Here is a 70434-nt window from a genome sequence, read left to right as displayed (position 1 = left end):
TATGCAGGGAAGGCTTTTGCTGATTGGGCTTGGAACAATGGTTCTCTCCATGCAGCCTCCTATTCCCAGCTAAAGAGATGCTCATTATTGTTGCTGTTGCTTTTTTTTAGTTTTTTCTGCACAAACCCTTTGACACAATGTGCATCTGCAGGTTTTAAGAAGACTAAAGATTTATTTTTGTAATTGCTGCCTTGTCTCTAGAATCATCTCAGTGCCACAGATGAGTGATGAAGAAAAGCGCCAAGGCTTGGAGACACAAACACACCCACTAAGTAAAAGAACCACTAAACAGCATTAAACCTCTATAACTCCAGTGCACCACAGTGACATAGCTTATATGGGCATTTTATAGCTAATAGGTATAGTGCAGGCCTGCCTTTGAGGACGAATGACCAAAAAGCTCCCGGTATGAATGGGATACAAATATCACACATGCATCGTCACGCCAACAAGGCTTAGTCAGTAAAGACTTAAACCGCTGCAGCCACATGAGACAAGGCGCCTGCACAACTCCCCCAAAACAAGATGTGACCTTACAGCACTTATCTGGGACTCGCAGTCTCCATTAGTAGTAAGACTATCGGCAGTTTTCAGCCAGGTGCATTTATTTATTTATTTATTTATGTCCTTTTTAATCCTTTGTGGTTTCGTTGGTCTTCCTGTACCATCAATTTAAAGTAATTTATTGAATGATGTGACGCTTTGCAAGTGCTTAATCGCTGACAGGCACGTACAGCGTCTGCTCAAACTGAGTCTCTCCAAGGAGAAATCAAATCCACAGACAACAACATCGACTGGCGCAGCGCTGCATCCGTTAACCGCAAGAAGAGGGGGGAAAGAGGGGGGGGGAGAGAGTCCATCATCTGCACAGATCCGAAAACGAGATCGAAAGGTGCGAAACATGAAAGAGACACGGTCTGAAATGAGCACAGCTACAACACGCGCCGGTGAAAACCGCCTCTCTGGCCGTCCTCTGTCTCAGTGGCATGCTTGTTTCTCCCATACATCAGCGCAATTGGCTGCTTTCTTTAACTAGGTTACAGCGAACCCGTGTAATTCAAGGATAAGAAAGCCACGTGTAATTGCAAGTCCATTCAGGAATACTGCAAGAACAGTGGGTTATAACAAAGTGCGACAATATGAGTCTGAGCAGAATACAGGCTATGTGCATGCAAAAATTGGATCTCAAGCCTTACCTATAGGAGCCCCTCCAACAGCACTGGCACGGTCCCGTTTGATAACCGGTGTGCAAGTTCCTACCGTGGAGCAAAGACGCGGCTAATAATGTGGAGTCCAATGTCAAGCTGCCTCTGGTCGCTGTGCAGCTTCCGAGCTTCCTCCGTTTTCCAGTCACGCACACCTGAGCCTCTCTCCAAACACCTCTTCTTCATCCCGCCCCCTTTTCCTCCCTCTTCTCAGCCTCTCTCCCCCGTATCTCATCCTCCGCAGACCCCACTTTCTTTGCCCCCTCCTGCTCTCCATCTTTGCAAATGTAGCCACCATTTTTCTGCAGTTTTCCCTATATCCAATTGCACTTAAACACCCACTTCCCCATTTCCCTCCACTTCCCCCCCCCCCCCATCTCTTTGCTGTTTATGATTGAGACAGCGTGCCCATGGGTCATTCACTTTCTTTTTCTCATGTTTTTTTCTTCACTTCATCCATCTTACCACATCATCCTGCCCTCTCCTCCCATTGACCTGATGTGGAGAAAATGAAGACAAATCGCAAAAGTCTTTCTGTGAATAATAGACATACTGTACAGCTGTACTGTAGACGGTAGAGTAATCCTTCGAGTGTCGGGGTTTATCTGCAGAGCTTTATAGTTTTATTTCATTCTCATGTAAGACAATACCCTACAACTGTTAGGCTAATCCATTTACATCACAGGGTAGTATTTTTTGAATGCCTTTAGCTTTATGGAGTCCACCAGTGGCCAAAGTGTGTGTGTGTGTGTGTGTGTGTGTGTGTGTGTGTGTGTGTGTGTGTGTGTGTGTGTGTGTGTGTGTGTGTGTGGTGGGGGTGGGGGGGTGTCCTCCAAATAAGAGGTTTGTGCATATGTGCACAGAACATTTTCACAACCTGAAATGTTATGTTATGGTTGTAAGACTGCCGCTAAGACTGTCTCTGATCACTATTTTCTTGTTGTTGCTTTAACATAGTGGATCTGGCATGTGCCCAGCTTTGATGCAGAGTGGTCCTGGTCCATGCTATTCCAGCTGGAATGGGAACAAATCAAGCCCTGGATGATTGAAAATATGAACGGTTTGTACTGTACCTGACGGGCGTAGCACACTTTGGTAACGTGGGAAATTTCCTAGATTAACAAGCAAAGCTCTGTTAAAACACAAGCAATGCCCCTGTGTAACCATAGCAAGGCATGAATGCTATATTCCACCAAAAACAAGCCTCCTCTGAGCTGGAATGAAACAGAATTGGTTATGTTGCAGCAGTCTCCCCAAGCAGGATAATATGCTTGGAGAAACTGCAAAAACCGCTAGGGAAAAATCAGGAACAGGACAATGAAAACTCCCCAGATCCGTCCATGATCTTTGGGATACACTGGAACAAGCCCAAATCATGGACGCCCAAAAGATCTGAACTAATTTTGCTAATGACAGTTTTGTTCAGGTATGTTTCATTTTAACATCCATCCATTGGGCATTCTCCTGCTCCATACATTGTGTTGTTTTGATTCATTTTTAAAGCATTCAGTAAACTCTATTGGACACTCCCAAAGACATTCTTTCTGTGTTCTCTTATCTATTGGTTTAGAAGCGCTAAGTAATATTATGAATAATAAGCAAAATTACCCAACAAAGTATTGTTTGAGCACCTTTGAGGTCCTCAGAGTTCAGTTTTAAAGTTGAAATGTCCAAAGACAGACACTGATTATTTCTGTCGTGAGCATTCAACATTCTTCTCACTATTCCAGAATTAAACCAGAATAAATCAATCAAATGTTTCTTGTTACTACAGCAGCGTTCAGTGAGCTCAGTATGAAAGTATAAAACAGTGCATTAAAAAATTTGTTTTATTTCTTCTGTGGCAACTGATTGATTCCAGCTTCTTCCTTCCCTAACACACACACAAGCCACCAACAACCTTTACAGGTGACAGTGGATGTTCAGTCCAGCCTCACCTTCAAAATAAGCAGTTACAAAATGCCTAAAGTTACTGAGATACTGTAACACTCTAGAGAGGAAAACTCAAAAAACTCAGGTTTGAGTGTAATTCAGCAGATCAAAGAAGAGTTGAACCCCCCCCCCCCCCCCCCTTCACACACACACACTTTTTTCTTTAAAACTTAAACTACACTGTCCAACTTTGCTCTCACCAAAGCGCGCATCCCACAATGGAGAGGACGTGACCGAGTGAAATCCACGAGTACAACACTGATCAGTGCGATGATGGAGCTTACTGATTTTGTAAGCCCACTGTCTAACTTCCTATGTCGCATGTAGCCTACGTGTTTTCTCCGTGTGTCGCTATTTTCGTTCTTAATTCCTTCACTCCCACGCATCTCTAATTGCCCAGCTACAACCAAAAAGTGGATCCGGATACTGTAGAGTAAAAGTAGGCAACACAAAATCCCCGGTTGGGTTGCTTTGCCCCGTGAGCTGCACTGCCTCATAATGTAGGAAGATGATGGGCTAGACTATGAGAGTCTGTCTCCTCTCTGATCAAACAGACTTCAGAGGTGACACTGTGGGCTGAGACGACGGCACTATGGATGAGATCGATAGCATTTGAAGTTTCATAGCGGTCAGATGAGTAAAGAGCCATTAACCTACTGCTTTGGCTGGCGTCCACCTAAAAGACCCACGGAGATCAAATTATTAAAGATTTAAAAATTAGAAATAAATCAATGCAAATGTAATAGAAACATCGCGCTTTCCTGCAAATGTCTCTGGGCACAGGCTTTAACACAGATACTGCCATTAACTAATTTTAGCTTTAGCTTAGAAAGAAAACCTAGTTTTGCATTTGTAATGGCATCTTTGAATTTAAATTAAGTTTGCGAGTCCTTTTAAATATCTCGATTCAATAAATTATAGAAAATAAAACCCAATTTTATGATTTCATCAACATGTGCTTTATAGGTAATACAATAACAATAAAAAAAATTCATCTGATATGTGGCTCTTTCTTTCTCACATAAAAGACAGGTTTGCTGTTCTTTCCGTGTTGGCTTTCCTCTCATAAATGGGCCTATTAGTGTGAAAGCCGGTCGTTTGAGGAAGCGTCTCCTCGCACTTTGAGACCAAAAGTCATGTGGTTTAGGGAGGAAAAACGAGAATTCATCAGGTAATCCACGCCGTCCTCGTGCCACTATGTCTGACTCTGTCCACGAAAGGAGAAGAAGAGAAGTTGTAGCCTACCTTTGCTTGCGGGACAGGTGTATGTTCCCAGAGAAACACAGCATCCCTCACGAGTCCGTCAGGGCACTGTGCTCGCGGTGGTTAATCTACTTTTTCACTATGGCAACAAATGAACCCCCTCTCCTCTCTCTCTCTCTCTAGCGCGCCACGCGCTCCAATGAGGAGGCTCCGTTGAGGTCATCCGCCCTCTCTTTCTCTGTCTGTCTGTCTCTCCCGCTTTCTCTATCGCACCTACCTCCAAGATACCATCTGGAGATAGATGTTGATAGAGAGAAGCAGGGATCGAGGGGAGAGGCAGGGAGATGGCAGTGTGGGATAGAAGTGGGTTTTAGAGCTTGGCTAGACAAGCATTGGATTAGTTTGCCAGCCAAATGCTTTTGGGATTAGTAGACCATTAAAAGCACATACACATACACGCAAGCATGCACACACACATGCAGGCTGGACAGGCTTTAGATGTTGCAGTGATAGCCTTACTGACTTTTATCTCTCACTTCCTCCTCACCCTTCTAAGCTTGCTTTGACATGAGCACATGGGCTGACAGGAAAACATAAGAGTTCACATGCACGCATGAACAGACTCTCACATTATCTATGTGTAGTCTTCCAAGGGTCAGAAAATGGGTAAAACTCCCCATAAGTGACAACTGCCTCAAGATTCGAATGCAAACTTCCATTGACACTAGTGAATATATTGTTTATTCAAAGCTTCTACAAGGCTGTGCAGCACTGTAGATATGTTTAAAAACTGCATGGTGTCTTTATCTACTACAATGTTTCTATTTTCAAGTTGGTAAAATGTGTGCTTAATCTAATGAATCAAGTGAAGTAGGCTACCTTTAAAAGTGGAGGTACCTGTGAGCAATGCAACAGATGCAGCATGGCTTACAAATGATAAGAAATTGCCTGAATATGTGAGAAACAAGTCTGTGAGACTTCACAGTTGCAGCAGTAGCAGGTACAGGAAGAGCAGCGCAGCAGATGTGGTGTTTGCCCTCTCTTATAAAAATGACACAAAACACAATTTTCTGTGCAAGCTTGTATTAAAAACAGATGAGTAAGTGCAGGCTTCTGAATGGGGAAAAGGACTCAGCATGAATTCAACCTTTATGGCTAATGTTCAAGAACAAACCACAAAGGTAGGAGTGTTCTGATGTGAGGCCATATTTGGCATAGACAGATGGCATTTATAAGTGCACAAGGACCAAAACCCCAAATGTGTAAATAATGTTTATAGATGCAGGTGCAGACCAGAATGATGATGGGCAGCTGAGGACCAGTGAACTGGGTGAGAGGTTGCAGTTTGGGGAAGGTTCTGCTGCACCTAGTTAAACGGTTTCTGGCAGAATATCTATGCATGTCCAAGAAAATCAAATCTGTCACTGAAAATAAAAATGGATGATGTCGCATTTCTTTCTTCTTTTTTTTAGTCTTGTATTGGGTTCTTAAATGTGGATGCCAGGCTGTAATTCAATTAGCCAAGCAGGTGTCTATTAGGTTTTGCTGTATACAATTACCACTTAGTAAACTTCTTTAATGATAACAATTTGCAATTGAGGTTCAACATTTGCTCCTTTTTTTATTTATACCAGATGTGTCATACATTTTCTAGTTACTAATGACTGCATTGATACCAGTCTGATAAACACCACTTGGTTACCAATCACTGAATACAGAATTAAGAAATTGACTAAGTGCAAAAGGACTATGGGAGACAGATTGCAATAACTGTATGCACAGCTCCAGTTGTGAAAACATTGGGATGCTGTGTAAAAATGTACATAAAATCAGAATAGAATGGTTTGCAAATATCATAAACCCTTATTTTATCAACAACAGGCAAATTTATAAACTGAGAAAATGTATAATTTAAGGAAAAATATGAGCTCATTTTGAAATTGATGGAAGCAAGATGTCTCAAAAAAGTTAGGATTGGGGCAACAAAAGAAACAGTTGGGGAAAGGTTTTGCAACTAGTTAGGTTAATTAGCAACAGGTCAGTAACATGACTGTGTATAGAGAGAGCATCTTAGAGAGTTTCTCAGAAGTAAATATGGACAACAGTTCACCAATCTCTAAAAAAAAACCCCTCAAAAAATGATTGCAAATTGTGGAACCGTTTCAGAATGCAAATACTTTATTCGTCAAATCATCGACAATACGTAATATTTTAAATAATTTCAGAGAATTTGGAGAAATCTCTGTGCACAATGGGACAAAAACAAAAATATCCAATGCCTCAGGTAGCACTCAATTAAAGTCAAGCACACTCAAAAAAATGTCCCAAGATACAAGATATTGGATTCAAAATTTCCAATTTTGATGTAAAATGTTAAATTTAATGAACTCTGGGCACACACATACCAGATGTGTCGATATTCTGATTTCATAAGGTTAATGTTAGGGTCACCTCAATAGGTTAACAGACCTGTTCAAGATAAATGAACATTGGATCTCACGCTTAATTGTATGGATGGCAGATCTTAGATGCCATTTCCATAGCAACCCTTCACTTTTATAGTAAAACAGAAAATCAACAAGCATCTAATTGATCAGTTCAGCTTGTCTCATTTGATGCCAACTAATCTTTCCTTCACACATGCACGCACACATGGAGAGAGATTAAAGTCGTTAATCACTCGCAGAGACACTTAAAACCTGTTGATGCAAGATTGGATCAATAAGTGAATTAATATTGATGAAGCTGAGACAAATCAATGACATGTGTTAGGATGAACTGTGTCAAATGATGGAGAACTGGACTGAATGATATGATGGAGAAAAATCATCCACTGAATCATCTGGAGCATTTTTCTGACCCTGATACTGTTCAACAGAGTTTGTGGTTGCACAGAGCGGACAGAAAATATAACTGGAGTGACAAATTAATCATCCCAAGAAAAATTCACCCTGCAAAACACACCTGCACTCTGTATGTGTGTTTGTGTAATCAGTGTGTAATACTGTGCATCAGACACATATAACATCTATAGGGTAAAAGTCTTTTTAACGACACTCCTCCGCAAATCACAAGCACAACAGACTCACAGTCACAGTCGGAAAATCAATTATTCAATGGCATTTCAAAATAACAGTGGATACCCGTGGTTGCCATAGACACATAGCTGATTTACAGGGTTGTCACTTCTCTGTGATATTCCCACTCTAAGTAGGACAAATAGGGGGGGGAAAAAACCTACAAATCGCACAATGCCAAAAGAGAAATGAGGACGTCAGTTATGAAACATGTAATGTGGCTGCTGTTTCATTGAACAAGTGGAGAGTGGGTTTTAATATGACTTAAGTAGACTGCAGATTTGTCATCAAGCACATAAAGCACAAAAGACAGACCTGTCCACGTACTTTACACATCGTGGAGAAGTTCTGCAAAAAACTTGAAACAAGTGAAAAACCAGTAAGAAAGAAAAATTCTCACATCTTTGGCAGATCTATTTAGAAAAAACTCACTGCAGTCACTGTGGGTTTGGCAATGCAATAAATCAAAATGGTGTGTATATTTTTTATAATATATCCAGGGAAATGTAAATTTAAATTTTAAAGGGTTTCAGGGAGGTTGCTCTCAATTCTGCAGGCAGGCTGTTCCAGATACTGGGTGCGTACATTCTGAAAAGCAGCCTCAGTGTCGATGTAAACTGTCAGCACAGGTTGACAAGCTGTCACAGTGTCTCTGACTACCAGGATGCTGTGATAACAGGGATGGCACAGAGATTGGGGAGACTGCAGCTCTGCGTTAGCTTTGCCCTGCAGAAATAAAATAAAACTTTGTAAAATCGCAAGGAAAGTATATCACATTTTAAAAAGGAAGACAAGTAAAAGGGGGGGTTCTCCACAACTTGAGGTTTCATTTATAGAAACTGTTTCTGGATAAAGATTAGAAGCTTCAGCTCATAGTTTATGAAAATAATAGCTTTTGAGTATCTCTTCTGCACAAGCATACGCACACACACAGATGAGATGCGACAGGTGCAGTTAGGTCTGTTTTCAAGACTGAGCTGAAATTCTTCTTGTGATTTTCTTTTCTTCTTTTTACAGATTTTCAAGTGCACATTAGATGCATTAAAAGAAAAACAAAGACAACTTCCTCGTTGATCTGTGGAGGTCAGTTTTGTACAGGTTGGCTTTTAAAAGCCTGCGGGAGTTTTGTGAGATGTCAAACGTAAAACAACCGTAAGAATCCCCTCCAGCTAGACAAATCAGCCGTCATCTACCTCCTCTGTTATCTCATTACGCATGATGAGGAGGACTCTGACTGCGTGCAGTAATCGTGCTGTGACAGGCAACTTCCCTGGTGGTCTATCTTCAAATGGCTCATGCTGCCCTCTTGTGTCTGGATGAAACAGGAAAAAAAAGTTTTATGGGAATGTCTCAATCCGAAACCATTACTCGACGTCACGTGGTTTCCGAGTTATTCAGGAGTTACTGAAGCCTACTGTTGTAATTTCAGGTTAAATTCTTGGTAAGTTCAAATAAAAGTACTTTTTCAAACACTCTGTGTGTGCCCTTGTCTCTCTCAGAGGAGCCCTGCGGGCAGGTTTATCGTGTGATGGTCATTCCTGTGCGCTCCACTGCGCTCCTGCGCCGAGATAAGCTGCATCCCGTGCCTGGCTACGGTAGCATGTGACCGGCTTGTGATCCTAAAGCTTGCGCAGATGACTTTCTGCCCTGAGTACTGTACCAGTCTGAATGGAACCTGTGGAGAAAAAATCTCTCTCTTTCTCCTCCTGGAAGTTTCCACGTACAGCTGATCGTCACGATGTACCATGTGGTGTGTACCATGAGGCTATACTGACAAAGACCCATTATTACATTTCACTTCTTATGCAATTAGCCTTTAAGTGTATTTTATCAGCTATAAACGTCTTCTACATACTATTAATACACTGTCAATATATTAACAATTAATACACTGTATTTATTACACAAAGCATCTTAATCATTTGGTGGAAAGTATGACTACAACTTCATATCTATTCACTCTTCCATTTCATTTGTAATTAAAGACTTGAAAAGCAAAGCAACCGTAACAATTTTACTGTACTTTTTCCTCTTTTGGACTCAAAGGTTGAGTTTTCAACATGATTGCTGTTAAACAGCAGCAGCATTAAAGGTTTCATTCATGATTCCATGTGGATGAACTAGTGTTTTCAGTGTCAGTAATAACCTGTATATTTGTGCAACAGAAAAACAATTCACCCCTTTCACTCTTATTGATGGGGCATGAAATTAGGTCAAAATGAAATATCACACAAGACTCTTATGCAGCCTGCATGCATCTGAACTAAAATTCCAGTCACAGAGGTAATCTTTATATATCAGAAAAAATATTATTTGTATGTTTATTACAAAAATGGCCTTGTTTCCTAAAAATAAAGGGTAGAATTAGTCTATTTCCTCAGCATTAGTGTTGGCTTTAATGTAGGTTGAAATGCCAACATAGTCCTTAATGTTACTGCTCTACCTGCCACATCAGTGTGTGGAAGTATTTAACCACCACAAAGTACACTGATTATGTTTAATCCTATCACCTTTAACTCATAATGGTCTGTAAAGGACATAATTCCCCCCCCTCCCCATTCTTCATTATGAGTTAAAAGCGTTTAAAACACCTTCTGTGACAGACACCGTTATATTATTTTGTCAAATTATAGTGAAGCTCAATCTAACCTTTTCTAAAAGAGGTTTGATGTGTCATGGTATAACATGGCAGACTGAATAAAATGTCATGTTTAATATATCACACTCCTCAGCCTCCCTGGGAAAGTCTATGCCAGGGTGCTGGAAAGGAGAGTTCGTCCGTTAGTCGAACCTCGGATACAGGAGGAACAATGCGGTTTTCGTCCTGGTCGCGGAACACTGGACCAGCTCTTTATCCTCTCCAGGATACTTGAGGGTGCATGGGAGTTTGCCCAACCAGTCTACATGTGTTTTGTGGACTTGGAGAAGGCATTCGACCGTGTCCCTCGGGGTGTCCTGTGGGAGGTGTTGCGGGAGTATTGGGTGTCTGGCCCATTGCTACGGGCCATTCGATCCCTATACAACCGTTGCAAGAGCTTGGTTCGCATTGCCGGCAATAAGTCGGACTCGTTCCCGGTGGGTGATGGGCTCCGCCAGGGCTGCCCTTTGTCTCCGGTTCTGTTCATAATTTTTATGGACAGGATTTCTAGGCGCAGCCAAGTGGCGGAGGGCTTTCGCTTTGGTGGCCTCAGAATCTCATCTCTGATTTTTGCGGATGATGTGGTTCTGTTGGCTTCATCGGGTGAGGGCCTCCAGCTCGCACTGGAACGGTTCGCAGCCGAGTGTGAAGCAGCGGGAATGAGGATCAGCACCTCCAAATCTGAGGCCATGGTTCTCAGCCGGAAAAGGGTGGAGTGCCCACTCCGGGTCGGGGATGAGTTCCTGCCCCAAGTGGAGGAGTTCAAGTATCTCGGGGTCTTGTTCGCGAGTGATGGGAGAAGGGAGCCGGAGATCGACAGACGGATTGGGGCTGCAGCTGCAGTAATGCAGACGTTGCACCGGTCCGTCGTGGTGAAGAGGGAGCTGAGTGTAAAAGCGAAGCTCTCAATTTACCGGTCGATCTACGTCCCTACCCTCACCTGTGGCCACGAGCTGTGGGTAGTGACCGAAAGAACGAGATCGCGGATACAAGCAGCAGAAATGAGCTTCCTCCGAAGGGTGGCTGGCCTCTCCCTTAGAGATAGGGTGAGAAGTTTGGCCATCCGGGAGGGGCTCAGAGTAGAGCAGCTGCTGCTCCACATCGAAAGGAGCCAGCTGAGGTGGTTCGGGCATCTGACAAGGATGCCCCCTGGGCGCCTCCTGGGTGAGGTGTTCCAGGCATGTCACACCGGGAGGAGGCCCCGGGGCAGACCCAGGACACGCTGGAGAGATTATATCTCTCGGCTGGCCTGGGAACGCCTTGGTATTCCCCCGGATAAGCTGGAGGAGGTGGAGGAGGTGGCTGGGGAGAGGGAGGTCTGGGCCTCTTTGCTTAGGCTGCTGCCCCCGCGACCCGGCCTCGGATAAAGCGGATGAAGATGGATGGATGGATGGAATATATTAAACTTTAATAGTATCCATTTTATTAGAGCACATATTCTGAGATATTCTGAGACAGTACTAAACATCGCTGAAGGTAGCAGATTACATTTTTGCTTTCTTTAACATCATAAAAAGACCAAGTAGAAGCACAAACTCATCCCATCCTAACACACTGTCTTAATATTTAAATTCAAGCCTGGCTTTTCATTAATACACTGTCCGGTATCGCTCTCCCACCTCCTCAACTTCTGCTCCTTGCTGTCACACGTTTCTGTAGCACATCGGATCATGCATAAATTCCCGGAGAGGCTTTGCCCAAGGGAGGGGAGTACTACACACACACACACACACACACACACACACACACACACACACACACACACACACACACACACACACACACACACACACCAGACATTTCTGCCCGAGGTGAAGTGGAGTAGAGGTCAGCTGGTCTCTAGACAAAGTGAAATAAGAATATTATCCTGAGCATGTGATGCTGCGTGAGATCACACACTTTTCAGAGGACAGCCCCCTAAAACAGCTCAATGAGTAGGCAGAGAACAAGGGGCTGTTGGCTGGGTGTATGAGTGTAAGGGTTGAGGGAGGTTTGGTAGCTAGTTAGATGGTAGGTTAGAGGAGTAGATATTACAAAACAGAAAAAAAGGGGGGGAAACAGCAAAAGTTGGAAATGTGTGAGCCTGTGTTTCTCTGCTTAACTGGAAGTAACTTTTTGTAAGTGAATCTATTTGCTGGTGCTGCTTTTTGCTCTCCCTAACCTTCTGTGAGGACAAGAGGTTCTCACACTTTTAACAAGAATTTATATTCCCCCTGAGTGGAGTGCCTTTGACTTTTCACCATGAGAAGACTGTGTATGTCTTTAGTTTTCTTACAGCTGATTGGGGCTTGTGTAAGCCAGTTTCCTCGCCCTTGTGCCACTTCAGAAGGACTGCGGACCAAAGAGTGCTGTCCATTGTGGGATGGGGATGGCTCAGCCTGCGGTGCCCTGTCAGGCCGCGGTTTCTGCACAGACGTGGTCATTTCAGACGAGCCACATGGACCCCAGTACCCTCACAGTGGGATCGATGACAGAGAGCGTTGGCCTTTAGCTTTCTTCAACCGGACGTGCCGCTGTGCTGGAAACTATGGAGGTTTTAACTGTGGCGAGTGTAGGTTTGGTTACTGGGGTTCAAACTGTGCTGAGTACAGGGAATCAGTGCGCAGGAACATCCTGACTATGTCGACTGCTGAACAGCAGAAGTTCATCTCCTATCTGAACCTGGGTAAAAACACCATCAATCGTGACTATGTCATCGCCACTGGCACAAGGGCACAGATGGGAGAAAATGGCGAGAACCCCATGTTCTCTGACATCAACACCTATGACCTTTTTGTGTGGATGCACTACTATGTGTCCCGAGATGCCCTCCTGGGAGGACCAGGGAATGTATGGCAAGATATCGATTTTGCTCATGAATCTGCAGCATTTCTGCCCTGGCACAGAGTCTTCCTGCTTCACTGGGAGAATGAGATCAGGAAGCTAACAGGAGATTTTAATTTCACCATCCCATACTGGGACTGGAGGAACTCCCAGACCTGTGACGTGTGTACCGATGCCTTGATGGGTGGACGCAACTCCCTTAATCCCAACCTCATCAGCACTGCCTCTGTCTTCTCATCATGGAAGGTAAGAAAAATTGATCCTCATGCCCTGGGTTTCAGTGTGTCTTAGAATGGAAATACCCATATTTGATTATATGTGGTCCTTTAAACAGTTTTTATACATTAACTCACTGAAAGTTCATTTTCTTGTAAAAACAAGCCCACAGGATTAAGTTGGTTCATCCTGTTAATCCAACTATTTGAGAGATTTTTATTTTAAAGTTGTGATTTTTGAAAGCAGCATTGTTCTGAATACTCAGAGAGTTCCATTAGTTTTCACTAATGCCTATTAATGCCCATTTACTATTTGTAAGAAAGCCATATTAAAGCCTTATGGAGGCCCGCAGGTTTGTGAGCTATAACAGCCCGAGAAACATGTATGTTTACACTTTTGCATTTATACATTTGTATAGGTTATCTGCACCCAGTCAGAGGAGTATAACAGCCGAGAAGCATTATGTAATGCCACGGGGGAGGGTCCATTGTTACGTAATCCCGGCAACCATGATACCAATCGTGTGCAACGACTTCCCAATTCAGATGATGTGGAGTTCGCTGTGGGCCTCCCCGAGTACGAGACAGGACCCATGGACCGATTTGCCAACATGAGCTTTAGAAATGTCCTAGAGGGTAGGAGTGAGAGGCAGACACGCACATACATTTGTGTTAGTCCTCTCTTCTTTCATGTTTAATCACCAAAGTTCAGCTTAATCTTACTAAGCTTGTGAATGAGCACTGGCACATTGGAAACACAAAAGGTAGATACAAACCAGTGTGTGTACAAGGAATTGCAAACTCTAATGCAGACATCGACACTAAAACCTGCTAGTTATTTTATGTATTTATTGTTGGAGTTTAACACATCCTGCACACGTTATATCATTAGATATGCTTCCAGTTTTGTTGTAAATCACAGGCTGCCCCTTAAGCTGAGTCCTGAATTAAATTATATAAAGTGCATTTGAACGAGGTGTGAAAGAGGACATTCTTTCATCAGGACATCAATTCTGTTAAAACTTCAAATGTATTTAATATGAAAATGATTCCCCCGTTGTCTCAGAGAACTTTTGAAATTAATTATAATAAATTACATTTTTTGGTCGCACAGGCCAGCTGTAAGACTTTTAAGTCGTAATATATCTCAGTTCCTTCTCATTTTTGTTCCACCAAGCTCACGTTTTTCTCTGCACAAACATTTTTCTCATATAAACCTACAAACTATTTACTACTAAATTCATCCCTGAGTGTTATCTTCCTGTGTAAACATTGTTGCCATTCCTGTATCATGCACCTTCTGCAGGTTTTGCAAGTCCACAGACGGGTATGGCCGTGTCAGGCCAGAGCACCTTGCACAACGCCTTGCATATGTTCATGAACGGTTCCATGTCATCAGTACAGGGTTCAGCTAATGACCCAATATTCCTGCTACATCATGCTTTCATTGACAGGTATAGTAACACTTATCCGCCCATATTATTTGCAAAAGGTAAACTGCACACACTGGGTGTAATGCAGTGAGAAAGATAAAAGTAGCGAGACCTAGAGAAGATGTAAGGATGAAAAGTTGCATATCATGTAGAATCATGATATATATTCAATTTTTTCATGTAGGTTTTTCTTTCTGTCCCTTTTCTCTTCTTATTCACTTCTTCTCTTCATTAGTATCTATGAGCGCTGGCTCAGGAACCACCAGCCTCCACGAAACAGCTACCCACGCACCAATGCCCCTATTGGTCACAATGATGGCTATTATATGGTTCCCTTCCTGCCTCTTTATAGAAACGGAGATTATTTCCTGTCCAATAAGGCTCTTGGATATGAATATGCCTATCTGTTGGACCCAGGTCAGTGCATAACTGTAAACATATCTCCTAAATGGCCTTTTCTTTAAGCTTTACTGTCCTATCCTATCTGTCTCACCATAGGTCAGAGGTTTGTTCAAGAGTTCCTGAACCCCTACCTCCAGCAGGCACAACAGATCTGGCAGTGGCTCGTGGGTGCCGGGATTCTGGGAGCTCTGATTGCTGCAATCATCGCAGTAATCATTGTTTTTGCAAGACGGAAATGGAAGCGCAATCAGAGGAAGAAGAGAGCATCAAGCTACGGGGAGAGACAGCCATTACTGCATAGCAGCTCAGAGGAAGGATCATCTTCATATCAGACCACTCTGTAACACAGGTACTGCACAACCCTGTGATGGTTATGAAGCCAATTAAAAACAAGAATCTGATTATGTTTTTTAAAATATAGTCATGTACAGATGAGCCAGTGAAGCAACTTTTTAAAAAAAGGAAAATACAGTTCATCCAAACAAGAAAAAACATATTTACACCTCAGTGTCTTGCAGGTATCTACTATGGAATCAACAGAAAGGAAGTGGGAAGTGGTGATAGCACTGATAAATCACTGATATGTTAGCAATATAGCTGTCCGTGCAGACAGTTACAGGTTTTAAAAATAACTTTACATGGGTTTGCAGGATTTGTCTAATCTAATTAGGGTAGACAACAAGAAGCAACCTCCTTTGTATTAGCGTGATGGGGACAGGTGAACCAACCCTTTAAGATTTGAGACCATTTAAAAAGAGACTATGAGCAAACAGCAGGGAGCTGCCGCTAGGAGGATCACCTTAAAATGTTTTGCATTCAGTCGGCACACATTCGGAATAGAAAAATTATTTTGGGATTCCTTGAGGAAATAAGGCTCAAAGTAGTTTTTCTGATGTAGTTTTAACTTCCAGGGTTTTGTGAAATATGCAATAAATGTAAAAAATGTACATTAACCACTGTTGTGAGTTTAGTTTGAGTGGTTAAAAATATGATTTCAGAGAAAACAATGACTACATTTCTAATGTGCTAATGTGTGTATTTGAACTGATGCTAAAAGACAGCGTGCAGTTTTTCTTGCAATCCTCTCACAAGCAAATTAACTGTAGTTGTTACAGTGCTTACAAAGATGAATCACGAGTTTGTACATGCTTCATTAAAAATCCAACTTGATGCAAATTTGCTGCCTATTTTTTATGCAATAATGTTGATAATCACTTTTAAAAATAACTAGGAGATTGTGTATTTTACAGCATGGTGGCAGAAATCTGCATGTAATGCTGATTGACTGGGCTGTTCAGTTACTGCACTGCAGTGCGATGTTTGAGTGGTCATTACGACTGTAGTTTCAATTATAAATAAATGTAAAACTAAATCACTCAATGATTGAAAACAGTACATTTAATAAAGATGTAATAAATATAAACCATTTATTTCATACTTGTGCCAAAAAAGAAAGTTGATCTTAAAGATTTAGATAAATGTCGAAATTTCAAATTATAATTACAACGTTTACTCAGTTGATCAGAAAAAAATCAAGATGTTTATTCTTTGTAGAAACCTCCAGTCTCCAGTTTGTGGCATTCAAAAAAAAAATCAGAGGTTTTAAACATGACAAATACTAAAGTAAACCAGTAAATCATCATAACCTGAAATATGCTTCCGTTATATACCTGTGAGTAGACTCAGTAAAGATTGCCAAAATCCTGCAGAACCTTGACATGTCAAATTGTACATTTATTTTAAACAATATAAATAAAGTAAGCAACAAAAAAAAAGTAAAAAAAAGCTTGAGGTGTAGTGGTGTGTAAAGACTGCATCATCGTGTGCCCATTTTTAAACCACACTGCCTCAGACTCTGAGATAAGTGTTGTAATACTTTTTTCTGCCTCTTAGTTTTGTCAAATGTCACACTTCCCTCCGGGCTGTCTACAAATCCTTCCACAGTGAGAGAAACATACTGACCCGTAACATTCTGCGGGGACCTAAAATCCTTGCCCCCTTTTCTGAGCGTTTAAATCTAACATGCATGCTAAACATACACTGCTTGACAATTTTCTTCGACCATCGCCCCAGTGTAAATTTAGCCCACAGTTGCCCTAAATTAACAGTACTGGTAATTACTAAAATCATTTTTATGTTGCTGTAATAGTTGATTCACCAGTATGCACATGTTCTTTAATAGAAATACCTTTAATGCTAAAATATAATTATTGTTATTATCCATTCATTTTCAGGTTTACTGCTTTACAAAAGTATGAAAAAATAGTAAAGCACATTATTAATATTATTATTTGAGTACGATACCAAATTACACTTAATTACCCGAACAGAGAAATCAGTTTTAGTGGTTTAATGTCTAATAAATTTGTTAAGCACTGTATTTGAAGAATGTGATCATCATTTAGTCAGCGTTCATCGACAAATCCAGGGTAATTACAACTTGGTAATAAGCAAGAATTAAGAATGTGTGAGCAGTATATTTTAGATGCTGACAAAACAAATGTTGGGCCAGTTGATTCTGGATGTAGAAGATATCCATATATTTTGGATATTTAGAACTAGGTGGGGGCTTGGCTCTTAAGTCTCTTAATACTGTGATAAGATCACGGTGAGTCACACCTTTTTCCTCACACTCGACTCCAACATGAGAATGCAATTTTACTCCACAGAGGGGTGCAACAGGGCAGGGATGATACAGAAGCTTCGGGAGACTCCAAGCTTTTCTCACATGTTGATTGGGTCACAAACCAAAGTCGAAGCTTATTTAAAGCACCCAAAAGGCTGTTTCGATGTGCCAGACCTTTAGAAAACATGTACAGAGATTGAATATAAATAGTCTATCATTATTTAACTTTACAGTCAGTATTTATATCAAATGAAAATCCATCCAAGATTTTTTTAAGCAACCATGATTGTCCAAAGGTACTAAGAACTTTAATTTAACTAAAAACTTTTCCCATGATTGAATGAGAAGCCATCTACCCCAAAGTAGATGACTTCTACTGATATGCCCTGACAGTGTAGCACCAGCTCTAAAGTTTAATCAGCTGAACGACTCTTTGTTGAATTCGAATGTTGTTCCATTGTATTGAGGTGAGTTACACAGTCGGTGGAGAGTCCTGGAGATGCCCTTCGGTCCGCAGCAGAAAACACCAACACGTTTACTGAAACCACAGAGAAATCAATTTTAACAACAATGTTATACACACGTTTCTACAGCTACGAGACTCACTGGATAGTCCCACTGTACTCACTGTTTGTTGGATTTTCCAATTTCATCAAAGAGTAACTTCCACCTGGGCCGACCAATCTGCATCCTTGATGTGAGTGGGCGGTACTTCTCCTCAGACATGCTCTGCAAAAAAAGCATAAAAAACTAGGATGCTTTGAATTCACATTTGCATTATATGTTACATAAAGTTAATGCTATTACTACTACAGAAAAAAACATAACAAAGAAACATTTATACTGTTTATGAGAAACATTTTTTGTTTGAGACTTCTATCAGATAAAGTGTACATCTCTCTAAATCAAAAAAGTGAAAAAGTCTTTTTTTCTCCTGTTTTCTCCTAGAGGCTAAAAGAATGTGGTATCTAATTTAAGGGCCACCAGTGCTGGACATAGCTGTGTCAGTCTACTGTTAGTAGAGCAAAGGAAATTTAGTCACAAAAAGGTGAATGTAAATGAAATGGGAATCAACCAATAAACTGGCTGGTTTGGTGAACCTTAACACAGTTGGAAATTTGGAGCTTTTGGACATTTATTTTATTTTTATTGCAAAAAAGGGCAATTCAAATGCAATCTGCGTCCAGGACAGCAACAACCACAGTCCACAGTAATGTAAAGAGTAGTTTAACAAATTACTTTCTTGGCTAAGTAGTTAAATAATGTATCCTGTTATTTTTGAGAAAAGCAATGAATAATGTGCCAAACATTTTTGAGTAACCCCAAGGCTGATGGGAACACCCAGCGATGTTGTGTGATGCTAAACGGATAAAAAGACTTCGTCTCCCCGTCGGGGAATCGAACCCCGGTCTCCCGCGTGACAGGCGGGGATACTAACCACTATACTAACGAGGAGATAGCGTGGATTCGGCGTATGCCATACAAAAACAGAAGTCGGTCATTGTGACGTTATGCCTATTTGTAATGTATATTTATGTCAATAAGTCCATTGTATGTCCCGTAGCGGACACGGCTAGCTTCAGAATCGACGGCTAACTACTTCCTGTTATACGTCTTTGAAGCTCGCCGCTCGGGCCGCACGCTTAGTTTCTATACGGTAATGTAAATTATCGGTGGACAAGTCACCGAGGTCACAAAATTTAAAAAAATGAATGAAGTAGGTGCTCGGACCAGAGAGGACCCCAGAGGACTCGAGGCTCCGGACAGTTTAAAATAAGCAAGGGTCCGGTTGGGTCCGACTGACGTAAACTTCGTAATCAGACGTCCACCGCGAGAGTCGCACGAATACGTTCAAAACTCCTCAAAATGTTTTCGATAAACTAATATAACAGAATTATTTTTTTTCTATATTGGTTGGCTGTTACATCGCCTAAAAGAACAAAAGCGTTTGCTTTAATGGAACAGTCTGGAAAACATGCAACAGATACACTTTAAACTGTGCGCTGTAGCTTCTCTCTGTTTGTAAAGCACCGCCCTCTAGTGGGTGGAGTTCTTAAAATCTAACAAAAGATAAACCGAGAAGAGCAAGTGACAATGAAATACAATAAAATTACAAGATTAGCAAAGAGAAACACTGATATGTGTGTGTGTGTGTGTGTGTGTGTGTGTGTGTGTGTGTGTGTGTGTGTGTGTGCCACAATTACCTGCAAGCTGTCTGGTTGACTGATATACAGTTTCAGATTAAAGTAGTCCGGTCTGTTTTCGTTCCAGAGCTAAATGAAAAACATGGTTTGTAGTGTTGCTGATGTGTATTTGATTTCATTCATAAAGTACGATACAGGATATAAATGCAGCATTTATTTTCTAGATTTTTCTGAAATACAGAAGCAGAGGCGAGACTACAAACAGCCTCAAGACTGTGTGAAACCCAGCAAACAAAAAACAGAGGCTTTTTGCTCAAGTCTACAACTTCTGCTGTCTCACAGACACATACACCTCTGACCTTCGTCTGCCGAATGCCACAAACATTTAGAAAACTTGAATTATAGCTTGCCATTTAATTCCAGCATGATTCATATAACATGAAGGTTCTAACAGCCAGAGTTTGTCCTGACCTTGTGATGCAGAGCACACAGCAGCTCTGCGAACCAGTAAAACGACTGGAGTTCCTTGCAGACCCACACAAAATACAACCTCTGCAACCTGAAACCCATCCAGCCATCACTAGGTGTACAGCAGGAAGGAAGGAAGAAGTCCATTGATAAATGCCCAGTCTGTGCATAATTTATAAGCATATAATATATTTTTGTAAGAACTCACAGCAGCGCCCGCAGCACACAGGCGAACGGGGTGACTCCTATTCCGCCGGCAACACAAAGACTGACATCATAGTTGAATACCTCTTCTGACGGACCTCCAAATGGCCCATCAACATAAACTCTGAACATACAATGTGGACAAAAACAACAACAACACAAAGAAAACAAAAGATCGTTGGCTGAGAAGATACCAAGATAAATATACACATATGCAATTATATTTCTCCCTTGGGTCAAACACACATAAACATCCTGCATTTGAAATCCTAGTCTGGGTGCAGTTGTGTGTGTGTGTGTGTGTGTGTGTGTCTGTCTGTCTGTCTGTCTGTCTGTCTGTCTGTCTGTGCTCTGGTGTGTGTGAACTGACAAATAGACAGCAATCCCCCAAATACATAAATATCTCCACAACAGCTGCTCGCTCTCTTGTGTGATCAAGAATACACACACAAAAAATTAGACACAAACTTAACTCAATGTAACACAGAATACTGAGAAGATATTACACATGAAACTACGTAAAAGATAAATAACATGAGGGCCATCCATATGAGGCGTGGTTTGTGAGGTTTGCCATTACTGTCACATAATCATGAATACAGGAATCTGTAACACTTCTGAAATATTTATATTCATGGTCAAAATATATTCCATTATTTTTTTTAAAATGAAATTTGTTCCAACACAGGAGACCAAGGGGGTTTGGGCCTTTGATGGTTTGTTTAACTCATCTGACTGTCTATCAAACACAGAGCAGGAAGAGCACTGAGTCAGAGGTCAAAAGGTTGAAACCTTCAGCCATTCTGGGATTCTGAGCCTTCATGAGAAATCAAGTCAGCCACATTATTTAAGCAGACACACACAGAAACGTACTTGGGGTATCTCCTCTTTTGGGCCATGGGAAGGATCTCCATGTCTATCCTTGGCTCAGGAAGCAGCAGCTGTGTGAATCGTTCTGAGGACAGAGGAGAGGAGATCGTTTCAGGCATGGTGTGATTTGTGAAAAAACCAGAGGGATCTCCTAATGATCACATATACTCTCAAGCCTATTAGAATATTTAGATACATAATGCTTCTGTCAATGTAACTTCCATCTATTCATTTTCTACTGCTTATCTGGGTCAAAGTTGCAGGGGCATGAGTCTGAGCAGAGAATCCCAGACTTGCATCACCTCAGCCTCCTGCAGCTCATCCAGGGTGACACAGAATTGTTTCCACGCCAGCTGTGAGATGTAATCTCTCCAGCGAGTCCTGGTTCTGCCCCAGGGGTCTCCTTTCACTAGGACATACTACAAATACCTCACCTGGGAGGCGTCCAGGAAGCATCCTAGTCAGATCCCTCAACTAACTCAGCAGACTCTTTTCGATGTGCAGGAGCAGCAGCTCTATTCTGACGCCCTCTAAATTGTCCGACCTCCTCATCCTGTCCCTTCGAGTCCCTTGAAACCCTTATATTGATGATATGATTATTATTCCTTGTAATGCACTAATATCCTTATTCTTTCTCCGATTTATTCAAAAACTGAGAAAAAGAAGGCAGAAATGGACAAGAGGAATCAATGGTTGCAATAGTTGTTAGTTTAAGTTGCAGGCTGCGTCAAGGTGACGTGTTCTTACATTTCCAAGGAGTTGCACGTCAGATTAGGTTGCAGGTAGGGTTATAGGGTTTTAGAAGTGTTTGCAGTTACAAAGTAGCTACGGCATGAATTTCCTACTGAAGCATAAATTCCCAGTAAGAGTTCATAAATTTTTGAAAATTAATTGGCCTGTAACACATTTCCAGCATCATAGGCTACAGGTCCTAACTCATGAATGTCAGTACTGATCTTTCCACTCAAAAACACACTTTATAGCTGCAGGATGTGGCAGTCAGCAGTCCTGGTGCAAAGCTGCAATTCAACAAATTAAAAAAATATGCACATCTCACCTTTGTGGGGAATTCTCAAGTGAACAATCAGACAAGCATATATTTCTAGAAATTATTTATGAGTCTGCTGTTGCTCTGAATATAGTTCATTTGTCTTTTATTTAGTTAGTTGTAATTTTTACTCTGAATGAATGGTGCTGATTGGCCTACTGGAATGCTGAAAAGTGACAGGCAGTGTCATCTGTCACTGATCATAAGTACTGAAAATGAAAATACATTTCTGATTTTGTTCTTGTTCCCATTATAGACCGTTTTCAGATGTTGACACACACATACCCGGGGAGGTTAAAAATCGAATTACTCATGTACTCCATGTCAGGACTAATGAGCTGCAGTACTCATTGCATCACGTTAGTGTTTATCCTCGGCGTGCCTAAATTTCAGAAACAACTAATGACTGCAACGTAACCTCACATATGCCACATATCAGTACAAAGCCCCATCAGTCACCCTTTTATGATCTTAAATATAACCAGAAAAAAATGCAGAGTTGGAGGATACAAGATAAACAAACAAAAATACGCTGATGCGGGACAAAAAGGCTGAGGGAGAAGCTTGTGCTCAAAAGATCAAAATGCTTAGAAAAACCTTATATGGAGCTGCTTCAAAATAAATCTAGCAACAGTATCTATATGTGATATATGTCCCAACACTGGTCATGAGCAATGCAACTAAAAGTACAGATATCGTTACCATGCAGAGATGTAGGCCCTTTCAGTACATCATTTCTGTCCTTCTCATTTCATCCTGTCATCCAGGATGATTAACTTCCCTTGGTGTGTATTAGGGTGTGTACCAAAGCAAGTGGAAAGGACAGTAAGTGTTTTAGCCAGAACTTCCACTAAAAGATATTTCCTTAAAGTTGGCTGCATGGTAACCAGTCCCTTTTCCTGAACAGACTGCACATACTGTGTCCAAATGACATCAAGTCCTCGTTCTGGTTTTATTAGTTAATGGAGTTCAAGAATGGTAAAAACTGCATTCTTGCCATTTTTAACATTCTTGAACTCCATTAACTAATGTGTCATCTAGGAAGATGATGAACCTGTGGGAACAATCTTGGCCTTGAGGTAAAGAAGGAGTCTTGCACACACTCACTCACACACACAAGGAGAAAAAAACAGGGGATGATTACACACATCAGAATGCAGCTCTTCAGAAATGTGTCCTCAGCAGAGAGAACAAAACAAAACAGCTTCCATCCTGTCAGCTTTGATAGGGAATAGAAACTGTGTGTCACTCTTTTCTCTGTGTGTGTGTGTGTGTATGTGTGAGCCCACCAGTCCAGTCTCCCACAACTCGCAGATGGATGCCCAAAGTTTCCTTGTTCTCTGTGGGACACTGTGAGGAGTTAAAGGGCTGACAGTTACTCAAAATACAAACACACACGTTAACACACAGAGACACGTGCAGCTAACACAAGAAAAACTGGCATACACACAAACACATGGGTCAGCACATATACAATACATAGCTATAGCTCTTTTCACTAAATTTAACAATCTACACACACACACACACATTGATGGACACACACACGCACGGCCTTCCTGTTGGCAGACAGTGTTACTAGCCTCAGGGGTCTGTCTGCTCTCTGTCAGAGTGATTCTCTACCCTCCTCCTCAAAGCTCTATAACACACCAGGCATAGGCATGCACAGTTATTGTGCTCCTTTGTGGGAATCAGTGGGTTTTGTATGTGGCTGCGTGTGTGTGTGTGTGTGTGTTTGTGTGTAAATGATTCCATCCCTTCCTGCTGTGCGAGCATACAGGGATTTCTTTATCTTCTCCTACTGTATCATGGAATCTGAACTAATCCCGTAAGCATCAATACACAGCGTGAAACACAATATTACTGCACAGCCCAGGTGTCAGTCAAGTGCCAGTCATCAGCAGAGGGTGTGTTGAGTATCTACTAATAAACATCTGCATTCACATGTGTATACAGAATATATGTGTGCTTGCACTGTGTCACGACAGAGGAATGCGTTAAAGCGGGCTGCAGTAGGTCTTACCATTGTGAGCGTGAAGGGATGGTTCTCAAATGAGGAGACACCTGGGCAGTTAAGAAGAATATGCTGAGAAAAAAGAGGAGGACGGGAAGTCGCAGAGAGCCAGCAGGATGTAAAAGAAGGAGGACGGGGGGATTAGAGAGGGGGTATGTCGAGAGAAAGAAATCATCAGATGAATCAAACGAGTGGAATTTCCCTTCTCTCCAAAAAGCAGCAGATATTTGACCAACTCACCTGTCCAGGTCGAGCTTTGAAGTTCTTTTTCAGCATGCGCAACTCCACGACATCACAAGGGTGCCTGATGACTGTCACTATGGTAACAGGGTCACGGCTCTGGATGTAGCGGTAGAAACGCTCCACACAGTAGAGACAGAGAGGACCAGACACCCACAGCCACGTCTACAGAAACAACACAGCACAAACCAGGCATATGGGATAGATAATGAAAGCAGTTTCACAAAGACAGCTTTATGTCATGTGTGTTGCTCTCCTGAGTTTATTTTTTTTGCGATGTCACTATGTTACAAGATCTCAGCAGTTACTCTGGTGTGACCCCAACACTGTCACATAAAAGGAAAGATCTGAAAAATCAATGACTTAATAGCTCATGTGGCTCATGATCCATCACAGTTCCTGGTTACTGAAACGAGTGGACTACAGAAAGAAAAAGTTTTGTTGGTTCCAACTTTGTTTGGTCTTTTTGTAGATAATGGCTCCCACTGTGGTTCTCTGGACTCTCAAAATCTTAGAAATTGCTTTGTAATTCTTTCCAGACTGAAAGATATCAGTGACTTTGCTGTTTATCTTGAGATTCTTAAGATCATGACATGATGTGTCATTTTTTAAAATCTTTCACTTTACTTCACTTTGTCAGACAGGCTGTATTTAAGTGATTTCTTGATTCAACAGGTCTGGGAGCTATCAGGCTTGAGTGAGGCTAGCTTTCCAGAAACTCTGCTTTATCGCAGTTAATTCACGATTTAACAAGCAGAGAGTGATTTCATTTATTTTGCCCAGTCAGTTAAGTCTTTATTTAAAAAGTGCATTTTGTATTTACTCCCACAAAGGGGGCAAATACTTTCGCGCAGCACTGTAAGCAAACCAATGACTGCTGCCGCTGTTCTGGTGGTATCAGTATTTGAAAAGTGGCTTGAATCATGAGGCTTGGCGACTGGAATCTTTGCATAATAAAGGCCATTCAAACTACAGCAGCCGAATTTTCCCTCGGGAATGTTAGTACAGAAATGTGTACCAGGTATTTTCTATCAAAGCTTTGTAATTCCATCAGTCTGCTCCCCATCACAATAACCCGAGGAGTCTGAATCAAATCCAGCTGAAAAGAGAGAGTACGCTCACAAGAATAAATACTAAATCGACTGATATCACAGTGTGAGGTTTTTCTCTTCCTTTCTGTTGGCCGTTACCTGTAACAGACTAATTGCTCGCAGCTTCAGTAAAGCCCTGGGAGCACAACTGTACTTAAGGGGGGATTTATGGAACCAGCTCGTTGCTTAACGACCAAGTGCAAACACATCATCACACACGCAGGAGGAAACACACACAAAAACAGGCCTTGATGTAGAGAAAGGATGCAGCCCCTTCCTAGCAGTATTACACCCCTGCTCAATGGGACCAGCTCCTACCAACACTTCCCAAATACCCAGCATTCATCCAAAAGCCCCAACCACAAACCCTAAAACACTGACGAAGACTTAAACAAACATTTCCTTCAACTCAAACCAAAACACAAACACATGTAAATATGCTCATAACACACATGCCTGGACCACTCACACACACACACACACACACACACACACACACACACACACACACACACACACACACACACTCTGACCTGGGGATAATGTGGCTGGAAGCGAGCGTCCTCGTTGCATCGCCTCTCCTCTTCTTCACTCGTGTCCAGTTCATCTCCCTGCTGCTCGGTGCTGCTCTGGTTGGCTCTGAAGCAACCAGGGGGGTGTGCCTCTATGTTGGTCTGATACTTTAGAGCTCCACTGATGAAAACAACATAATGTTTTCATCAGTCACACTTTAGCACATTTACTCATCACTCTTTTACGACTACTCAGGCAAAATAGATTTAAAATGAAAACTAGGGGCTGACAGTTCAACCACACAGAAGAACAAACAGGCGCGAACAAGCACTTGGCTGAATGGGATGACTAGTACCTGTATTTGAATTTCACCTGAAAGACTTTCAGTTCCTTGGAAAAAGAAATGACTCTGTGTGTTGCATAAGTGTAGAGGGGAAACCCAAACACCCACATGCACTGTTAGTGCTACCTACCCAACCATGTGTATCATCAGGATGACGTAGAAAACAATGAAGAGGTTGTGTGTGTACCAGAAGATCTCATAGTTGGACATGCTGTAATAAATTACAAGACGATCAGAGTTTACTAAGGACATGATGTACAGACTCCCAGCTCAGAGCCTGAGTGAGGAGAACATCAAAGATCAGTAAAGAGGTCGTTACACAGAACAACCCCCCATAAACACTGCAGACAACAACCAAGCTCTGTATTCTCCCTTTTCGAATGCAGCTCTTTTTAAATGGTAACTAAGATATACACAACGTGGCTAAGATATCCTGTTACACCCAACAATGTCATACGATTCTTCTGGTTCTGTACTAACCAAAACATAGCTTAATCTGTCAATCATTCTCCAGAAACAACAACTAAACACAGCATAAATCTCTTTTAAGAACTTAAAAGAGAAACTATTAGAGCAACGTATCGCTCTCTGGCATGCAGTACAAAGCTCTGTTGTTTCTCTGAGTTAACTGTACTTGATCACGAAGTGGAATGATGCTAGAAGAGATTACTCAAGCTATCCCAATCTATCATTCCTGGGAAAGTGGAAGGAATCTTTGGAGAGGAAAGTTCCATTTCAAAAAATAAATACATAAAATTATTGCATCTTGGAATTCATTTCATGCATATTCTCACTTGAAATAAATTAAACACTGTGGCCCGTGACTTTTTCTTTTTTTTACATTAAGCTGTAAAAGTGGGCTTCTCTTCAAAGTCGTTAGATGAGATCATAGAGCACACATTTTCTCCTCCATGGGCATCGTAACGCAAAGCTTCTCACAACTCAACACTTTCTAATGTTAAAGGCAACAGGGAGCAGACATGAAGGTACTGCAATCCGTAAAACATAAATAACCTTGGAGACTTTAAAGTAAGTTCATATCCGTGGATCACTGACTCATTAAGCAGGCATTCTTCTGCTGTGCAGCCGCCATCATCCCACCACTCCAGCCACTTAGCCAAATTCTTATCTAAAGCCTTAAGTGGTCTGGAAAAGCCTCTTATCCCCTGTTCAATTACCGAGGAAATCAGGGAGACCGTTCGGAAGACTAATACACGTATAGTGAGTGACCCACTATGACCTGAATAAGGACAGAGCTGTGATTTTCTCTCCCACAACCTTCTGTTATTGTGCCTCCTCATGGTCTCCAGCTTACATTTCACTTTGACTAACACAAAATGAGTCATGAGCTCAGACAGAAAGAGAAAAGCGAAGAAACACAACACAGAGATACTGATGTCTCGCCTTCTGTCTGACAGACAGACATAAATACAAATCATGTTTGTATCGAGGAACGGAGACGTGGAGCCGGGCTCCAATTCATCCCAATTACAGTTGCTCATCAAGTCTATGAGGGTTCTTTCCTCGCTTCTATTAATACAAAGACTATGATGACTATTATAATGGTGGTCTGATTTAGCCTACCGTACACAGTAGGAGGAGGATATGAACATCAGGAAGAGGATGAGGACCAGCAGCACACCAGTGACTCCTGGGACTAAAGACAATAACTCAGTTACAGAATGGAGACAAACCCAACAAAGTACTTAGGGGTCACAAACATACATATAAAAATACACATAAGGGAATTGTCTGCTCACACGTTTAAAGCAATATTTGCCATTTAATTTAATATAAAAACTGAATTTCAAAAACACAACATGACTTCCTATTCTTTCTAAAGCCACTAATCTGTACCATAGTGCATGACAAAGAGTAGTCCTTACTTGTGGTCAGAATAATCAGCATGGGGTCCTAGGAAAGAAAGCAGAAAATAAGAATAGTGTTCACTCTTCTGCATCTGTTTCTGTGAGGAACAATGAAGAGTTTTTGATCTCACAGAGGAAGCCAAGTCTGTGCTTTGGAGAGAAAACTGTCTGCAGGCTTCTTTCCAACACACCACTTTAGCTGGTGACTTTCTAGAATGTTCTTGAAGGTGAGCTAATCAGCAGACAAAATCTCCAGACGACTAGCTTTGGCTAAAAGTGTGGACATATTTGGATATTTCCCTCACTTGCTCAAACAGGTTGATGCTTTCAGATTTAGAGATTGGTGTGCTTCACAATGAATGCTTCTCTGATTATGTAACAGTAGCTTAAGCTTTGATATAAAAGACAGTTAATCATCTGGCAATCCAGCAATCATGTTTTCTTTTAGTGGATGTTTTACATTGTGAATGACCAGGTGTGCAGGACTGTTTTGCTCATGTGCTCCAGATGTGGTCAGACAACAGGTTTCAAGCATGTCTTGAAACTGGAAGCACAGGGTTTGCGGTGGGACGTGTCACTGTGATGGTGAGTTCAGGGGGGTGTGCTTGAGTCTCACCTCTCCTCTGTAGCGAGCCAAATTGAGAGCCGGAAAGTCATCTGAGTATCTCACACTGAATCTGACAACATTAACCAGGTGGGCAGAAACGTGCATAACTAGAGGAGAAACAAAACGTTACACTGTGCTGATTTAAAACACATTTAGTGCGCACATACAAGACTTCAAACAGACACGCTCTCACTTAATTATACATGTTCAAATGAACTGCCGTCAGAAACTCATACAAACATTTCTTTGTCTATTCAGCAAAAACTCAGCAAAACAACCTCCCCACTTACTAGCTGGCACACACACACACACACACACACACACAGGACACACACTCCTAGCTGACATCATGGCCAAACCACGCAGTTGTTCAACAGCTGATGGAATTAGAGGGTGTGATCACGAGACACAAGGGTCCTATTTTCCCTACTCACATCCTTCGTCACTCCCACTGCCTCCTCTATTGCTCTCTTTTCTTTCCTCCTCCTCTCCATCTGTCTCTCCCGCTGCCTCCCTTTGTAGTCATTTGTTGTCTCTGAGTTTTGTTTTTCAGCACATGAGAACTTTGCCCCGGGGTTGGGGGCGGGGGGACGCATATGCATAGGGAACTGCTGAGTAATGTTTAATGAGTTGAGAGGTGAGTGATGATGAAGATAAAAGAAGAACTTAAGTTTACAGGCAAAGAACAGATGCCAGCATTTGAAGTTTTTTTTTTTTAATTTTTTTAATTTCTGTCATTCTGCTGCCAAAATCTCAGCCGATCAACCCAGGCTGGAATATCCGTGAAACCACAGAATGGAAGATTTTAACCGACGTTCCCAGTCCCCAGATAATGGATTGCTTCTTTCTGACCATTTTGGTTTTAAGTAAAATGTCACTCCAACTGTTATATGGGCCGTGATAAAATGTGCTCTGAAGAAAATACAGGCATTCTGTTTCTATTTAATGCAAGTTAGCATGCTGATGTATGAATGTAAGCTGGTGAACATCAGCCTTTCTCTTCCATGGAGATGAACCTGCTTAATAAGCAATCAAGTAACGCAGTTTGATTGGTTAAACACTCTCAGCTGATGAATGAATGGCCTTATTTATCACTTTATCAGTAATCAGTAATGCATAATTTTGACAATCATCGTCTGGCCAGCTCGTCTCCGCAACCACCATTAATCACATTAATTAGTCAGATATTTAGAGCGAGGCAGGACCTTTTTACAATGCCCGAATCTCTGCTGCAGGAAAGCTCACAGCATGTGGCTTACCACTAACTTTACCTGCGGTTCAGCTTTTTGTGACACATGCAAGTAACTATAAGAAACAGCAATGCCGGTCAGGCTTCCCAGAAACATATGAATGAATAAGAGGAAGACCCCTGCAAAGAAGAGAGCCACTGGACCCACGGCTGCTTGAGGCTCCCATGATGTCATAGGAGACCCATAAGAATAACATACACACAGGACACGTAGACAGTAAAAAGAAACACAAACAGCAAGAAGAGCATCACAGCTGGTTCAGCAGAAATGCTGAGCTAGCATGGATTCATGTGTACACATTCAGCACACAGACTAACACAGACAGGCACACAGTGATACATGAATGAATATGAGGCAGGGTGACGAGTGACAGCTTTTACCAGAAAAGATGCAGATGGCAACGCCACACGCCACATGAAAGGTCTTGGACTTGTCCAGCAGTCTGCGTGTCTTTCTGCTTGATATCTGCATCAGTGTGTGTGTCACACAGACAATAGTATTATTCACGTGGCTGGGATTCAATGAAAACACCAACTAATCCTCTTCCTTCTACCCTAATCAAGACTGCAATCCTTTTATGTTTCTATATTCATATTTGCCTCTGTATTTTTTAGCAGTTCTTTTACAATATATGAGTCGCTTTTACAGAATAAGCCCCACAACCTGTTTTCACTGATACAACCAAACCCACTTGGAAGTTCTTCTTCCCGTCCCTAAAAACTCCAATGATCCATCCGAGCTGTAGTATTTCTTACCATCCGTGTTCCTCGTACAAAGGTCACCAGAGAGCGGCACATGGGCAAAAGCACCAAGCTGCAGTTCAGGTTTAGCACAGTTGCAGATGCCCTGCTGATGCACAATCCTAGCTGGGAAAGACACACACACACACAGACACACACACACACATACATTGTTAGGCAAGTTGCCAACACTAGGCCTCATTTGGTGGGTGTAAAGTGGCCTGGTGGATTAAGGTGCACATTTTTGATTATTCCCATTCAGATATCAGCTATTCAATCATGGCCAATTGAATAGCTCGTAGTGCTAGATAAAACTACCTTTGTCTTTCTCAGAATAGAGAGCTAAGGACCCCTTTAGGAGTCTGTTAGTCTTTAAATGGAAGACATTCATTTATTTTGAAAGTCATCCAGTTTTTGGCTTTAAAAAGAGATTTAAAAAGACTGGAAAACACTGTTTATTCTCTAAGTATACACTCAAAGACTCTTCTGACTACACCACTGTTTTGCCACCACTTGCAAGTTTTACAGTCTGTCATCCTTTCAGTACAGAGCAGGTTATGTAGAGGCCCCTAACAAGTTGATGACAAGTGGACAGTTTACCTGAAGCGACACAGGGGGGACGTCTGCTGTGTAATGTGGTTTTACAAATCTTAATCTTAGAGCTCGACAATCGAAGCTGTTTTCAAGCTTAAAAGCCGGACGTCCTTTGGCATCTTGTAAACACAGCACATTTAAACACTTTCTTGGCAGCCTGAGCGTGCGCTGCAGGTGCCGTCTCTTCTGATTATCCCCAAGAAACTGAAATGACTGGTGTGAGAGATGAAGGTAAGCACAGATCAAAGACGGAGAGCGCGTCTGAAACTGGAGTCCAGCCTTTGAAGGGATGGGGGATTTAAATAGCGGTAAAGATTTGTGATGGCTGTAAGAGATGCAACATAATATAGGAAGTGCGCTTAAAACAATGTGATTCCTTAAGGCGGCAGCAGCTTCTGGTCAGTCACCAGTTTCAAGTGATTAGCTGTCACAGTGTGCTGTACAACAGATGCTGAAATATAAGAATGTGGTGAAACAACTGGTCAAGAGTTAAAATCTACATATAGCAGATGATGGGGGAAGACCAGCATGCTTATAAATCAGACACCTACACCTTTGAAAGACTTCCCACACACACACGTTCACTCAGCATACCTTACTAAGAACAGCTGACGCCAAAACCAAGCAGGAGGTCTGATATCCTCCCTGCTTTCTGTACATCCCCAAAACCCGATTTACACAGGTGAAGGAGAAAAGTTGGATATATGAAGTTTGAGCTGGATTCAGTTTGCCTTCGAAATACATCTCCGTCTTGCATGTACACACGTACACGTGCAGACACACACATAAGCTTAAGCCCTCTGGTAAGGCATTCATTCAAGCCAGCAGCGTGCCCACACTTGCCCCTCTCTCCCCTTTGCTATCCACTGTACACGCAGTGCAATAGCTCGCACATGCTGCTCGCTGCCACATCTAATTTTATCACTTCCAGCTTTACCTTTGTTTTTTTCATCTGCTGGCTTTTCATACTAGCTTTAACAACTTCATTTACAAATACTCGTACTGTATTATATGTGCTAAACTTTGTTCTTGGCACATTTCAGTTATCAGTTTGGAGTTTGTTCAGCACAATTTGATATATTTTTAAACACAGAATCCAGGTGAGTGCTTTTGTTTTTGCTATATTTGCATAAAAAATGTGATTTTTGGGAGAAAATCACAGATCTGGTGCAGAAGTAATGACTGCAATTATTATTTCCAAAGACAAGGAACTTTTTCACTCACACAAGCATGCATCGAGAGTCACACACCCACGCCCACAGAGACACCATTGAGACCTTGTGACAAAAATTACACCACATGAGCGAGCAGGCATTAAAATCTAAACCTGATTCTATGTGTGTGTGACTGGTTGACCCAGCTCATGTCCCTGCTGCCTGGTTCTGGAGGTCACAATAACAAGCCAATACACGTGGTGCTTTTATCTCTTCCTTAACAACAATAAGAATCAAATTTTTCGCAGAAAATAGTGTAAAAGTCACACACACAACCTTGTTTAGTTGTGGAATTATGAAGAGCACTGTAGGTCTACTGAATAAAGCTACTGTCAGCGGTTCCCTTACTCACAAGAACCAGGGATTTTTCACTTATCAGCCAAAATATGTGAATCACTACATCATGGAGCTACACTTTGTAGGCCTTATGAAGGTACATGATTTATAACTAATCTCAAATGATATGGTGGAAATGACAGGGCAGAGGAAAAAGCGTGATTTCAGAAGACGAAAGTCACTTATACGTTTCTCACAGCTGGTAAAAACACAGCTGCTACTTATATCATTAAGAGTGACCTTGTTATTTTCAGTTTTCTTTTGTGAATGTTAGCTGGCATCAACAATATCATGACCCTCAGGGTCACTGATGAGTTTTTCCTGTCTCACATGACAAGATGTACAAAAATAAAAATCTTGAAAAATCTGTTTATGTCTAATCAAACATATGAAGCTAAGAAAGGGTTTGATGTAAGGGCTCAGTAAAGGGTCCGTTTCCTTCTTTAAGCTTGGTTCAAAACAACACATCTAGAAAGTGCATGTAAATGTATCAGGTCTCACCCCCAGCATCTTGTAGAGGTAGTGGTATTGCTGTCCAGTGAAGTAGAGCAGGAAGGTGCTGATGAACAGCCAGGTGTTAACTCCCAGCCACAGAATCTACCCCCACACACACGCAGAGAGACACACACACACACGGAACACATCATCACAAACAGCACAAGAAATTGCCTGTAAACGTCTCGTGCACATCTGTATCTGAGTTCAGGCCACAGCTGCCCTACAATAGCCAAGCAGACTGCATGGATACAACATGTACTAAACACAGTAACTGAGCAGCAACAGATTCATTTGAGCGTTCTTGGAGAATTGTGTAAGTTAAAGATAAATAACAGATATATTAACGAGTCAGTTAACAGATTTAAGTGGAGATGGGTGGTTTTCAAATGTCAGACAAAAACTTTCCCCACCAGGACGAAGTACTTCCCTCCTTCGTTGGCCACCCAGCTCCGCGCCGACACAACCATGATGCCTTCAGGGGCTCAGCAGCTGCCCAAACTTTTCACCAAAGCTCCGGTGCGGTCAAGATCTCAGAGACTCGTCCTCCCTGCAGCTCTGCCTCAGTCTGTATGCCAGACTGCAGTGTCCACAGAGCAGCCGGTGCCTGCTCAGTCCAACCTCCCAGGAACTCCTCCGTTCACAGTGCATTTTCACTTTTTAGCCACCACAGCTCTTTCTCTCTCTGCCCCTCTCACCAGTCCCCCCCATGAACGACACGCAAGGACATTAAGACAGCAGCTTCCCTAAAACATCGTGAATTTATAAAAATACACAGGACGTGCTCATTGAAACCACAAACACACTTGGGGGGAACAATAAACTACGATTAATCGCACCTTGCTGCGTTTTTCTGGCACTAGAGGGCGCTATAGACAAGCGTATCCCCGTGAAGTCTCCCATCTTTGACTCTTATAAGGTACTTTTAAAAAATTATACTTACACTTTTAATCACACATTTTAATTGCTGTTTTTTAATTACAAAGAGTTGCAAAGTTGAAGTTTATTTGAAGCCGGAGTGTCACACTCTTTCTTTTGTCTGATCTGAAGTGGGGTTGGTAGGTCGATAATCAAAGGAGCTTGCAAAGAAAAGCGTCTGGACTTCTTTAAGTTGCTTGAAGACGTTTCACCTCTCATCCGAGAAGCTTCTTCAGTTCTAAGGTCAAAGGTCAAAGAACTGAAGAAGCTTCTCGGATGAGAGGTGAAACGTCTTCAAGCAACTTAAAGAAGTCCAGACGCTTTTCTTTGCAAGCTCCTTTGACTACGATGACCTGGATGACTGAGAACCTTCACAGACACGTAGGTCGATAATAACTTGCCTGACTTTAAAGGACAATTATTTTATTTTAAAAAATTCCATTTAACTAAACCAAACACTTTAAAGTACAGACGAACAGTCTGGAAAAAAAATACACTGACAATTTTTTGAAGTAAACAACTAATGTGTTGTAGTCTTTATGACAATTTTAGCAGGCATGACGTTAACAATGCAATTAATTGAAAAATATGGTAAATGGACTGGTTCTTATATAGCGCTTTTCCACTCTTCTGAGCACTCAAAGCGCTTTACACAACTTGTGCATTCACCCATTCACAACTGACATTCACACTCCGATGAATGCATCGGAGAGCAATTTCGGGTTAGTATCTTGCCCAAGGATATTTGGCATGCAGACTAGGGGAAGCCGGGAATTGAACCACCAACCTTCCAACCAGTAGATGACCTGCTCTACCACCTGAGCTACAGTCACCCAAATAGTTATAGATTTTACGCTTTAGCACACACAAAGAGCCATGTAGTGGAACTATAATAATAACTTTTATATTACCAAGAAATTATTAACACTGACTTATTAACGTATTAACTTATTAATGTGCTGTTTATGCAATAAGAAACCACTGAGATGAAGCTACTTCCGGCTGCTCCCTCTTCTTCACGAGGGGTAACAGGGGGTAGCTCTGCATGTTTGATTTGGCACTGGATGGCCTTCCTGATCCAACACCAAAGGACAGTTGACCACAGAGAAATTATTGCTAAAATTATAACTGTATAATCACTGTGAGAGATATTAGATGTTTGATTTGAATTTTTGCTAACAAACTAAGAATTGCTGTTTGGGGAGATGCATGTGAGAGTCCATGTTATTGTGATTATGACCTTTAGATCTCTGCATGGACAAACACCAGCATACATCAGAGAACATTTACACCCATAGGTCCCCAGAGGTCTCTGAGGTCATGTGATCAGGTCCTTGTGTATCATCCAAGGCTGAAAACTAAAGCAGACAGTGCTTTTGCAACAGTTGCTCCAAGACTCTGAAACTCCTTCTGAGCTTGGGGATCTTTGGGTTTGATGAACGCTTTCAAAAACAGATAAAAACTCATTTTTTTTAGACTTTTTGTTTTTCAGTTTTTCAGCATTTTGTTGTGAAGCCCTTTGTGATGTTTTTCTTGAAATGTGTTATACAAATAAAACTTTCTTACTTACAGTTTATTAATTATACCTGAACAACAAGTTAAATAAATAAAAAAAAATCAACATCTAAATGCCGATAATTAAATTTGATTCCCAGATAAACAGCTTGTTGAGGAGTCACTGTTGTGGTTTGTGAACTCCTCACATTCCTGAGGGCAGAGAGCCTCCTCCCCACTTCACGCTTCAGCCGACTGCATGAAAGAGCTATCCTATACACCACACAGCTGTTCACAGAGCCAGGAGGGGTCAAGCAGAGCAGAGCATGCAAGTCTTTGCTGTGGGAAAACATGCATGACTATCAATAGCAACAGACAGTGGTCTAATAGGAAATCATGAAATTTTAGCTGATATGGATCTTAAAGTAAATAAACTTGTGCTTAATAACCTGCTTCCCTCTGTAGGAGCTCGGCTCACATTTCAGCAATGTGTAGAAAAGGGATTAAAGCTATCATACCTTTGATTGTGTGACAGAAATGGGTTTCACTAACCTGATTTGTTAGATCCCTCCTTTCTAAATAAAAGCCTCTGTAGCTGGTGAAATGTGCATTTTATTTCTTTTATTTGAGATTAATTACATTTTTATTATTAAAAAGGCCAATATCAGACATTTCCAGGTTTGGTACTTTGATGGAGGTTATGAGAGAGTTCAGAAAGAGCATGCTGGGCTAAAGTTTGTTCAGCTGGATCAGTGTCTGCTGACTAGAAGTGTTCAGTGCCCTACAAATTTCCCCCATGACCGAAAGTGATTTAGTATCTGCTATTCCATTTTCACTCAGCCAACCTCTGCTTTTTTTCTCCACTAGTGTCATTAACCCCCACCCCCCACTAGGAAAACAGTATCCAGAGTGGCTATCTTGTTTTATACTGAGTAATAACTGAGTCAGCACTGGAACAGCCAAGGTGCACGGCACAGCAATCAGCTCACAGGCAAAGCCAAGCATTAATGACTAGTTTCTTCTTTGCATTCCTGTCCAAGTTTTCACTCACCGCCTCTTTCAGTCAGCCACCACACTCCCTCCCTCTCTGTGTATCACACTCCACCTCACTCTGCCATTCCCCCGCTGTGCACTTCTCAAACAAATTACTCTCTATCGCTATCTCTGCAAGCGTGCCCTGTGGAGTCAGTTGTGTCCGTGTGTGGAAAAGTTGGAGCCGTGCCGTTTTAAAATGAGGAAAGAGAGCAGGTGGATTCGGTGGATCAAGTGGATTGTGATTGTGACAGTTTTGTTCGTGCTGGGCTTCTGCATAGGTAAGCTCGTAAAGCCAACCCTAGCTTTATCTGTATACTGATTGATATTGCCTGCGTGCTTTTCTGTTCCTTTTTAATGAAGTCTCTAATGCTATTGGGGGAACAACAGCATAGCTGTCCTGGTATTAATGAAGAAACCAGAGAGAGTTAATTAAATGACTTAAATAAATACACTGCTTAAGGAGATAAAGCTTTTTTTTGTTTTGTTTTTGTGAATTTGTCTAAAATGATTAATGTGAACTGTTAAAGTACTTAGTGCCCTTCGTGATGGCACAGTTTGAAGAGCTTGAGTGTCACCATACTGACAGATTTCACGTCTTTGTGCTCACAGCAGGTTAACACTCACTCCATAAACCCAACGAACCTTACAATATAACATTGGCAACCTTTTGTCAAGCACCAATACAACCAGTATAGTCCATCTATAGCCTTCTATTTCCTCTTTAAACTAACAATTTTAAACACATAACAGTGTGTGTGGTAACAATTCGCTTCTTAAGAGAAGTGATGCCGTTACAACTCACTCAATGCTTGTTTGTGCTCTATTTGTCTATGTGTAGGCTGGTTTGCAAAGCCTTCAAACACACAAAACCACACGGATTCCAGCCATTACCTGAAGGATTTTTTGGAGGAAATGAAGGCAGATAAGATCAGAGAACATCTCAGGTAAAAAGTGATCACCAGTATACTAAATCTGTTGTGTAAATCTGTTTTGCAGTGGTCTCTGTTGACTTTTTGACCCCCTCTGCTCCAATGTTTGTAGTCACACAGCAGTGCTAGTCATGGCGCTGACATCCCACTGACTCACCCAAATCTAACATGGTGTGCCAGGTGGTTTGTTGAGACCTCTGAGGACTCCAGCAAAGTGTACTGAAATCATGCTGGTTACTAAATACTTAGTTTTTTATTGTGAAGTCTAGTTTTGATCCAAAGAACCTGAAGGTGAACTATAGCAACATGAACTGTTTCAGTTGAGTGAAAACATCTGGGCATGTGCATCATGTTGCGTTCAAGTGAAATCATGTATCAGCCTTGAATGCATGTAATAATTTTCTTTACATTTATTTTTTATGTATTCAGTTCAAGGTGCTATTCTTCACATAACAGTGCCACTGTAACCATCAGCATCCTCTCCACAGGAAATTTACACAACTCCCTCACCTGGCAGGCACAGAGCAGAACCTGAAGTATGCGGAGCAGATCATGAAAGAGTGGCAGATGTTTGGAATAGACTCAGTGGAGATGGTGCCATATGATGTCCTCTTGTCCTATCCCAATGAGTCACAACCAAATTACATCTCAATTGTTGATCACCTTGGCAATGAGGTACAGTGTGCTGGAAAAATGTGTACTGAAAGTGCATGTTGATGCAACATTGATTCAAAAAGACAGCATGCAAATTGTTGTGCAACCTTTCTATATGATGCATACCTCCCCAAACCTCTACTTGTGTCTGGTGCAATATTTCTGTTTTTATAGCATTAGGATGGAAGTCATAGTCATTTCATTTCATAGTCTGTAAAACAACCATTTTCATGTCTTGTGTTCAGATAGTGGAACCACTTTGGATTCATTTGTACTTCACACAGTGGGACACATTTAGTGACACTAATCCATTTCACCACCTCAAGAATAAAAAGCCTCTTGTGATTTTCCCATGCATTTGAACGTTCAGACCTCTTACTACTTCTCACTGTATCTGGAGAGGTAACAAAGTTGCTGACTGCATGTAGAAAAGACACACAGTAACATATTACTTCAACCCCCCTCTCCTCTCCTCCCCCACCCTTCTGATAGTCTTCACCACAGAAATGCAAGACTTACTTGTTTGAGTCCAAGGTCCTTTTAAGGTCTCGGTGTGAGATAAACCTCTGTGAGTGTCTGATAATGATACAACACAGAAAAACAGTATTGGTGCACTGTTGTATATCAGCTGGTTTGGATGCATTAAGGAGTTTAAAAGCAATCAGAGCAGCTAAATGTCTGAAGCCTGGAAATTATTTCAGGAAGTCAGATTGAGCTTGTACGACAGAGGTGCTTCACACCATAACAAGCAGGAGTCGTGTGGTCCTGTGCTCTATATACATAAGGACCCAAAAGCGTCCAGTTTATACTGTCATCCTTTATTTTCTGCTGTTGGTGTATTTGCTTATGGTTTACATCAAAGGGAGGCTTCTGCTTCTGTGTTGGTTAACTCTGCTCTTTTTTAGATGCTTTGCAATCTAGTCCAGACAACCATTGTCGTGTGTTTTTACTTTTTGACAAGATCAAAGCTGAGTTCACAGCTGACCAGCTTCTGATGGAAGCGAGGAAAGAGTTTCCTCAGCTGTTCTAATCCAGTTTAGTTCAGCCTCGTCTGTCTTTACTCTCTCAGGTTTTTAACACTTCCTTGGCTGAGCCGGTTCCACAGGGTTATGAAGATATTTCCAACATCGTACCTCCATACAGTGCTTTTTCTGCCAAAGGACAGCCTGAGGTAAACAAACATGTGTACACACGAACAATTATAATATTAAAACAGGCACCCGAGGCCTTTGCTTCTCCTTTGTTTCTCTTCAGGGGGACCTGGTGTATGTCAACTATGGTCGCACAGAAGACTTTTCTCAGTTACAAAGGGAGATGGGCATCAATGTGACAGGGAAGATTGTCATTGTCAGATATGGAAAAATATTCAGAGGCAATAAGGTAAGAAAAGTGTTTTCCTGGTAAATTTCAAAATATGCCAAAAATGTTTAAATTTTCATTCATCTTTAAGCGATTAATGCACTCTGTCAGCGTCACATCAGTCATCTGATTATGTGATGACTGGTTGAGAAGAAACATGACACTTTTTCTTCAAAATAACCCACAGCTCCCTCTCTGCCTCTCACCCTGTCTGTCTGCCAGGTGAAGAACGCCGTGTTAGCCGGAGCAAAAGGGATCATTATGTTCTCAGACCCAGCAGATTACTGGGCTGATGGAATCCAGGTGGGAATTTTAAAAAGCCACGATGCAGTGACAATATCTACAAACAACTGCAATTAATTTGTGATTAACCTTTTCTTGAAATCACAGTCTGACCACTGGCACGTCAGGACAAAAATGTAAGAATTAGCATTTTAGAATTTGTTTACTTGCAGCCCTACCCCGACGGCTGGAACCTACCTGGCAGAGGAGTTCAGAGAGGAAATGTTCTCAACCTGAATGGAGCAGGAGACCCGCTCACACCAGGGTACCCTGCTAAAGGTGGGCGCTGCCATGCGCTAGAGTCTGTACTCTCATCATGAGCATGGATGTCATAGTAATTTGGGGCTTTTAATGATTTCTTTGAAGCACCTTTAATGACTTTAAAGAAGAAGAATTAGGTATACAAGTTTTAAGTGATCTTGAATTTTTCTCTAATTCACACAGTTACTCAAACTTTCACGTACAGGGTCAGAAGTATTTAATATATTAACTGTTGCGTAAGTTGGACCCTAACTAGAAACTTTTGGTAGCCATCAACAAGTTTCTGCCATATTTATGACTGGATAATTGACCACTCTCTTATCAGAACTGATCAAGTTCAGTTAAATTTGTTGTTTTTCTTGTATGGGCTATGCTTAAAGGCAGAGTCTGTGCCAAGAAATCAACCAATATCGAGCCAGAATTACACCAGAAAGTTGTTGATGGCCACCAAACGCATCTGGTTGAGGAACAACTTGCTAAGAAACATTTAACCAAATATTAGTGGGGATGTACAGTATATATACTTTTGACCCTATGTGTATAATTTGAGTTTATGATTAGATTAGATTAGAAAAATCCAAGATATTTTAAAACTTGTGCACATAGTTCTTTTTTGTTAACAGTTCAAAGAAATCATTCAAAGCCCCAAATTACCATAATATTTATGCCCATGAAGACTATAAGTAAACTTCTGACCACTATTCTACATAGAGTTTACCTAACAACATAGTTTCCTCTCCTGCAGAATACACCTACAGATTCAGCCCAGAGGATGGAGTAGGACTTCCCAAAATCCCTGTGCATCCAATTGGCTTCCACGACGCTTTTCGTCTTCTGAAGTATGAATTTTTTTTTTTCCATTTCAAACACTTGGTAATAATGACCAATTTATTAGAGCATTGTTTTCACTTTCACTTCCATCTGGAGTTTAAGGTAACAAATGATACATTTCACTGGAGGCCCCTGGATGACATTGCTAGTGAATTTGTAAATAATTTTTCATGTTACAGTAACATGGGAGGAGAGATTCCACCCAACAATTGGAAGGGAGCTCTGAACGTCTCCTATAGGATTGGTCCAGGCTTTACAGATGAATTTAAGAGCCAGTAAGTTCTTGTCTAAAGCTTAAATCCTTCACATTTTCATACTAAACCCCTTTCCTCTCCCGCTGGCTGTTCTTCCTCTGCCACTTCAGTCCAGTCTCCAGTCTGTTTTTAGTGTTTGTCTCTTCTTTTTGTTGCTCTTGTTCACATTCTGTGACCCAGTGGCATCAAGCCAACTGAAATACAATGGAGGCCTTTGTACCGCCTGTGTGTGAGAGACATAACTAAATGCACACAACAAATCAAATCAGCTGTTCCTAGCAGACCAAAATTTTGAGCTGCAGTTTAAAGTTGTTCTGAGGCCATTCATTATAAAACAAACTTAAATAATAGCATTTTGTGTGTGTTGAAACTTATACCCCAGGCATGATCCCCAGGTTTTTGCACCAGTAATTTCCTGTTAAATTATTTTGGTCTGTTTGTGTCTTAATACCTTTGCATGTATCACTCATTCCTCAATCTGCCTCTCTCAGGAAGGTGCGTATGAACATCCACACTAACAACCAGGTAACCAGAATCTACAACGTCATTGGAAAGATTAGAGGAGCTCAGGAGCCAGGTACCAGAAACCCTTCATTCTGCATCACACAATTAGCATTGACGTGCAGACCGCAGCGTGGATACACAAACAAATTCGATGTCTGCATACAGTACGATATATAGGAATGAAAATACAGCTTGACTTTTGTTTGTCTGTTCAGAGACATTAAAACAGTGACTTAGTGTCTTTTTTATTTAACATCTCTTGCTACATGTGCTGTTGGTGGGTTTGTGTAGACAGGTATGTGATTCTCGGAGGGCACCGCGATGCCTGGGTGTTTGGAGGAATCGATCCCATGTCTGGCGCAGCAGTGGTCCATGAAACTGTCAGGAGTGCTGGCAGGCTGCTAAGTACAGGTATGATTTTCCCAGTGAGTGAATGAAATAATTACTGTATTAATACTCAGGATTCATTGACATCTGTTTGTGTGTGTAGGCTGGAGGCCAAGGAGGACTATAATATTTGCCAGCTGGGATGCAGAGGAGTTTGGACTGCTGGGATCTACAGAATGGGCAGAGGTACCGTATATGCAAATGTACACACACTATATTTAAAACACACAGAATTATCTCACTTCACCCTTCTCGTCAGGATAATGCCAGGCTTCTGCAGGAGAGAGCTGTGGCCTACATCAATGCAGACTCTGCAATAGAGGGTGAGAATGCTTTTCTGTTGAAAAAATGACTTAGTGCCAGGTTGTTTCTGGTTTTATTTGTATGTGTAAATGTCTTTTTAAACTCCAGGTATGTACACTCTGAGGGTTGACTGCACTCCATCACTGCATACTTTGGTGTATGACATCACGAAGCAGGTGGACAGATTTAAACTACCACAGATCTGAGTATATGATGCTTGTCCAAGCATCTTCTTCTGTCGACCCTGAGGTCATCTGTTTTCATGTTTTGGAGCAGATACCCAGTCCAGAAGAAGGAGAAGAGGGAGTATCTCTGTATAAGAGCTGGCATAAGAGGGACAACTGGACAAATGACCGTGATGCACCCAGGTAGAAAGCTACAAAGTTAGACAAAATAGGATAATAAGCATTATTATTAATAAGCAACAGTAAAAAATGTTGCCATTTGGGCACATTGTGTAAGACGCACTAACCGGCCAGAACAGGTATAGCAAATAAATGCATTTAGGCATGTAGACAACCTTCCAAAGCTTAAGTAACTTTGAATGTGGTGTGTTTGTTGGTGTCAGATGGGCTGGTCTGAGTATTTCAGAAACTGCTGATATACTGGGATTTTCCCACACAACCATCTCTAGGGTTTACAGAGGATGGTCCCAAAAAGAGAAAATATGTACTGGGCAGCAGTTCTCTGGGAGAAAGTGCCTTGTTGATTGCAGGGATCAGAGGCGAATGACTGCTTCCAGCTGACAGGAAGGCTACAGTTACTCAGAGCACCATTTTTTACAACCAAGGTATGCACAAGATTCACAATAAATGAATTCTTAATAAAGAAGATGGTCTACGGCAGCAGAAGACCACACCAGATGTGAGTCATGTTAGCTAACAACATGGGGTCACCAAAACTGGACAGTAGAAGATTGGAAGAATGTTTGCTGGTCAGATGAGTCTAAATTTAGCTGTTTGGATGGATGGTAGGGTCAGAAGTTGGTATTAAAAACATGAAATCATGGCTTGATTTGGCCTTTTGTGAACATTTCAGGCTGGTGATGATGTAATTATGTGGGGGACATTATTTTTCGCTTTGGGCTCTTCAGTACCAACAGAGCATCGTTTAAACACCACAGTCTACCTGAGTATTGTTTCTGATCATGCTAATAAAAAAAGGGATTCTGACGGTTGATTCCAGAAAGATAACACTCCATGTTAGAAAGCAACTTTTTCTGAAGACAGAAGGTCAAACTGAGTACTTTGCAAAGTGTACCTTATAAAATGTCCAACGAGTGCATATGCATTCTACTTAAAAGCCGTATCTATTCAGTCTAGTCTTTTAGTGTTTGTAAGTTAGCTTTAACCTCCTAGGACCACATATGTGGACATCACATTTTTGGTTGTCTAGACCAAAATACTAAATTTTGCAGTACAAGGGCCTGATATCCATTTACGAGGACATTATGCTGCTTCTGTTTTATCAAAATTTAAAACAAATATCCTCATTTGTGGCTCTCATTTTTCTTAGAAACAAAAATCAGGTTAAAAAAATCTGCTGATTCTTTGTTTTTACATACATTGGGTCCCAATATGCCCAAATTAAAAAAAAAAATGCATGCCATGGAAGAGTTTGGGTCTTAGGAGGTTAAGTTAAATTTTGAATATGAGGCGTCTCACTCATTTTTCATTTATATGGCTCAATCCTGGTGTTTCGTAGGATCAGTAAACTTGGGTCAGGCAGTGATTTCGAGGCCTATTTTATCCGTCTGGGAATTGCTTCAGGCCGAGCTCGATACACCAAGAACACGGTGAGACATGCTGCACTCCCACATTTATCCATATAGTTATTTGTTTTTACCACAATTAAGGTACACTCAAAAAAATAACTCTTTAAATGAACATAAAAAAATCATGGAAAGAATTTCCACGTGATTAAATTGCTTTATTTTAGCATTATGCAATTCTGTTACTCCAACTTAATGCACTCAAGTTGGATCAACTTAATTAAAGATTGATGAATCAACGTATTTACTGCATTTTGATCCAATATATTTTAATAGTGTTGATCCAACTTAAAGAGTTTTGTTCCAACTCAATTCAGTAGGTTTTCTCCAACTAATTTACTAAATTTGGTCCCAGCTTAAGTTAATTGAGTTGAACCAACTCATACAAATTAAGTTATTCCAACACAAGTCTTTAATGCTAATAGAAAGCAATTTAATCACGTGGAAATTCTTTCCATGATTATTTTAAGTTAATTTAAAGAGTAATTTTTTGGAGCATTTAACAAAGTCTAGAGTCTGGTTAACATACATTTCACTATTACATCTAAAAGGTAAATAAAAATTTGTCATACACATCTTTTTGTTTTCTCCAATTTATTGAATTTATAGCAAATTTCACATAATGTATAAAGAATACATGAAATGCAAGTACAAGTTACATAACAGAAAAAAAGTAGTGGACAAAGTGGAAAGTTAACCTGTTAAAACAATTTTTTAACAACAATGAATGGCTGAAGCAGGTGATTTTTCGATGACCAATACAACTACTTTGAAGGTCAACAGATGCACTTTCAAAAAAGAAAATATCTGCAATTATTTTAGGTTCATGGTCCAGATACATGGTGTAGCTGTTGTAATGGGAACATTTCTCAACGAGAAAATAGTGTTTTGAGAACCTGTACTTTGTGTGCTGTTGGATAGTTCGTGTGCATCTAATTCCATAAGAATCTTCTGCAGGACCTCAAAGGTGTACCTGAGTTCCAGAGGGTAGCTCAGGTTCAGTGAATAGACCAGACCAAGCAACATTGTCACTGCAAAAACTACATTGCCCAACTCACCCATCACTTCCACCCCCTCTAGAACAATCACAACATCCTGAGGGTCATCGCCAGGCTCCGCACCCTCTGACCGAATGACACAGATTCCAAAGACTGTCTCTGCTATGGCAGTGGCGATGCTTTTTATCAACTTCCTGTGACAATAAAACAAACAAAAAAAAGATAATGATTTCTCACTAATGTCCATTGCAAACAGTTTTAAAAGTAAATATCTGTTTTACATTAATGTAAAATACCTAAAAGCTTTATTCATTCAAGCCTTATAATAATGTAAATGTAATCAAAAATGACTGCCCGATATTTTTCCTGACTCATGAGAAGTTCATTCAATACCTCAACAATGTCCTGTCTTTCAAAATCTTGTGATAGGGGTGACTGTGGCACAGGAGGTAGAGCAAGTTGTCTACTGGTTTAATCCCTGGCTTCTCTAATCTGATACTAAAACTATCAATGGGTAACATACTGAACCCCAAGTTGCTCCTGATACATCCATTGAAGTGTAAATGTTACATAAAAATCTTGTATGAATGTGTGTATGAATGAGGTTATTATAATGATATTATAATAATGATAGTATAAAACACTCAAGAATGGTGTGTGTAGTATCCAGTGAGAAACTTAAAGCTCTTACTTTTCCTATTTTAAAAGGTATTTTTTACAGCCACCGGTAATTTATAGGAAAACCCCATCCCCTGAAACTTTTTGTATGTAGTTCAAGCTTATCTTTGATCATCTCCTTAGTTAAGGATACAGGCAAGTTAACATACCAGGTAATTCTTCACCAGCTTCTCAGGATCTTCATTCAGGTACACGCAAAGACCTTTGGCGATGTATTCTCTTCTGATTTCAACAGCATCAGTCTTTATACACAGAGGGGGAAAAAAACAAATATATACGGAAATCCATCTCAACGACCTAGCAGTGGGATTAAAGAGCTTTTAGTTGAATTACCAGGAATTTGTGAGAAATACAGAGGCTATTGTTTTACGGTCTTAATCTTTTCAAATAGTATTTATGCATTTTAGACAAGTCTGTCATTTTAATATTGTTTTGTAATTTGTGTATTAATTTAATCATGCCATACCCCCAATTCAAGAAAGTTTAGATGATGTGTACATAAAATCAGAATGCAATGTTTTCTTGGTCTCAAAACTATATGTCACCTACAAATGAATATATTACATTTTTAACATGGGAATGTGATAATTTTTAAGAAAAATATTAGCTCACCATGAATTTGATGAACTGGCCTGCCAGCTCTCCAGACCTTTCACCACCTGATAAGATTAAACATTTATTATCTTTACAGGAGGGAACTGCAAGTCTCCAAGTTTATTAAGTAGAAAAATATTAAATTTCAAAAAAATTAAAAAACAGGAAAACATATCTGTTCATGTTTTGTCTTTCCTCCTCAGTGTACTAAAAACACATAAATTGTTAAATAAACCACTGTCCATCAGTTGCAACTTACAAACTTACAAATTTCAACAACCCACACGTAAAATGTAAATTTATCACAACAGTCTCTGTGGTAGAGCCAAACTAGCTTATGTGCAGAGGTTAAGTTATAAACAATATCTATATTTGGAGTAGCTAAGTCTTTCATATTAGGCTATCATGCTAGCATGACATTGTGCTATATTCTTGCACTAACGTGTTAGCTAGCTAGAATGGCATAAACAAACAGATTTTTTTTTTAAAAACAAAAAAACAAATGTGAATAAATAGAACTGAAAAGAATCGACAAACTAATGATACCTTTGTGCAAAAAGTATTTTCATCAAGATGGATGAAGATAGATTCACTCTTACCTTTCCAAGATGACCGTGAAGCAAACCATGTGCTTTCCTGCCTCTTGTTGTTTAGAATCTCACGTGATCTTGTGATATCGCGAGTCTTTAAGGCAGCTAACCACTCTTGTTAGATTTTATCATGTCATATCAACAAGAATAAATTTAAGAGGCGCTAAGTTGGTAAATTTCTTGTAGATCTTATATGATTTTATTACGTTCACCTTAGAAACATAAATTCATTGTGTTCAAATTACATGTTAGAGTGTTGTAAATGCAATAACCACCAAATTTCACTTTTTTGAGTGTATATGGCTATGTGCTTTTGCTGTATTCATAGTGTAAGCGTTTGTATATCCAGAGTTCTTTATATTTGCATTTTTATTTTCTACTACAATGTAAATCTACTGTGTTTTATTCAAGATCGATGTTATTGAAAGTTTGGCTTTACCAAAGGGTGGAGTATCTTAGTGAGAATAAGAGGTGACTGAAGGGTCTTTATTGTAGAGGTAAAGTAACTGTGAGCAAGCATGGACTCATGGTGAAGTATTTTATGTGTCTATTCAGAAAACAGAGCACTACAGTAGCTATCCAGTCTATCACAGTGTGTATGAAACCTTCGAGATCGTGGAGAAGTTCTACGACCCCTCGTTTAAGAGGCTTCAGGCGGTGGCCCAGGTGAGAGGTGCACTCATCTTCCTGTTGGCTGACTCCCAGCTGCTCCCTCTGGATGTTAATGAGTATGCAGATTCACTGAGGAAATATGCACAGAGCATAGCACAGCTGGCCCAGAAGAACTTAGTGGAAATGGAGACGTATAAGGTGTCATTTGGTGAGTTATGGTCACTGTTAATACAATAATGTCATGACCCAAAGATTGCAGAAGTGCTGTCACAGTATATGTGGTGCACACTTTTTAATTGTATCTATTTTCTCTAGATTCCCTCTTTTCTGCAGTCGAGAACTTCACTGTTGCAGCCAGGGATTTCCACGAGCGCCTTCAGACTCTCAACAAAGCGGAGTACGAATTGTGTTTAACGTGTTAAAAATTTCAGGCGTCTTAATCAAAAGCTTCACTATACTTTTCTGCATGTTTCTACTGTATACAGTCCTTGAAATGTGTCTTGAGACTTGACATGTAGTGAAATTCAGATGGAGGTGTAATAGTATTTTTTTGTATGTGCAGTCCTCTTCAGCTACGAATCATGAATGATCAGCTTATGTACTTGGAGAGAGCCTTTATAGACCCTCTGGGCTTACCTGGCAGACCTTTCTACAGGTTAGTTTCTCACAAACACACAAAAAACATTTTTCTATTTTTTTGCATTGTTTTACAGCTACACCTCAGTATACTGCCCATTAGTTAGCAGCATGGACTGAGTTAGCATTATTATGAGCAGTAAGATTGATCTAGATTAATTCATTTTTTTTAAATTTCACAAATTTTGCAAAACATGTCTGTAGCATTGTATTATTCTTTGAGAATACCTGGGCAGGTGGAGGCAATGCTCTGGGGAGGAGAGGAATGATGGGGAAGATTTAAGCATGTAGTGAAAGAGGACATGCAGTGAGGTGGTGTGACAGATGAGGATACTAGAGATGGAGGCAGAAGGAGGCAGATGATCTGCTGTTGTCACCCCTAAAGGGAGCAGCCAAAAGAAGATTTCTTAAAACTAATACATCACAAAGCAGTAGTCTATGCAGTAGCAACGTTTTTAAATTGCAGCTTCTCAAGATTGAGCAGCCTTGTTAGTGTTGTCACCACCTTACTGTGGCTGCTTAGAACAGAATGATTTATTTCTTTGGTTTACATTTACAAGGCATAACATGTGAAACTACGAAGCATTAAATTGAGAAAACAGCTATTATGAGAAAAGTGTAACAGTCATTGCATCTCATTGGGCTTTCTGGGATGTCCACTTCACCCTCTATTTCTGTGAATTTAAACATAGTGCAGCTCAGCTCTATGGTTTACCGATCCAGTCTCAAAGTACACTTTGGGATGGGCTCCTATGTCATATGAGTCTCCAATAAAACACTTGTGCTACTGGGTACCTCACAAGACAGATAATCTTTAAAACTGCTTCGTCTGTGGTCCTTGTCACTGAATATATTCTGTATCTATGCTGTACATTAGAAAATTTCACTCTTTTCTAAATGTGATATTTTAAACCCAAGACTAGCCAAGTTTACCTTGGTTTAGTCATCCTATGTGTGCATTTAACAGTAAAAAGAAAATGCTAAATGGCACAAATACTGTGTAGTAGTTTCTAGATTTTTTAGAAGTATTTATAAATTCTGTCATGTGATGTTTTCGTGCAGACAGCTGTCACTCTTTTTATAAACATTCATAATTATATTTTAATAATTACACGATAACTACAGTGTCCTTCAGACTCTTGGCTCCTGAAACAAATTTTAAATATTATTTTGATCCTTTTAAACTGTATGCATGACTGCTTCTCAGATTTATACATTTGAAAACACAGCTGACTGTGAGAGGCAGTAGATGTCAAGACTCTTGTCCTCTTTACTTGTTCCCACTCTTGAACTTCTTTTTTTCAAAAATAACACACATGTATTTCTCTTGAAATACCAGTGAGTGCATTCTCCTAACGATACACTTCCATTTAATTCATCTGTTCTATTTTCAGGCATGTGATTTTTGCTCCCAGCAGCCACAATAAATATGCAGGGGAGTCTTTCCCTGGGATCTATGATGCTTTATTTGACATTCAGAACTCAGCTGACCCAGCAAAGGCCTGGGAGGAAGTCAAGCGTCAGATCAGCATAGCAGCTTTCACTGTCCACGCTGCTGCCATGACCCTCACACCGCCTGCATGAAGACAATATAAAAATGTGTAATTAATTTGACAATTATAAGATCTCCAGTTCAACACACATGGGAATCCATGTTTATCTGGATGTTTTCCAGAACACCTAGACCTGCAGAACAATGTGAAATGCTTCATCAAAGCTTGAGAAATCTTTGTACTTTTTCAGGTTTCTGTTTTTTTAATGTTTTGTAATAATATTTGTGATTACAAGTCCACTCAACTCTTCACATGTGGGCACAAAGATCACTGATTTTAGTTATGCACGCAGATTTTTTTGACAAATTTACTCAAATGAAAGGTACACAGCAAAGTTTATTGCATGATAAAATGATCTCATGTTGTGGAAACACTGTCAAACATTTATCCTATGTTTAAAACGCTGAGCTGTCAAAGTTATGACATACAAGGGATGACATTACGAGGCAATGAAGCCCAGACATTCGAACAGTTGTAAAAAAAAAAAAAAAGCTTAAGTGACAATCAGGAAAAGTTACAGTGTAAAGGCAAAAATATGACAATAATTTCACAAATAATAATATAAAATATAATCCATACAGTTAGGGTGAATAAATCTGATACTGTGTTAACTGGAAACAACATTGGTGTTCTTACACTCATAAATATCTTTTGTGACTTCTTTGTGTGATTTTTGTATAAGGACACCTAAAGAGAATGCACAGAAATAACACATGAATTCCATATTGTGGAGGCTGACAACAACACATACTCATTAGAGAAAAATGTCTTGATGCATGCTCAATCATCCAGGTAAGGAAATCCGGTGGGAGAAACATTTTGAGTCACTTATCCAAGTGACTTGATAAGTGACTTATCAAGTCACTTGGATAAGTTTCGAGTCACTTATCCAAGTGACTTGAAATGTTTCTGCCACTGAAAACGCTAAATCCAGATGAACAGAATCAATCTTTTTGGGATTAGAGAAAAATATCAAAGAGATAACTTAAGACTAAAATTGATTCATCCATGTGGCTAGATAAATAAGCTGCCTAACCACAGTTATATCCCTTAAGCCTTGATTAAAGCTACAGTACATTGCCAGTGTTAGTGCAAGGTTTGAGGTTTCATCTGTTTACTTTTAATAAAAGGTCTGACATTAAACATTTGATTTAAAAGGAGGTCAAGTGAAAGAAATCAGATTTGCCACAGTGACACTACTGAAGGGAAGGACAGACACACAGGCGACAAAAGACTAAAGAGGGGAACAAGCTGGAAGTGAGCTCTGAGTGTCCTATGTGTGATTGGTGTCCTCCTGTTCCTGATTCTGTGGCAGGGAGGGCAGGTCCAGACGGGCCCATGTGATTGGTTCAGCCTTCTTAAGAGACACCTCCATCTTAGAAGCCAACAGGTTCACCGCACTGTTTTTTTTACCTCCACAGCCTGATAGGATCAAGAAAAGGGATGGCGTCTTTTAGGTTTTTAATTCTATTTTATATCGTTACTACCACTGGAGGGCGCCAAATGTGTAACTTTCCAAAAACATGTGCTGCTATATTAATATTAATCATTTAACAATAGTCAAAGTAAAATCAACAGTGATCATGCAATACAGCTTAATATTAAAGCACAAACAAAGTTTATAATGAAACACAAGGTGGTCACTTACCCCCCATAAAATGATCTTCTGTTCAAACTCTTTATCTCCTTCAAACATTACATGAATGTTCACCTGGGACAATCAGAGAATTACTTATTACCAACATTAGTCATAATTAGAGATATGATGGGGTGTATATGTGAGAGGTAGAACATGTCTTTGTGGTTTCTACCGTGGTGCTGTTGGCCTCGACATAACTGAGCTCTGGCAAGGAGTTCTTTGCATAGATGGAGATGATAACTTGACTGCCGGTCTGGTGCCAGTCAAATCTACACGGCATCACCGTCGTCCCCTGGAGATAGAGAGAGTCAGAGAAAGACAAGATGATCATCATCAGGAAACTATAACATTTGTTAACTTGAAAAATTTGCATTTCCTGTGAAAATGCAGTGTGGATGCTTTAAGCTGAAGCTGTCTGCAAAAACTAGCTGAAAAAGCTGAAAAGTTGCAGAAATTGTAAAAACTTTGCAGAAGCAAAAGAAGTTTGCTAAAATGGAATAATTTAGCAGAACTGCAATATCTTAGAGGAAACATAATACTTGGCAGAAATACAATAGCATAGCAGAACTTTGCAGAAATATTGTAACTTACCAGAAACATGATAACTTCTCAAAAATACAAGAATTTAGGAGAAATAGTGTAAGATAACAGAAATAATATATTTAGCCAAAAATACTTAAACATTACGGAAACACTATGATTTAGAAAAATAGTACAAGATAGCAGAAATACTGTGATTTACCAGAGACACTGTGATGAACTATGAATATTGTAATTTTAAATTAATACTATGTTTTAGCACAAATACTATAATTTGACAGAAATACGATCATTTGGCAGAAATACTGTTTCAGCACAAATACTCTGGTTTAGCACAAATATTATAACATAGCAGAAATACAATTATATAGCAGAAATGCTATATTTAGAAAGAAAAATATAATATAGTAGAAATAGTATGATTTAGCAGAAATACTGTATTTAGCACAAGTACCAAAAAGTAGCAGAAATACTATGATTTAGCAAAAATACTATGATTGAGCAGAAGTACTAAGATGTAGTAAAAGTACTTTGATTTAACAGAAATACAATTATGGAGGAGTAATACTTTAAAATGGGAGAAATATTGATACACACACACATACACAGAGCCTAAAGGGAAGAGTATTTGTGCCATGGAGTGTTAACAAGAATGTGAGGTCCATATTAGAATAGCTGGTAAAATCATAAAAGTTTGCAGAATTGTAATAAATGATGAATATGAATTACTGGTCTGTGACAGTGTATTAATTTGTAGGGAAAAAAAATGTTGACAAGGTGGAATCGAACCCACGACCTTTGGTTTGAAGACCCGTGTCATTACCAACTGCGCCACTGGGAAAGAGAGCGGGCATTTTGAAAAAATTGGACAATGAGCAGTAGTGATGGGATTTCCGGCTCTTTTTAGAGATCCGGCTCTTTCGGTTCGGCTCACTAAAAAGAGCCGGCTCTTTCAGCTCCGAACCGGCTCTTCAGGTTGTTTTGTTGCTTTAATTAATTTATTATTAACAATAATATAAAATTATGCACAAAAGGAATTACTAACGTAAAAACAAGTGGTTTTATTTATATATGTTTATATATAAATATATGCGGTGGCCCCTAGAGACAAAACACGTACAAACTCCAAAACACATTTCTAGCATGAACTGAACTTCCAAAGCAGAGCTACTAGATCACTTAAATGACACAATTGAAAGCATGTGTGTATTGTTTGTGTATTTATACACAGGCACTCATATATATATTCAAATAATTTAAAAAAAAGTTCATTTACCTGTTATTACCACACACCAAATCCGGTCGTTGGTACTTGCTGGCTTGTGTAGCCACAAGATAACAAAGGCTCAACACTGCGCCCAGCATCCTGGAGCACTTCTGTTGTCTTTTGTACGTGTTTTGAGTTTTTATGTGCTTCTGAGTTTTTATATGCTTCTGAGTTTTTACGTGCTTCGGAGTTTGTACGTGTTTTTACGTGTTTTGGAGTTTGTACGTGTTTTTACGTGTTTTGGAGTTTGTACATGCTTCAGAGTTCGTACGTGATTTGAAGTTTGTATGTGCTTTGTCTCTAGGGGCCACCGTAAATATACTTTTATTTATTCACTCCACATAAAATGTAATAAATAAATCATATAATACAAAAATCAACTATTCACATTTCAAGTTTTAACTATTTAAATTTTCAGCTTTTTCCTTTCACAAATTTAAAGTGAAAAGAACACAAAACACTGCAAACCACAACACAATTAAATATAAATTATAATATGAAAACTAAAAGAACATGCATATTCTCTGTCATATGGACCTGCATAAATAAACTTTCTCAATCCTTTATCATCTGCAACCGAAAATAGTTGTGGATGATTACTATACCTTTCTAATGTTGTTGTCCCTGCCTCTCTTTCTCTCTCTCTGGCTCTGTTCTTGTGCTACTGAGTGTAACTACCGCCCCTCCCCCCTCTGCCCAGCGTAAAGCACAAGGCTCGCTTGCAGAGTGAAGCGGAAAAAAAGTGCGAGAGAGAGGCTGAGAGAAAAAAAAAAAAAAAAACCCCACGTGACGGCTCGCGATAAGGAGCCGGCTCGCGTCGTTCACGTCAAAGAGTCGGCTCTAATAGCCATTTCGTTCGCGAACGACCCATCACTAATGAGCAGTCAGAATTAGATCGCGGTGAGAGGCGAAAAACGCTGTTTTTTGGAGTTACAAAACGTTGTGTAACCCAAAAACTAGGTGGATTGAAGCATAGTTCTTGTACTGGGTGAATCAGCGGACTTTGGTGTACTTTGACTGCGATTTTCATTTCTCTTTGTATCTCAGTCGCGGAGATATGACGAGAGAGGAAACGGAAGACCTCAGATATGATTGGCTGGCTGGGAAGCCGTGCAGGCCCTGATATGTGCATTTGAATGTCTGAGTCCTCACAGAGGATTGGCTCCCTGGGGACCTGGCAGAAATATATAGAAATACTATGTTAAGCACAAATCCTATAAAAAGCAGAAATACTATGTTAAGCACAAATCCTATAAAAAGCAGAAATACTATGTTAAGCACAAATCCTATAAAAAGCAGAAATACTATGTTGCCTCCACCTGCCCAGGTATTCTTTGAGAATACCTTTGCAAGTATTTTGGAGTTTCTACGTGCTTTGTCTCTAGGGGCCACCGTAAATTAAGTTCCATCTTACTATATCTTCCTTTATTTTTTTGTATAAGGGTAGGTAGTTCTGTTCAAATAATTTTGTAAGATCTTTCGGTAAATTTATGCCTAAATATTTAAAAGACTCCGTTTGCCATACCAGGGGATAACTACATTTTATTTCTTCTGGTGGGCTATAATTATATGAGAGTAGCTGGGTTTTACCTATATTAATTTTATAGCCTGATAATTGGCCGTATTGTTCAAATGATTGCATCAGTTTGGGTAAAGAATATGTTGGGTGTCCAAGGTAGACCAAAATGTCATCCGCATAGCAAGCCAGTTTATATTGCATCCCTTTGATAGAAATTCCCTTAATGTCTTCGTTTTGCCTAATGAATTGAGCTAGTGGTTCCAAGTATAATGCGAAAAGTAACGGTGACCATGCACAGCCCTGTCTAGTGCCCCTTTTTAGGGTAAAACTGTTAGATAGGCATCCATTAATTTTAATCCTGGCTGTAGGATTATCATATAGTGCTTGTATAGTTTTAATAATCGTATCATGAAAGCCAAATTTATATAATACCCTGTAAAGGAACTTCCAGTTGACGGAATCAAAGGCTTTTTCAGCGTCTACACTCATCACAATTGCTTTGATTTTATGTTTTTGTATATGGTCCATAATATGTAGTGTCTTTCGTATATTGTCCTGTGTTTGGCGTTGATGTATGAAACCAGTTTGGTCATTACATATCAATGTTGGTAGGAACTCTTCTAGCCGTTTGGCCATGATAGATGTGAAAAGTTTATAGTCCACATTAAGAACGGAGATTGGCCTGAAAGATCCACATTCCATTTTATCTTTGCCTTCTTTTGGTATAACTGAGATAATTGCCTCCTTCCAGCTGGGGGGCATTTGTGCCTTTTTCAAGACCCAATTCAATGTAGGCAATAAAACAGGTATCAGTTCCTTTTTAAATTCTTTATACCACTCTGCCGTGTAACCATCTGGTCCTGGTGATTTACTTAATTTAAGCCTATTAATTGCAGCTTTTAATTCTTCTTCAGTTATGTTCATTATCATTGTTTGATTTTGTTCTTCATCTAAAGTGGGTAAGTCTAGAGGGTTCAGGAAGCTATCAATCTGAGCTTCAGTCCCGCCAGGGGCTTCAGAGTATAGGGTTTTATAGAATCTTTCAAAGGCTTCCTGTATTTCATTTAATTTATTTTTTATCACTTTTGTACTTAGGTCCCTAATTTTATAAATTGTATTTTCCGCTGTCTTTTTTTTCCAATTTCCACGCCAATATTTTGGTAGATTTAATGCCACTTTCATAGTGTCTCTGTTTCAAAAACATTAAATCTTTCTTGATTTCTTGTGTGGCTAGATTGTTAATTTCATTCCTAATGTTTTTGATTTCCCTTAATATATCCTGTGCTGAGTCCCTTTTATGTCTTCTTTCTAGTTCCTTTAGTCTCTTATTCAACTCCTCTAGTTTTCTATTCTTATCTTTTTTCCTAAATGAAGTTATTGCTATAATTTTCCCTCTTAGTACCGCCTTCAAAGTATCCCATAGTATGGGAGGTGGTACTTCTCCGGTATCGTTGAACTCTAAGAAGAGACTAATTTCTGATTTAATTTGTGCCTTAAAAGGCAAATCATTCAACAGACTTGAGTTCAATTTCCATGTATTATTTTTTAACCGTAGGTTAAAATCAATGGATAAGTATATTGGTGCATGGTCACTTATATCTATCGTCCCAATTCCACAAGTATGTATTTTATCCTTATCTTTACTAAATGTTATGAAATAATCTATCCTTGTATAAAGAGAGTGTGGAGCAGAGTAGTAAGTATAGTCCCTTCTATTAGGAAAAAGGTCTCGCCATATGTCAATTAATCCTACCTCCTCAAAAAGTGCATTCACTTTGATATATGGGGATTTCCTATCATACGTTTTCCTGCTAGACGAGTCTAATTTTGGCTGTAGGTGTATATTTAAATCCCCTCCACAGATCAAAAGGCCTTCTGTTTCTGTTACCATAATATTAATAATCCTTTGGAAGAAACTAATATCACTCTCTGGCGGGGCATAAACATTTAAAAGGGTGATCAAATTCCCATCTATTTTTCCTTTTACTAGAATAAATCTGCCCTCTTTATCACCCATTTCAGATACTTTTTCAAAGTTTAATTTGCTTGAAATAAGGATTGCAACTCCTCTCCTATGTCCTGATTTGTATGAAGAAAAAAACAAATTAGTAAAACCCATTCTCTTTAATTTTACATGCTCCTTATCTGTCAAGTGGGTCTCCTGTAAGTAGACTATATGGGCTTGTTCTGCTTTCACTTTAGTTAGGATTTTAGTACGTTTAATTGGATTTAACAGCCCATTAACATTGAAAGATAGAAATTTTACTTTATCACTAGCCATATGTAATCAACGTATGTCCATGGAACAAATAAAATGAAACTTATCAGATCTACTCCCTAAACAAACAAAGATATCAAACATAAATAACAAGTACAGAAAAAAAGACTGTGGTTCCAAGGCTGGGGTCTCTAATAAGTGACCCTGGGTAGAGCTAGAAAAAGCGTCTAGCTGTGAGGGAAAGCCTCTCCCATATATGGGCTGAGGGCCCCCGCCATGGCACTTGAGGCGGAAGAAAACAAAGTCGTTGTTCATTACACGGAAAGTGTGTCTTTATGCATCCCTCGCTTATATCTATATAATCTCATCCAATTGGGGTAGAGATATACACACAAACATCTTGAAATATATATAACACTGCGTATTTTTACCTCATTTTAAAGCCCAACAGTACTTATAACTCCTCTGACGAGGGTATGATCTGTCTTCTGAAGGTTCGCAGTCTCGCCCTGATATCTTTCTCTCGCTCGTCGTCTGTCCCTCGCTGAGTTGATCCTCTCATTGTTTCCCAGGCGGTACGGGACAGCTGCTCAACCAGACTCTCCTTCGATGTAGTCACATTAACTGGAAGCCCTCTGTCCTTCATGTCTGTAGTCGCCTCCTCCGCCGTCTGACACAGACATGTTCCATCCTCATAAAACACTCGTAGTTTTGCCAGGAACGGAGTATGGAAGCGGATATTTTTCTGCTTTAACACCCGCTTCGCCTCTACGTACTCCTTTCTCTTCTGCAGTACTACTGGAGGGTAATCATGGTCAAAGAATATTAATTTCCCATTCAGAAAAACTTTCTTCTTTTCCCAAGCTCTACGTAGGATCTCTTCTTTAACCCTATAGCGGAGAAATTTGACTATTATTGATCGCGTTTTATCTTGCCTGTCTCCGGCGGGTCTTGATGCCAACGCCCGGTGTGCTCTCTCGATGCCAAACTCCACAGTAGGTGGAGCACGCAGCTTGGCCTTCTTATGCAACAGGTCATACACCTAAATAAAAATAAATGTCTAGTTTGCTATATGGATTAATTGAACACGTGGATTCAATAGATATCTTCTGAGTGAAGGGTGTTCCCTTCACGTCTTCCTACCTTGCCGTTGTAAATCTCAAAGAAGCTGACGTAGGCAGAGAGATCCAAATTAGCATACCTCCTGTGGTGGAGGTAGGCAAAAACATCCTGGGCTAGAAGTGAATAGACTCAAATTATGACAAAGTCTGTTTTTTTGTACAAAATCCAGTTGTTTCATTTAAGGTCCTACCTGCTAATGCGTAGATGCCTTTAGCACTGTTCTGCTGCTTCCCTGTGAAATCACCTCCCATTGTCTTAAAAACAAATAAAGACTGAATAAATTCCACATTTGCAAAATTGTGCTTCAACCCCCCCCCCCCCAAAAAAACATCAATCTCCTTTTTATTAATCTCTACAATACACAAGAGTATCGGAGTTAGTGTATAAACATGGCAACTGTTTTCTCTCCCTTAATTACTCCTTTATATTCAGATGATAGAATAGAGAATCTACAAATTATTCCTGACCTACCCTGCTTGTTAAAGGGCCGCTTGCGAACGCACACACAAATCCTTTGGGGCTCAATCTTAAAAAAGGCAAGAGATGTGCAGAGAAATGACTGTGCTACAGTTTGCAAAGCTACAATAAAACTTTCTGGATGGAACATTGTAAGTCCATGTTCAAACCTACCGTTTCAGTAGTTGATAAGGGTGTGATTTCCAAAGTCGCTCTGAAATCCTGAATCATCTCAAAGAACTTCTGGTTGGCCCGGGAACCTTCCAGAAACTATAAAGACAAGCAAACAAAAGGTACTGTAACAAAATGAGGAGTAGTTTTGCTCATGTTTAAAACAATTTACATTATAAAATAAAAAAATAAAAAAAGAATAATGGTTGAAGAAATCTTTCACCTTTCCCCTCTTGGTTTGCATATCTGGGGGCTTTATAACACAAGAGAGCCTTTTATTGCCTTTGTTCAACTCCATGGGAGCCACAGATTTCCTCCTGCCTGAAATGTGAAAAAACAAACAAACAATATACACACTTAACACACACACACACACAGAAATAAATAAATGAGATGTTAACACCTAATACCAATAAAATGGGTTACATACCTCTAACTGTGGATGGAGGAGGCATTTTCTCATCATTTTGCTTTATTTATTTATTTATTTATTTTTTAAACTTTTTATTTTCCTTTTTTAAATTGAAAATGAACAACAAACAAACAGAAACAAACAATAAAAGACATTTACAGTTATGGGACAGAGTATCATCAACTAGCCAAAGCTTGACTGGTCATTATGACCAAAAAAAAAAAAAAAAAATTCTCAGGAACACACTCTAGTATCTTTATCTTTCAAAAATAGCCTCAACCATCTGAGGACCGAACACAGAAAATACGGGCGTATTAATAATAATAATAAAAAATAATAATTATAATAGTAACAGTATTGGTAATTACAGAAATTTAAAACAAAAAAAAAAAAAAAAAGGAAAAAAAAGAAAAACATATCGTGTGAACCCCTCCCACCATCCCCCCACCCCTTTACCCCTGTATAGCTCTCAACTTCATCACATTCGTGTATCCAAACAGCCCATATTTACACCCGTCTATACACAAGAATCAGCACAACATTTAAGAACTCTGATCAGAAGGGCCTAACCAAGGATCAATTCAGGGTAAACCCAGAGGAATTTACATCATCTCTATATTCTGTCAAGTCCAAAGACGGTAATACTGAAAGAAATGGTCCCCAAATTTTTTTAAAGGTTCCGTATTTCCCTTTTACACTATGCGATATCTTCTCAGGTGTACAGTAGGATGCTAACTCATTAATCCAATATCTCAGTGTTGGAAAATTTTCAGATTTCCAATGTGTCAGAATACATTTTTTAACTGCAGTACTTGCAAGTAAAATAAAATATTTCTTGTGGTAATCCACGTTTATAGAATCTATGTCACCTAAAATCCATAGTTTTGGGTCCATTTCGACTTGGATCCCAATCACCCTTGAAATTATTTCAGTAGTCCGTCTCCAGAACTCCTCTATTACTGGGCAATTCCACAGCATATGAAGGAGATCACCATCTATCACTTTACATCTCAAACATTTGGGAGAGTAATTAATATCAATTTTATGTAATCTGTAAGGTGTATAATATGTCCTGTGGAATATATTAAATTGCATTTGTCTATGATTTGTGGAAATTAACATGGTCTGTGCCTGTTCCATTAGATGGTACCATTCTACCTCTTCATAAACATAGCCCAGATCTGCCTCCCATTTTCTTTTCAGAGCCGTTTTGTTGTAGTCAGGTAATTTTTCATTAATAATAGTGTATATTGAAGATGCTATTCCTTTTATTGACTTCCATGGTTTGGTGCAAAGATGCGTTTCAAAAGGACTTTCTTTAGGAATCTCAGGGAAAGTTCCTTTGGTTTTTTCTTTGATCCAGTCTCTTATTTGTAGAAATTTAAAAAAAATTTGGTCTGGAAGTTTAAATTTTTCCTTTAGTTGTTGGAAGTCAATAAATGTGTCATTATTGTATAGATCGGCAACAGTTCGAATATTTCTATCCTTCCATCCCTGCAATATGGAGTCGGAAATATGATGGGAGAGATCAGGATTGCCCCATAGGGGTGTCCTTCTGAAAAAAGAAATATTTATTTTTAGAAGTGAGTGGGATTCCTGCCAGGCACGGAAGGTGTTTAATATTATCGAATTATTTGTGAGCTTAGATAAACATTTTTTCGTACCTAGAAATGGGACGTCTTTTAATGATATGGGATTCACCTCATATTGTTCTATTGGAACCCATCGAACCTCACTCCTCTCTGCATATAACCAGATCAAAATTGATCGGTATTGGGAGGCCAGATAATAATTCCTAAAGTTTGGTTGGTAGAGTCCTCCCCTTGAATAAGGGGCCTGTAATGAGGAGAGTTTAACTCTTGGGTTTTTCTTTTGCCATATGAAGGAGGTTATAAGTTTATTTAATTCTTTGAAGAAACTTTTTGGAACATTTGTAGGGAGACACTGAAATAAATAGGTAAACTTAGGCAAAATGTTCATTTTAACAACATTAATTCTCCCTATAAGGGATAATGGAAAATCCATCCATCTCTGTATATTAAGTTTAGTTTGCTCCAACAGTTTAATATAATTTAGTTTGAATATTTTATCCTCAGATTTACCAATTTGTATGCCCAAATATGTAAATCCATTATTACACCACTGTAGTGGATCTGTAAGAGCTCTAACACGATTATCTTGTATATTTAAAGACATAATCTCACTTTTGGTATAATTTAACTTGTATCCTGAAGCTGCACTATATTCTTTAAGACAATTCATTAATGAGGGAATTGACTTGAGAGGGTCCGTTAGATACAGTAGGAGGTCATCTGCATATAGAGAAAGTTTATGTTCGCTTGTACCGAATTTGATTCCAGATATAGCAACATTAGTACAAATGGCCACTGCTAGTGGCTCGATCGCAATCGCAAAGAGCAAGGGAGAACTTGGACAGCCTTGTCTACAGCCTCTGGTTAAGGAGAAAGTGTCAGAAAGCACATTATTTGTTATAATATTGGCTTTGGGGGCGTTAAAAAGTATCCTAACATAGCGGGTGAACTTTTCTCCGAAGCCCATGGCTTCCATTGTCTGAAATAAAAAGTTTGGTTCAATCCTGTCAAATGCTTTATTAGCGTCCATGGAAATTATTAGCAATGGTTCTTGATTTTTTTGAGCGGCATTCAATATGTGGAGCAGGCGCCGCACATTATCTGCCCCCTGTCTGTTTTTAATGAAGCCTGTTTGATCGGCATTTATTATCTTAGGCATAATGTCCTCCAATCTATGTGCAATTATTTTAGATAATATTTTATAATCTGCGTTTAAAAGGCTAAGTGGTCTATAAGAGTCACATCTCTGTTTGTCCTTTGGCAATAATGTAATTGTTGCATTTTCCAGTGATTCTGGTAATTTGTTATTTTCTAAGGCTTCTTTAATCATATTTGTAAGTGGTGTCAATAATTTATTAGAAAAGGCCTTATAGTAATCAGCTGAGAATCCATCTGGTCCAGGGGTCTTATTATTTTGTAAACACTTGAGGGCTCGGAAGAACCTCCATTTCCGTTATATCTACATCAAGCAGTTCTTTGTCCTCATTATGTAATTTAGGAAGGGTTATTCCATCTATGAATCTTTTTGCAACAGTACCATCGACCCCTTGCTCAGATTTATACAGATCTTCATAAAACCGTTTAAACTCTGCATTTATGAGTACCGATTCATCAAGAAGTTTATCAGCTTCCGTTAGAATTGTCCGTATAAATTTCTCCGATGTTTCTTTCTTAATTTGCCAGGCCAGTAATTTACTTGTTTTGTTTCCAAATTCATAGTAGTGATATCTAGTTCTGGCCATAGCTGCTTCTGCTCTATTGGTGCATAAATTATCATACTGCAACCTTACTTTTATTAATGTATTAAGACATTCTTCCTTTTTGGTGGCAATATATTCCTGTTCCAAGTTTTTAATGTCGGTCTCCAATTTAGATATCTTCTCTCTGACCTTTTTAGCCTTATTAGCCCCATATGACATAACCATACCTCTCATATAAGCTTTAAGCGCTTCCCAAATATTAGCATGTGAGGAAGAATTTGAATTAGCATCTAGAAATATTTCAATATTAGTGTTCATGTATGAAATAAAATCAGAGTCTCCTAGCATATAATTCTTAAACCCCCATCTGTAGGTTATATTTTGCGATATATTGGTAGCCCAAATAAGTTTAATGGGATTATGGTCTGAGAAAGTAGCTGCTAAGTAAGAGCAGTCCATCACTGTTGCCATCATATTTTGTGATATAAGAAACATATCAATTCTTGAGTGCGTATTATGTACTGGAGAAAAAAAAAGAAAAATCCCTTTGACCTGGGTGGAGGTTTCGCCATACATCAATTGCGCCTATATCCTTCATACCTTGGTTCAATGCAGTTGCTGCTTTGGATAAAGAAACTGTTTTAGGTGAGGACCGGTCCAAGGGGGGATTTAGGACCATATTGAAATCTCCACCCACAATATACTGTCCCTCAATTGTAGCCACTTTCATTATTAAATTATTGAAGAATAAATGGTCATCATAGTTGGGCCCGTATATATTTACCAAAGTTATCTTATTTCTATTTATTTCACCATTTACAAGTAGGAATCTACCATTTTTATCCTTTTCAACTGAGTTTAGTTGAAAGTTCAAGTATTTATTAATAAGCAGGGTGACTCCTCTTGCTTTAGAGGTATATGATGAATAAAAAACATTGCCTACCCAATCTCTTCGTAATTTTAAATGTTCAGCGTCTGTAAGGTGGCTTTCCTGGATAAAAGCGACATCTACGTTTTGCCTCTTTAAATATGTCAACATTTTTTTTCTCTTAATAGGTGAATTGATCCCTCTAATATTCCAAGATATACAAGTTATATGACCCTTAATTTAAGTTCGGTGTAGTAAAATTCTGTACATGGGTGTAATGGTAGGATATAACCTAAGCCAATGAGCTATCTGAACAATTATATAAGTATAAGAAGAATTTTTTGTAAGAGACCATACATAACCCCAAAACATTAAAATAAAAACCTGCCTCATAAAACCCCTATAACAAAACCACATAAGGTAGGTAATTCAACTAAACAATGGTGGTGGCCCAGGCAGTTGTTAAAGTTAAAGTTCTAGCCACTCTCGATAAACAGCAAAGTATATTAGTATATTAGCAGTCGGATACAGAACGTAATTGTGTAAAGGAAAAAGTAAAATATTTAACCACAATATAATCACACTCATCCAGTAAGGGATTAATATCTAAATCATAAATGCACACAAAGTCTATATAAATCATATCTTCAATTCGTCTGACAGATGGGAGGTGGCGAGAGTCTGTATCAATGCTTAATGTTATAGTCCCTTTTTTTTTTTTTTCCTTCATTTCACCTCAATCCCCAGATTTAACAGTGGAGGACTTCTCGTCTGCGAGTACGGATGTAAATTGCTTTGTTGAAATCACATTACATCACTTTAGTCTACTCACTCAGAAAATCTTTCAGATAGCGTTGCGCTTCAACAGGAGTGGGGAAAATTTTAATCGATCCCTGATGTCTGATGCGAAGTTGCGCTGGGTACATCAGAGCATATTCAATCTCCTTTTCTCGCAGCCTTTGTTTCACGTCACAGAACTCGTCTCTTCTGCGTTGCAGGTCTATGCTGTAGTCCGGGAAAAAAGATATTTTCTTATTCTCATATGTCGTCTCTCCCTTACTTCTAGCCAGTCGAAGGACTTTCTCTTTGTCTCTGAGGTTCAGAAACTTAGCAATGAAGGGCCGTGGTCTATCAGACTTCTTCCCGACGCAGTGTGCTCTTTCAAGGGTAATGTTTGATGTAAAGTTGTCATTCCCCAGGATTTGTGGTATAAATTTCTCCAAAAATCCCACAGCGTCATGGCCTTCTACTTGCTCGGGAATGTTCAGTATCCTTAGGTTGGACCTTCTGCTGCGGTTCTCCAAGTCGTCGATTTTGTCCTTGAGTTGAGTTGTCAATTTCTCCACTTTATCGGTGCGGTTATGCATTTCCTTAATGTCATCCTCGTTTGTACTTACTCGTGCCTCCATCTCCTCAACCTGCTCGGAAAGCATGTTAAGAGAGGATTCAATTTTCGTCAGGGTTATTTGTATATCAGCTGTTTTTTTGTCAATATGTTTTGTAAGTTCCTCTTTAGTTTCTTTGATAGCATTGAGTAATTTACTAATTGGCAATTCCTCCTCCCCATCCGCCATATTTCTTGCTGCCAATGCGTGCTGGTATCCCGTAGTTTTTGTCGTTTTCTTTCGTTTTGAGTGTCGCAAATTATAATTTGCCATGCAGAAGTTTCTTTTGTAACTTTGCCTCTTGTTATGGTCAAAAATTATATAAGGGCAAGTTAGGATAGATGTAGATTCCTGGGCCTACCGCCGGGAGCTCACGAATGCACGTCTACTCTCGTCTGTTGTCAGCCATTTTGCTTTATGGCCTCAGGAACAAAAGGCTCCAAAGTCGCTGGTTGTGTATCATTCTTTTTACGCTGCTGATTCGGAATTACTAGATGACAAAAAACAAATATAATTCAGATTTAACAGAAGGAAAAGACCAAAATATTTCTTCATACATTTAAAGTACTCAGAAACTTATTCAAATACATTTTAACAGGTACATGATATGACTTTGTACCCTGCAGATAACCAAATGAATATGGCATGGTCACCAACAACAACATGTTGTTAAATGAAACAGATGTGGCACTGTTATGATTTTTTAAAATGCATTATGCATTTTTAAAAAATCTTTTTGTTTTCTGTTTTAAATGAATAAGTAAATTATAACCAACCAGAGTTTTTGAGGACTGATGATGGTGGGGGCTCGGGATGTATGGTTTCTGGGTTAGCTGAAAAGGATTCTGTAGCTGAGACTGGTCCTTGAACAGAACCTGGGGCCTGAAACATACACGTCTGCCGAGCCTGGGACCGAGTAGCAACTGAAAGTGACACAAAACCAAGTCAAACTGCTGAAATATGAGTTTATGCAATTCAGATTATTACCAGCATTATTGATCTGGATTAAGACAGCCACTACTGGTAAAATGGAGGAGAAAAAGGTAAGAAGAAGAAAAAAAAAAAAAAAAAGCTGTACGAGGCTGTCTGGTAAAACACAAGTGACACCAACCGTAAATTCACCACTTATTTTTCCGAAAACAGAACAACCAAATTAGACATCCACAGTGGTAGAAAAGTGTGTTACTTGAAACAATCCTCCATTTCTGACCATTACTTAATCATTTTTCTCCCAATCTCACCCTGAAAATAATGACTAAATACAGCAGGAAAGTGTTTAGAGAGGTCACATTTGGAAACTGTTTTTCTTTCTATAGTAACAAAATTCTTTTTACATGCCCTAGGTATTGCCCCCTGGTGGCCATTAAAAAGAATAGAAATTTAAGACAGAGTCTACACCTTTATTTTAATGTCTAAAAAAAAAATGTCAGACAGCTTTTAATCACCTGCCTGACACAAAAATATGGAACTGATTGACTTGTTTGACATACTTACTGTACATTACGAACATAAAAAGACAACAAATATCAAGTAACTTTAACCAGTAGTGATGTGCGATACCACTGATTTCCTTTCCGATCCGATACCAAGTAAAATTCAGGGTGGTATCAACGATACTGATCCTTTTTGCACGATACTTTGTGCAAAAACGTATTTTATTTATTGTATCTCAAATTATAGCATCATAATGATTACAGGACATCAGATTACTTGTTCTTATCACTTAATAATACAGAATTCATCATATAGAAATAAAAAAAACCTGAAGTTGTGCGCTATTTGAACACCTTGCCTGCCTGCAGCACTAAAGGACTCCATGAGAGACGTCTGTCTCGCCCTAGCAGCACCTGTCCCTGTCCACTCCTCCTCCTCCTCAGTTCGCCTCAACATACGCTCATCATATTCTGTGATATGATTTACTCTGAGGTGTTTGACAAATTTGTGGTGTTGCCACAACACCTCACTTTCTTGCCACATGTATCACAAACCACGTTTGTGGATGTAAAATACGTCCGAACATAACTCCAGTTACGCTCAGCCATTGTTGTGACTGCGCACGCCAAGGGACTGCGACACATTTATACAGCCGTATTTCGCACATGACTATGAAAAGCGGAAGAGGAAGTAGTTGCTTCCAATGTAGACAATCCGAATGAAATAGGATCTTCCCACTGTGATCCTGTTAATGATAAACTACAAGTTTACTCTAAATTACTAAAATATCGATATTTTAATGTGAGAATCAATTCTAGAACATAAATGACTGGTATCAGAGGAATTGATATTTCAGTATTGAACCGCACATCACTATTAACCAGCCACTGACTTATGAATTTTGTGGCTCCATTGTATATTGGTTTTCAAATCTGCTTAGCTTAATAAGAGGTTACTTGTCCAGTTCCAAAACAAATATTCTCTTTGTGGGTTGTGTCAGGAAGGAAGATACCAAAATATCCAGAGCTTCCTGTTGTGACAAGATCTTTCACATGGAATTCCAATAAAATTGATTCATGTTTGTGGCTGTAATGTGACAAAATGTGAGAAAGTTCAGTTCAACGATTAAACTGGCCTTAAAACTTTATTTTTTTTAACATTTATTTTTAAGCTATGTTTTTCCAGACATCTTTTTGACGTACTTATTTATGATGTATTTTTATTTTTTTCATGTTGACAACAGGAAATTTCATATTAAAATGAAATTATCTGCGAGAGCTGCCTGTTGTGGCAAGGTGGCAGACAAAGAAACAAAAAACAAAACACAAAGTACTAATAAGAGACTTTATCTAAATTTTGATTAAGAAGCCCCTACATTATTATGTATTCCTTGAAATTTAAATGAATTATCATTTTTAAAAAAGTGCTAGCGTATTTATCTCTACATTTTTGCAATTACTCGCTTTTTCCTTTACTCATTTTGATATATGTTCTAAATAAATAATTATTTGTGGACAAAATCATCCAACTCTTGTTGTGATCTTGCTCTGTTACAGTAATAATCCAGCTGCTCTTCGCTGATGCCTTGGGTACGTTTAATTCAACACAGTGAAAGCACAATGTCCTGCTGTTGTTACAAAAGCAGAACTTAACTCACCCCTGACCAAAAAGCTGATTGTTCCGGGAGGGATTTGGACACCAGAGCTATAATTTTAATCACAGACACAAGGATTAATTTGCATCAAGTATACAATATTTTCCAGTATTAAAGTAAAAATGTAACTTGTATGTTGTAATTGTTCTTTTTGTGTCAAGGTATACATCTGGAGTTCCACGAGGAAGCTAAAAGTTGGATTGAGGCCTTGGCGCACTGTCAGAGAAATAATTCCTCGCTGGTTGAAATATGCAACAAGACTGTGAGGGTTGAAGTGAAAAATCTCTTGCAAAATAAAATCTTGCAGGATGGTGTGTGGATTGGCTTGGAACGACCAATCTTTGGCAACAAGGATGAATGGAAGTGGATTTCAGGGTCAAAACTACTAAATGCTCAGTTGAACAGCACTGATTCAGTCAACGGCTTCAACAACCACTGTGGAAAGATCGTCTTCGTTAATGAGACAAAAGAAATTAAGTGGCTGGATGCCAGCTGTCATGAAAAAATACCTTACATCTGCAAAGGTAAGCTGCTGATTTGTTTGGGTCAGTCTGGCATGATATTGATACCAAATGTTAAATTCTCCCCTTTTCCAGATTTGAAATTTTGAGGATGCTCATATACAATCAACTGAATTGTTTTGAGTGAGTGGTTATTGATTTTTGTGAAAGAAAGGGAAGCCAGCAGCTGCAGCAGGCAGGAGAAAGGCGATGACGACAGCAATGGCAGCAAAGAGAAAGGCGACAGCGGCGAGGAGGAAGGCAACGGCAGCAAGGGGGAAGGCAACAGCAGCAGCGAAGAGAAAGGCGACAGCGGCGAGGAGAAAGGCGACAGCGGCGAGGAGAAAGGCCAGGGCAGCAAGGGGGAAGGCAACAGTAGCAAGGGGGAAGGCAATGGCAGCAAGGGGGAAGGCAACGGCAGCAGCGAGGAGAAAGGCCAGGGCAGCAAGGGGGAAGGCCAGGGCAGCAAGGGGGAAGGCAACGGCAGCAGCGAGGAGAAAGGCGACGACAGCAAGGAGAAAGGCTACAGGATCTAATGAACACTGAAAGCTAACTAAAATACTATTTTTTTTTAAATAAATAGATAAATAAATAAGGAAATATTCTAAGTTTTAGTCTTTATGTTTTTTAAATCTTGTTTCCTGAGACTTTGGATGTCTACATGAAACTGACCTGGCTGTCTTCCTGTTGTGCTTATGCTGATTTTCTAAATCTTGACCTTTATGCCATTTTAATTAAAATACAAAATGTTTTTTTGATCTCTCATTGTTGTTTGAGTTAATATATTTGTATGTGTCAGAATCCCTGTGTTGAGTTTTGTTCACTCTCAGTATTTCCTGGGTTTTTTGTATATTGATATTCTAAGGTTTTGTTTATCATCTAGTTCAGTTTTGGGGTTTAGGTCTATATTCTGAGTCTTCTATGTATTCCTTCCCTAGTTATCAGGTTTCCCTTTTGTTTTTGTTCTGTCTAGTTTTCATCTATTTGTGATTCCATGTTTGCAACTTCCTGGTCCTCGTATTAGTTGTGTTTGCTGTTTTATTGTGATAGTTTCTTGTTTAGTGTGTGTTGCCCAAAGATGTACTTCCCCTGTCATGTTACCCCTGATTTGTCTCTGCTGTGTTCACATCTGTTTCCACTTCCATACTCACCCTCTTGTGTTCATACTATTCCTGTCTGCCTATGTGCCCTGTCAGAGAATCTGTTATGTTCCCATTAGCGATCTGTCTAGTTCCTGTCTCATGACGGCCCTCTTCATGTTTCGGTTTTCTGTTATTTCCAGTTTAGATTTTTTTTTTAGTTCGGGTTTATGTTTTGGACTTTTGCCTTTGTTTTGTACCAGTTCCATCAGCCTAATAAAAGCGCTCACTTTTAAACCTCCATGTAAGCATTTATGTCTGCCAACTATACAAACACTGACAGTATGCTGTTCAAACAAACTGATAAGCTTCTATTTGTTTCCTATTTGACTAAACACACCCTCCTACTTGAAGGTCTTTGGACTTTTTGTAATTTCCAAATTTCAAATTCAAATAGCTTATACACTTGGATTTACAAGATATTTGAGCTTCATTTTAGCTTTGAGATTCATTTACTAGTCAAATTTGTGAATTAAGAGTTATTTAATGTATAATGTAAGAAATTGCACACACATAATTATACAAAAAACATTAAAAAGTAAGTAAAAACAAAACAGCTGAGTTTTTTAATCTCATCTGTCC

General features: G+C 39.7%; 6 protein-coding genes, 1 long non-coding RNA gene and 1 other non-coding gene across 11 annotated transcripts in view; 3 read left to right on the top strand and 5 right to left on the bottom strand.

The window, feature by feature from the left end:
- The window catches only part of grm5b (glutamate receptor, metabotropic 5b), a 92280-nt gene extending 87837 nt beyond the window's left edge, over positions 1 to 4443 (bottom strand). The window contains exon 1 of the mRNA XM_085429871.1: positions 4383 to 4443. The gene's annotated coding sequence lies outside the window, so the exon portion shown is untranslated. The remainder of the gene's footprint in view (positions 1 to 4382) is intronic.
- A 7853-nt stretch (positions 4444 to 12296) lies between these two features.
- On the top strand, positions 12297 to 15553 carry tyr (tyrosinase). The gene is made up of 5 exons (XM_085478822.1): positions 12297 to 13124; positions 13513 to 13729; positions 14400 to 14547; positions 14762 to 14943; positions 15025 to 15553. The coding sequence occupies exons 1-5, from the start codon at positions 12297 to 12299 to the stop codon at positions 15270 to 15272; spliced, it is 1623 nt and encodes a 540-aa protein (XP_085334948.1). The 3' UTR covers positions 15273 to 15553.
- Positions 15554 to 16311: 758 nt separating this feature from the next.
- On the bottom strand, positions 16312 to 34319 carry nox4 (NADPH oxidase 4). Of its 2 annotated transcripts, XM_085429869.1 has the most exons (19): positions 34007 to 34318; positions 33600 to 33695; positions 30970 to 31080; positions 30595 to 30679; positions 28974 to 29071; positions 28376 to 28403; positions 28074 to 28146; positions 26620 to 26700; positions 26167 to 26326; positions 24543 to 24707; positions 24312 to 24374; positions 23578 to 23638; positions 21244 to 21325; positions 20375 to 20494; positions 20170 to 20278; positions 19759 to 19827; positions 18183 to 18283; positions 18031 to 18092; positions 16312 to 17728 (listed from the first exon to the last, which is right to left on the bottom strand). In XM_085429869.1, exons 1-19 carry the CDS (start codon positions 34061 to 34063, stop codon positions 17556 to 17558), a joined length of 1794 nt encoding a protein of 597 aa, XP_085285995.1. In that variant the 5' UTR covers positions 34064 to 34318; the 3' UTR covers positions 16312 to 17555. The 2 variants fall into 2 exon arrangements, with proteins under 2 accessions (XP_085285995.1, XP_085285996.1); XM_085429870.1 differs by having other exon boundaries at positions 17664 to 18092; positions 34007 to 34319.
- On the bottom strand, positions 18938 to 19009 carry trnad-guc (transfer RNA aspartic acid (anticodon GUC)). The gene has a single exon. It is a non-coding gene; the product is annotated as a tRNA-Asp (tRNA).
- Positions 34320 to 37109: 2790 nt separating the features above from the next.
- On the top strand, positions 37110 to 50573 carry naalad2 (N-acetylated alpha-linked acidic dipeptidase 2). The gene is made up of 20 exons (XM_085429866.1): positions 37110 to 37318; positions 37879 to 37984; positions 38458 to 38644; positions 39693 to 39794; positions 39878 to 40003; positions 40205 to 40285; positions 40438 to 40543; positions 41271 to 41364; positions 41536 to 41631; positions 42102 to 42187; positions 42406 to 42525; positions 42605 to 42687; positions 42761 to 42824; positions 42913 to 42980; positions 43081 to 43172; positions 44509 to 44599; positions 47991 to 48255; positions 48363 to 48444; positions 48610 to 48702; positions 50078 to 50573. Exons 1-20 carry the CDS (start codon positions 37237 to 37239, stop codon positions 50265 to 50267), a joined length of 2214 nt encoding a protein of 737 aa, XP_085285992.1. The 5' UTR covers positions 37110 to 37236; the 3' UTR covers positions 50268 to 50573.
- LOC146693889 (uncharacterized) lies at positions 44908 to 47997 on the bottom strand. 3 transcript variants are annotated; one of them, XR_014914827.1, is made up of 4 exons: positions 47445 to 47997; positions 46864 to 47052; positions 46401 to 46493; positions 44908 to 45767 (listed from the first exon to the last, which is right to left on the bottom strand). It is a non-coding gene; the product is annotated as an uncharacterized LOC146693889 (long non-coding RNA). The 3 variants fall into 3 exon arrangements; XR_014914828.1 differs by having other exon boundaries at positions 46864 to 46910; XR_014914826.1 differs by having other exon boundaries at positions 46864 to 47997.
- Positions 50555 to 59688, bottom strand: LOC146693887 (uncharacterized). Its single transcript, XM_085429867.1, has 9 exons — positions 59392 to 59688; positions 59172 to 59267; positions 59013 to 59067; positions 58732 to 58795; positions 58563 to 58654; positions 57851 to 58461; positions 52048 to 52167; positions 51885 to 51947; positions 50555 to 51658 (listed from the first exon to the last, which is right to left on the bottom strand). The coding sequence occupies exons 4-6, from the start codon at positions 58790 to 58792 to the stop codon at positions 57874 to 57876; spliced, it is 741 nt and encodes a 246-aa protein (XP_085285993.1). The 5' UTR covers positions 58793 to 58795; positions 59013 to 59067; positions 59172 to 59267; positions 59392 to 59688; the 3' UTR covers positions 50555 to 51658; positions 51885 to 51947; positions 52048 to 52167; positions 57851 to 57873.
- Positions 59689 to 67384: 7696 nt separating this feature from the next.
- Positions 67385 to 69283, top strand: LOC146693886 (uncharacterized). Its single transcript, XM_085478681.1, has 4 exons — positions 67385 to 67391; positions 68116 to 68148; positions 68375 to 68737; positions 68885 to 69283. The coding sequence occupies exons 1-4, from the start codon at positions 67385 to 67387 to the stop codon at positions 69247 to 69249; spliced, it is 768 nt and encodes a 255-aa protein (XP_085334807.1). The 3' UTR covers positions 69250 to 69283.
- The last annotated feature ends 1151 nt before the right edge of the window (positions 69284 to 70434 follow it).

The sequence above is a fragment of the Copadichromis virginalis genome, linkage group LG14 (assembly GCF_057382275.1).
Source record: "Copadichromis virginalis isolate Kocher_CV1m ecotype Utaka linkage group LG14, C_Virginalis_male_GT1.1, whole genome shotgun sequence".
NCBI lineage: Eukaryota > Metazoa > Chordata > Actinopteri > Cichliformes > Cichlidae > Copadichromis > Copadichromis virginalis.
The sequence above is the reverse complement of the archived record's forward strand: the minus strand, read 5'-3'. Positions and strand labels throughout refer to the sequence as shown.

Coding starts and splice junctions, on each gene's coding strand:
- LOC146693887 (XM_085429867.1), bottom strand. CDS start 58,792: ATGGGAGGTGATTTCACAGGGAAGCAGCAGAACAGTGCTAAAGGCATC. Junction 58,655..58,731: donor AGGCATCTACGCATTAGCAG/GTAGGACCTTAA, acceptor ATTCACTTCTAG/CCCAGGATGTTTTTGCCTAC. Junction 58,462..58,562: donor TTGAGATTTACAACGGCAAG/GTAGGAAGACGT, acceptor ATTTTTATTTAG/GTGTATGACCTGTTGCATAA.
- naalad2 (XM_085429866.1), top strand. CDS start 37,237: ATGAGGAAAGAGAGCAGGTGGATTCGGTGGATCAAGTGGATTGTGATT. Junction 37,985..38,457: donor AAGATCAGAGAACATCTCAG/GTAAAAAGTGAT, acceptor TCCTCTCCACAG/GAAATTTACACAACTCCCTC. Junction 42,188..42,405: donor TAGAGGAGCTCAGGAGCCAG/GTACCAGAAACC, acceptor GGGTTTGTGTAG/ACAGGTATGTGATTCTCGGA.
- nox4 (XM_085429869.1), bottom strand. CDS start 34,063: ATGGTTGTGTCGGCGCGGAGCTGGGTGGCCAACGAAGGAGGGAAGTAC. Junction 28,147..28,375: donor GCTGATTATTCTGACCACAA/GTAAGGACTACT, acceptor TATTGTCTTTAG/TCCCAGGAGTCACTGGTGTG. Junction 24,708..26,166: donor TCCAGCCACATTATCCCCAG/GTCAGAGTGTGT, acceptor TTGTTTCTGTAG/ACGTGGCTGTGGGTGTCTGG.
- tyr (XM_085478822.1), top strand. CDS start 12,297: ATGAGAAGACTGTGTATGTCTTTAGTTTTCTTACAGCTGATTGGGGCT. Junction 13,730..14,399: donor CTTTAGAAATGTCCTAGAGG/GTAGGAGTGAGA, acceptor CACCTTCTGCAG/GTTTTGCAAGTCCACAGACG. Junction 14,944..15,024: donor TGCCTATCTGTTGGACCCAG/GTCAGTGCATAA, acceptor GTCTCACCATAG/GTCAGAGGTTTGTTCAAGAG.
- LOC146693886 (XM_085478681.1), top strand. Junction 68,149..68,374: donor GCTCTTCGCTGATGCCTTGG/GTACGTTTAATT, acceptor TTTTGTGTCAAG/GTATACATCTGGAGTTCCAC. Junction 68,738..68,884: donor AATACCTTACATCTGCAAAG/GTAAGCTGCTGA, acceptor TTTTTGTGAAAG/AAAGGGAAGCCAGCAGCTGC.